The sequence below is a fragment of the Gymnoscopelus microlampas genome (assembly GCF_963454915.1).
Source record: "Gymnoscopelus microlampas genome assembly, chromosome: 18".
Classification (NCBI taxonomy): Eukaryota; Metazoa; Chordata; class Actinopteri; order Myctophiformes; family Myctophidae; genus Gymnoscopelus; species Gymnoscopelus microlampas.
Window position 1 is genome coordinate 29,638,366 of NC_139955.1, and position 72,089 is coordinate 29,710,454.

A 72,089-nucleotide genomic window follows, 5' to 3' on the forward strand; every position below is an offset into this window, starting at 1 on the left:
CCCACCGTCTACTCACAACGCAATTTAAATAGGATTTAGAAGCATTTTTGCCATGAGCTATACACGTAGTTGGGTTGCGTGCATCCCCAGATATGGACTAGCCGTTATAGAGAATAGATAATTGTCCGTTGGATGTCTGCTGTAAACACGGAGAAAGAGCTGTTGAATGTGTGGAACAGTGAGTAAATAAGGAAGCCTTTATTTATTATCATCTTCACTAAGAGGTGCTATACATGAATGAAATACAATTTAAAAAAGCGGACAAACAAGAAACAATACTCAATACATTCATAAAGTGATGTGCGGTAAGAAAATGGAGATCATCCACTGGTCTCTGACCAATGTGATGGGATTGCAGTCAAGGTAATGGGAAAAAAGATTCCCATCGAAATTCATCCACGATTGCATCACATGCACCTTTCTTATGGGCCAGGGTGGAAGAGTGATAGGAGGAAGAAGAGTGAGATGACGTGAAGAGGGGAAAGTGAATAAGAGAGGTACAGAGAAGGGGTGACAGAGGGTGGTAGAGAGACAGGAATGGAAAGAATGAGCAGTGAGAGACTTGACGGGGAGCAGGTTGGAGGGAGTGGTGGAGAAAGTGAGAAGAGATAGAAAAATGACAATATGATTTGATTTGTGGGGCACAATGGAGTCTCTGTACCCAAAGAGAGGGAGGCAAAAGAGGGTGAAGGCAGATGGAGGCAGGTGAAGGAGGTGGGGGCGGTGTAAGGAATAGAGCCATGGAGCTCATTTAGCAGCAGGCTGTTGGATGGCCTGACAGCTTTAGACCAATTAGACTGACACTTCCGACCAATTTCTCTTTTCTCCCCTTCCTGCATATCTCTCTCTCCCCTCTCTCCCCCTCTCCCAAAAGTGGCCTTTCACTATTTCCCTTTATATACAACTGTATTGGCACATCTCTACATACCCTTTTCTCATCTTTCTTTCCTTTCTCTAACCACGTCTCTATCATTCCATAACGACTTCTTCCTCCTCCTCCTCTCTATAATAGCCTTTATAGCGTTGGTGTCTTAACGCTGTATGAGTCGGCTATAGATTTTGGATAAATGAAACGGTACAAGACTTTGATTCTCGAACACTGGCCAAACAATAGGATAACAGTTCATTATAGGATGACTGTCAGTGAAACAGCCACATTTGATTAGAATGAAGAGTCTTACTCCAAAACGTCAGTAAACGTTGGAGGGTGGGTGCACTGCAGACACAGGTCTACTCCTGCAAAATGACTCATATCACAAACTGACATTTATTTATGTGGTGTTAAAGTGTTTTACAGACTAGATGCACAGAATTTTTTTTTTAAATTGTTAAAAATCATTTTGACCATTTTGTTTTCCAAAGAGGATGTATGTGACATTTTGGGAATTAGCTCTACAGCTTTGAACATCCAACCAAATCTCTTTTGGTTATGCGCTACAGCTAACCATGATGTAACCGGAAATTAAAGCAAATAAATTGTTTAGCTCCCTTCACACTGGGAGAGTTTCACAGAGAGGCTAAGGGCTGGTACACACTGCAAGACCTTAAAGTGGTCGGGGGGTCATCTGATCGTTAAGCATAACACACTGCAGGAGTTTATTTCTTGAAATCGGCTGTCATAATATCGTTGTGGTCTTCACAACACGATTGATCCCCGACAAGGGCTGACACACTGTAGGATAGTTCACTAGGATGCTATCTCCAGAGTCAGACCCAATACATACATTTGTGTTTATTCCAATTCATTTTAATCGACGTATCCCGTGATATGCCTCTCTCCCTCTCCCCCTGGGCCCTCTCTCTCTCCCCCCCCCCCCCTCTCTCTCTCGCTCGCTCGTCAAGAGCGCAGAAGCGGTCAGTGCCATGTCTGCTTATTATAAGCGACTTTGGGATTGTTTTTCTGTAAAGTTGCTTGAAAGTGTAGTTGTTTTTTTGGCCTTGTTTCCTAATGTTGTTTGAACCAGTTGTTCTCAAACATTTTCATGGCAAGGACCCCCCAAATTAATAATAATAATTGTCCACAGAGGCTCAGACCTCCCCCTTCTGAAAACATGTTGTGCCATAGACCCCCATTCAAGATCTGTGTGGATTTTGTAAATATCCCCCCCCCCCCAAAAAAAAATGTCTTCTTTAAAAATTGCCTATCTACAACGTGAGCTTGTAGATCGTCTATTTTCAAGTATCCAATGTATTTGTATATAGGCTTAAAGTGCTCATAGTCGCTTTTGTTGGGCTTGTTTTCACAAACCTGGCTGCTTATTTCTCTCGCAAAATCTGGCAACACAGACAACGACACACACACACACACACACACACACACACACACACACAGAGAGAGAGAGAGCGCTCGCTCTCTGTCTCTCTCTCTCTCTCTCTCTCTCCCTCTCTCTCTCTGTACAATTCCTCTAAAATAAACAGCCCACCAGGCTCGCTCACTTTTTCATTTTGTTTTATAATGTTAACTTATTAGAGGACTGGACGGTAATATTGCGGTAGGGACTGTTTGTTGTGGTCAGGTCCAGCGACGCTCCCCACTGTGGCTGTAATGTGCTATCATTGGCTGTAGCGTGCATCTCCTCGCAAGGTGCTCGCAGCCCCGTTCATAGTGTATGATATCGTCTGTTGTCCTGTCCCAGACAGAGATGAATATCTAACAATTTAGATATCTGAAAACGGTCGGAAAGCCGTCGCAGAGCGGAGAATCGCGGCCACATCGGGTCGCAGAGCCTTTCACACACACAGAGCATTATCTCGCCGATCAAAGGCCGATCTGCGTCAGGTCGGGAGGTTTTGTCGGCGAGAGCCAAAAAATGTCGGCGACAGCAATATCGGACCTAATGTCTTGCAGTGTGTACCAGCCCTAACAAGCAACCATAATTACCTCTCTTTCCCTCTACTGATGCCTCTTACAGCATGGCAAACAAGCAACATTACCTGTTAACAGCTCTGTTCTCTTGGCTCACTTTCACACTAAAAGTATGAAAAAGAATGAAATTTGATTTCCGGCATTTCCAGGTCTGGTCTCTATGGGAAGAAAGAATGTATGGATAGATATTTGTGTTAATATATACTAATGCGTCTTAAAAATATGCGTCAGAGACGTATTGTGTTCAACATCTCTGAATAATGGTACCCCTATACTGCTAGAAATCTCCAGCCAAGAGTGCGCTGACTTTTCTTCTTATCCAAAATGGTCATGCCTACACTATACATTTATTCCAGTTGATCATAGTCCCCCACGGCCCTCCCTTTCCGCTGCTGCTCCCTCCAGGCCTATTTCAAAGCATTTTTTTAACTACTGGGGTGAGCAAGGAAACAAAACTGGGAGTTTCATCACCCTTGAAGAATGCTACAGCAGAGGTGAATAGAACCTGAGATTATAGTACAGTTGTACCTCCTTGTGTTGACATTTACAAAAAATACAATGTTAAAGCAACCTTATGAACAGTGATTAAACGGGCGCAACTTTTATTTGCACAACTGCACTAACTAGGCTATCTTTAACTTCAAGTGCATCTATAAATGTACTGTATGTCGATCTCACGATGTAACCCCAAATGTCTCGCCGATTGTAATCTGCGATGAACGTTTCATCTCATCTGTCTGGACTAGTGTTTAACACCGGGATTCCCGGGATGCGGGAATTCGGGTTTTTTTACCATCCCGGGAATTCACTTCGGTTCCCGGGCTTCCCGTTTTTTTTTTTTTTCTTGTTAGAAATGAATACTAATTAGTAGAAAGCCCTATCTACAGCGTGGAGGAATTACTATTATAATTAGGCAAGTTACTTGCCGCGTTGCCGACCAGGGCAGGGTCCCATCGTCCCGTTGTGAACCAATATGGGACGCACTGAATGAATGTAACAGTAATGAACAAAATAAAACACAAGTGGCCGTGATGCCCCATGCCTGCCCTGCACAGTGCGCACGCTGATTTCACTGTTTCCTCTGCTGTCAATATGGTAGACACCAGTTGACTAGTTCAGATTCAACATCATCGAGTGAAACGCTGCATAAACAGTAGGCCTAGGTAGGTTTGATCGAGCCTATATTCCAGCTTAAAATGCGCACAAGCCAAGCAATGCTTTTGATAGAGAGAGAGGACAGACCGGAGAGCTGAAGAGAGAGAGCAAGAGAAAGTGCGTGCGAGAGAGAGAGAGAGAGAGAGAGAGAGAGAGAGAGAGAGAGAGAGTATTAGACCGATGTGGTCCGATTTTTTTATCATCATTAATGTAGCCTACCCTACCTACACTTGCATTTTAGAACGTTCAAACTACCATTTTACTAGAACTACCCAGTAGAACAAGTGAACTGCACAACAGCTGTCTGTCTCATTGATTGTCAGTGCTGGCAGCGCATGCATGTGCAGCACATCAAAATCACACTACAAAACCCCACATTTGATCAACAACAAAATATAGATTAATAGACAACATACAGCCAACATCCCAAAATGGAGTCTTATAATATCCAGCAAGTAGCCTAATATAAATTAATAACTGCAAACAAATGACAAGTTTAGGCTATCAAATCAATATCTTACAAAAGTAGAGAAAAGCTGTGACCTCACCGGCGCTCTGATGGACAATAAATACATATTCCTTTTGCAAATTCTCTTGTCAATAATGATACAAATGGAACGTTTCTTTCAGCAGCTAGAGTTTGACATTGTTTGAGTGCGTTTTGAGCGCAGCTCCTCGTTAAGTTAATTGTCTTCACCCGCTGCGCAACAGGGCAGATCTCCGCCAGGGCAGGGCACTATAGGCTATTATATTTATATATTATATTTATATGATTTTAAAAAATCAAATTAAGTCATTATTAGTGCAAGTTCATAGGTGGACACAATAGGGACATTTGGGCACCTCGGTGTAAACTTGGCTATTTAAGTATATAAATGCATTTTAGTGGGCACTTTTTTTTTTTTTTACCCTTTAACGGGAATTCCCGGGAAGCCCGGGAAAAGGTCTGAAAATTCCCGGGAATTAAAATTAGCTATTTCCCGGAAAATGTTAAACCCTAGTCTGGACTGCCACAGGCCACAGTATTCATTCAGTAAGTATTCGTGTTTACTTCACTTAGGTGCTAGGTGTATGAATGTCACGTGCCGACAGGTTATGTTGTTCTACTTTGGTGTAAAAGGGGGTCGTGTCTGGCAGAGGAGACGCAGCCTATTATGGCTGCTTTATGGATTACGAGGCTGGAGTGTGACCCTTGTCTCAAGGTGACTGCCAGCGGCTGCTCTTGTTGCAGTTCATCATACCACTGCTCCCCTATTACTGTACAGGTGCCTGCGCTGACAGCACTACGACTCAGCGAAAGCCCAAAACACAGACCAAAACACAGACAAATTGAAAAAATGTGCATGCCTGGAAACACACACACGCAGACACACATTTACAGCAAATCCTCAGTGTTAATTACATTTTAATTGAGTGTAAAAATGTACCTGTAAGGAATTTGGGTTATTTTGTTCATTCAATCCAATCTATATACAGACCTTAATGGAGAACGAGATGTCTATTCATTTCTGGGTTAATATAGCAATGGAAGATACAGCTAGTTAGCTTAGCCAGCTGGCTGTTTACAAGTGACCTTTACAGGTATATCATAGTCAAGTAAGTGACACTGCAGGTTGCATAGTTTTACATGTAATAATGTCACGCCTTATTCTCTGTGTCAAGAAACTAATAAACACCACCAGGTAATAGTTGAGCTTTCTGGAAATACCTTTCAAATTAGCTGACCAAGATTAAACTGAGAGCCATCCCATTCACATATATTCTTTTTTTTTTTACACACACGTGCATTCAGTGTACTGTATAGCATACATGCCACCCATACAAACACATAATGAGGTCTTCTGTTCGAGCAGGCCCCGTTATTGTGACGGACTTTTCATATTGTCGTGTTGCTCTGTAGGACAGTGTGGTATGGACCAGACAACCGGGAGAAAATCCCGCCTCGTCAGCACTTGCAAGGCATGGCAAGGTCGCGAGTTTTAAATCGAGTGCACAATTAAAGTGTCCCATGTGGATTGTCCTGCTTGGTTGTCAGCGTGATGGAATGGCAGTACTCGTTAACCCCCACAAGCAATGGTTTTTGACGATGAAAAAAAAATATATTGCGTCTGCAGTTTTTGATTGTGAAGCAGTCAGACCATAATGCTTGATAAGGTTGTGATGGGATTGCTGATGAACTTGTGCAGCGAAGTCTATTAATGTCAATATTGGATGTGGGACCCTGATTACAAGGATACGCCGTTATTCATCCTGTCAGAAATACCAATATAATCGCATGATGATGATGATGGCCTTACAGGTGAGAAAAGCTTGGCTTAATGTGTTAAGACGTGTATGTTGACCTCTCTGCAAAAGGAGATCTGTCACAATGACACTGTATGACCCCATGAATAACCCCGCAGTATTACTGCACTGCAAGTATTGATGTGGTATTACTGCACTACTACTAATATGAAAACTAACATCCATCTGCCTGCTGCAGATCTATGTCAGGCTCTATGCACAGATGACAGAAGGACAGCTAGCATGTATGTATGTATGTATGTATGTATGTATGTATGTATGTATGTATGTATATATATATACACACACATACACATACATATACACACACATATATATACATACACACACTATATAGTAGTCAAGTACAAACATATAAGATGCTCTGACATGAGTCAAGCGAGCATGTGCATTCGTGAATCATTCTCTGTGTGATCTGACTCCATAATGCTGTACGGGGCCGAGATATGGACAGTCACAGCACAGCAGGAAAAGGCTCTGGATAGAATGCTATGATTATGAATGGCACTTGGGTGGACCACGTCAGAAACGTGGACCTCTACGGAGGCATCCCACGGGTCACAGACAAGGTCAGAGAGAGAAGGATGAGGCTGGCAGGGCACTGCGTCAGGCACCCGGAACTGGAAGCGAGCAAACTGACATCGTGGGAGCCAACCTAAGGTACAAACTAACCTGAACTAGCCTGGTAGCACAGGCCCTAGGCCTCTGTCCTTGAAGGTTTGTAAACATACATGTCCAAGAGTCCATCACAGAATGAACTTTTCAAAACAGGCTACCTCAGGCATAATATGGCACACTCTCACATAGAGGAAATTATTTCAAACATTATTATTAACAGAGTATGTTTTACCCCCTGTCTGTCCGTCGGTCCGTCCGTGTGTCCTGTCCGTGTGTTACCAGCTAATCTCCGGCACCGTTGGCCCGGTCGCTGCCAATTCGGATGCCAATTCAGAACCTCTGCCCCAAATGTTTCACATGGGCCTGTCATTGCGTCACCAGGAGGCCGATTTGTGCAAAACCCATTTTTCCCCATTACTCCTACAGATTTTATCCAAACGTCATGCAAATCGGTACACAGTATCTCTACAGTCATGTGATCAACACGGATCTGTCCGATTTCCTATATTCCAGGGGTCCTCAACAGGCGGACCGCGGTCCGTTTCCGGACCGCGGGGCACCTCTCTGTGGACCCTGGGAAAATTATAATAAAAAAAATTAAAATCTTTTTTTTTTTTTTTTTTTTTTTTTTAAATAACTATAACCCTAACCCTAAAACCGAATTAAAGTAAGAAAAAACGGGGGGAAAAGTACCCGAATCCGCCCAAATCCGCGAAAAAATCGCGCGCACGCTTCGCGCGCGCGGGGGGCACATGCGCGCGCGTGCATGTGCGGACCCTAGCCTTATTCAAAAACGGATTTGTGGACCTTCAAGATTTGTTGTTGAGGACCCCTGCTATATTCCATCCTCATTGGCTAAGGTTGGCTTCCAAAGTTTGCAGGAATGCCTCAAATCATGAACGCAGCTTGCGATTTCCGTGAAATTTCACACGCACATTCCCACTAGGCCCAGGAAGAAATGCCACCATTTTCACATTGGCCTGTTATAGCGCCACCAGCAGGTCTAATTTAGCAAAACACTTTTTTGGAACAAAATGCCTCAAATCATGAATGCAGTGTCCGATTGCCGTGAAAGGCCTAAGAAGAAACGGCCACCCGTTTCACATTGGCCTATTATAGCGCCACCAGGACGCCACGATAACGTACCTGACCTGGCGGAGACCTGTGCTCCGAGGAGCACTTTTTCTAGTTCACAATATTTCCTGCAGATATGTCCATGTTCACTAGCTCCACTGTAGGAATGTTACTTACAGTATGTTGTGGTTTATAAGCATCCACTAATCTAGTCAAGTGGATAGCCTAGAAATGACACATTGCCCATTGACGTGCATTAACAAGTGTCAATGTTAGTTGTTGAGGGAAAGAAAGCCTTTTCCTAACCAGATTTGTAACCACACAGGGATTGGTGACTTTCTGCCTCTCCAATGGTGTCTGACATAAATTTACTTTTAATTATTGAGCAAATACTATCAAGTTACATTTGTTTCCACCAAAGTCTAAAAACACCTTTTTGAAACTAAACCCATTTCAGCACTGACAAAAACATAAATAAGCCAAGTCGCTCTATTTTGGACTGAAGCAATTCCTTGTGTTTACTCTTGTCCTTTGTATTGATAGCTTTGGGACAAAAGTTAGAAGTTAAGGAAGAGGGAGCAGCAGTCTTGCCTGCAGATTTAGATTTCCCTGACTAGAGGCTGGGTTGTGTGTACTCAGTGCCTCTGAGACGCCGACTCTTAACCTGAATTGTCTCTGAATGTGTCAAAGCGGGACATTAGTTCTGCCTGGGCAACTGCTAGGATAAAGCCTTAAGTCACTTTGGACAGCACAGACAGCCAAGAGCTTGGAGTGATACAGTGTCCTGGGCCCTCGGAATGTCTCTCTGACTGGCCTTTACTTGTTTATTAGTCTGTCCCATAGGTAGCTCCATATAACTGTCCAAGGCCTTCCCATACAGATGGAGCCATCAAAGAGATCTTACCTTTTCTTTTCTTTTTAACCCCCTGTTGAATTTCATAATCTGCCATGACAGCCACTGTGCTACCATGTGCAGGATGGCTGACAGTTTGCTGAACACGGGCAAACATTTTAGAATGACTCCAAAGACCCTGAGTTGACAGGGGGCCTCAAAGCTGCCATAGTGGGGCATGGGGCATGCTGGTATCCTACAGCCGGAAGGTGATCCGGTCATCTACCGGCTGTAGCATCGCCAGTTCAACCTGGGTTGCATATCCTTCCCCATCTTTCTGCCCTCAGTTCCCTGTCTCTGTATACGCTCAACAACAAAAAAGCAACAATACTGCATAAGAAAATATTAAAACAAATGCCATGGTATTTAATAAATAAAGGTCCAGCGAGAAATGTTGTCATTCACCCAAACCCCTAGAGAACTAATGCAAATAGCATGGTGGGTTGATCATGCCATGTAAAGCATTCAATAATCATGTTTGAAATTGACTATATAGTAGAAGATGCCACAGTTTCTTGGAGTAACCATATGGCAGTGACTACTGACTATGCATTACAAAACGAATAATTTAAGAATAAATCCATCATTCTTAATCTAGTTGTAGATTCCCAGCAGACCTGTATGGCAACGGCTGAATGATTAAGCGATCACTTTAACATAATGTGGCTGCAACTAGGCAAGAAAACTTTCAAGAGAACTTGCCCAGTGCACTTTATAATGCCTTGACGCTGTAAAGACCTCGCTCCAAGCAGGTTGAAACAAACACCAAGGATCGTTTGAAAGTACTTTCTTTCTGACCCAAGTCTAATGACCAGCAAAGTGTCACGGCAAGGCACTGTCATATTCTAAATGAAATGATGGTGTATAATTCATCATGTCCACATAATCCTCATCCCCTACATCATTAGTAACAATAAAACGCTCAGAACAAATCGTATGTCTTCTGGGGGAACCCATTTGTCACAGTCTACGTGCCAGTAATGTTTTTTTAAGCGATAGGGATATCAGTGAAATTCCATTACTTGCAAATACAGACAGAAGCGAGTGACAGAGCTTATTGTATAAAGAGCCGCCTTACACCGGCGCTCGAGAGGGTTGTCTCATTGCACCTGCAAATGAAATAGCCATATTGGTCTTGGGCTTAACCCATTTAGACCGGGAAGGGAATCTCTGTCATTTTTAGATTTGAGCTAAAAAGCATTATTTTACTATTTGGCTTTAAATAAATAGCAGATATACAAGCTCATAGCGCGGCACCGAGTGCCGCGCTACGAGCTTGTAGATCTGCTATTTTTGAAAAATCGTGAAAATGTGTGCAAACCTTTGAATATATATTGTTTTAAAGCAAACATTTTAACTCAAATCTTTGCTTCTGGGGGTCCCTGGAACAAAATATTTTGAGATGGGGGTCCGCGGCCAAATACCTATACATTTTGGGGTCCTTGACATTAAAAAGTTTGAAAACCACTGACATAGCAACATACGTTTTTTTTTTAACTGTTAGGATTTAGAAGACATTTTGTAGAATCGGAACCTCAGGCCTTAATAGGTTAAGCACATGAGGAAGAAGATCACCAGGAAGAATACTGCCCAATGGGGGCTTCTATCATGTACTACCACTGTAGTAATAGCACAGTGCAGATGCAAGTGTGGAGCATCTACCAGAGTTAATGAAAAGTGGCTTCTAAGACACTAAGGGCTATTCATTATTAATGTACTTTTTCCTTTGTTGCCACATTTTTTGGTTCAAATTCAGTGATTTTATTTCTACTGAGCGAGACGATAGTATGTACTCTGGGCTTTAAGGCCCTGGGCTGACAGAGGTCATGAAAAGTGCACTGCAAATATGGCTTCATAAAAACTGCCAGTCCAGTCGTGTTTTCTCAACTTTTCTGTCTGCATGGCAAATTGTATGGAATATCAAAACCCTGCTTGACATTATCACAGATATTTCTGCAACAAAAGTGACATTTGTAGCATTTGCGGTGCACCGAATGGGTGTCAGTGAAATTGATTTGTTTAGAGGCTTCTCAATGTGTGAATCAAATTTGGGTATATCAGATGCTGCATTCATACTTTTTGCCATAAAAAAGGGAAAAAAGACATTTGGAAGACAATCATAGCCAATCGAAATGGATAATTACAAATCTGAATGACGTTTATCTACTACAGAGATAATGTGTACCAATGTGTGTGAGATTTGGACAAAATCTGAGTGTTTTGAAGAAAATGCGAAATGGTGTAAAATCTAGTTGGGTGGAAGTAGGTGGGTTTTATATCGGAGTTGCATTATGAGCCAAGGAATCCAGAGAAATTTTGTTTTGATTGTGAGTGTTTTTTTTGGCCTACTGGGAGTGTTAATGCACAGTTTGAAGGCGATTGTTCCAGGAGAGTCCAGGATCAGCTGTATACAGTCAGTCAGTCACACATACAGTACAGACACACGGACAGGGGCAAAAACAAAGTCTCCGCCTCCCAGCCTGTCGGTCTGTCAAAGACAACAAAATGTGACTTAACATCCTTCTACCAATTGTGCAAGGTGGCCGACGTTTGTACTAACGTTTGATTGAGAACAGCTCTAAAGAGTTATAGTCTCCTCAATAAGGCGGTAGCTACTACAAGCAACCTTTTGGGTACAACCAAGCTTCACCAGGGGTCAATGCACCTTCCAACGACACTGATTTTATGCAAAATTGTATTGCAAGTATAGATTTATTGTCCCCTTCATTTTGTATTCTAAGAATCAATATATTATCAAAGATGAATAAGAAGAAAAAGAAAACCACAGGTGCTGTGGTGAAGTTTCTGATTTTCAGTTGCTCCTGGAAAATGAATGGCCATGATGGGTTATGGGCCACGGTGGGTTGGCTGGATGTATTGCCATTTTATCTATTACCGACTATAAATTCCAATTATTTGCCTCGTCAGATAAGATCAAAGGCGCATAAACACACAGGCGAGTTCATGCATGCAAACCAGCAAAGCAGGAACAAAAAAATCCTTTGAAAGCAATAAAATAAAATATTATCTTGCCCTTGAACCTAATGTGTACTACCTCGTCTGTGGTGTTGACAAACTCAACTCCAGTGTAATTAAAGCTGATTTAGCATGATTTACACGCTACGGGCAAGATAAAATAAACATGATTAGGTTAGACAAATACCGGGGTCAATATTTTTGCAGGCTTAGAAATTAATAATACATTTGGTGTGATAAACAGTTGCACAGTCAGTTCCGAGGACGGAATGCTAAACAGTTTGTGGTTTATGCACCAGCCAAGGATTTGGGGCCCCCTGCTGTTACAGTCTCCTGCCTTTGTTAACCACTGAGAATTATGTCCGGAGGCACTGCCCAGGAATTGCACTGCATATGCTAGTTTTACCATTCAAATTGCACCATTGATTGATTTCTTTTTAAGTTTCAAATAACAAGTTCATTTGTGACAATTACTGAAGATCAATGGGCCATTTTGAACTTCCATTTTCTATTATGCAGTTATCCAATTATGTGATATATTATGACAGTCGTTTTGGAACAAAACTCTTCAGATCAAAATATTGGACATTTAAAGTCATCTTCCGACTAGTCTCGCGTAGCCAGACCCCACAGAAAATGAAAAACAGCGACCTCTGCTTTTCTGATATTCTGTGGAGTCTGGCAGGAGTATAATGTTAGACTAGAGCGCAGGGAAACACCGGTTACATGTCTGCCTATAGCGCATCACTTCCGGTTGGTGCGACCATGTTTTCATTCCCACTAACAATATTTCTACACGGAACACTAACACCAATTCTCCCAGAGAACTTGGATGGTTTTGGTTATAAGCCCACTTGTTTCTATGATGAAAGAGTAATTTAAAATGTGAATATCTTTCCGTGGTTTTGTCCGCTCCGAGGACGCTATTGTTAAATTAGTTTCGGCTAGTTTCGAGGGGGGGAGGGTGGATCATGGTGGATGGACACGTGAATCCCGCCCACTACATTTGATTGGGTAAAGCGCGGCCCACTTCCTGATCTGAAGGCACGCCCACTTTTAGCCAATGCGCACTGGTTAGGACGAACCGCTCCGACAGATTCCACCGCAGGTCGGAATCTGTTCTTGAGAGATTATCTTCCGACCAACACGTTTCTTCAAACACTAAATGGCTGTAGGTGGTTGTGATGACACACATTTAAAAAACAGACTGAACCTGTGAGCCTCAAGAGAATAACAACCACAAAAGGAAACAAAAGTGTGCCATGTGCATGCTTCAATACTATGAAAATTATGTTTAGCTATTTCTGCAAGCTTCTACGTCTACGTGCATGCGTGCATGCGTGCGTGCCTGCGTGTTGGGGGGTTATAGAGATTCCCACCTGAGAACCTAAGAGGGAAGATATATAATAATATTCCACTCATTGTGAGCGTCTTATCACAAGCACTCAGCAGTGTCATCCTTGTGCATTAGCTTGTGCAGGCTGAGCACTATCGGGGAGGCAGGGAGGTCCGCTACACTGCATTATGTTTCTTGAGATGTGGAGAGGAAGAGGGATAGCTTAATTTAATTGAGATCGGTGGAAGGGGTCAGGAGAGAAGGAAAAAAAAGGAAAGATAACTTCCATTTTGAACTCTGCAGCTCTTAGGGGGGAAAAATACAAGATTAAAAACATTTAAACGTTTAGCCAAATGGAGGTAGCCACTCTGACTTGGCACAGTTCTAAATAGAGGGGAAGGACAGGCGAGCCCGACACTGGCTTAGATTGGAAAGGAAAGCTGCTGGGCAGATAATTATCGTCACCAGGCTGGAGGGATATCAGTGCATCCAGGGAAGCGTGGGAAATAGATAGACACACACACACACACACACACAGCAATGGGAGCAACAGAACTGCATGGCTGGTGTACTGTAGAGGGTGCGCCCCAAGAAACATTCTGGGGTGTCCCAATTTAACCTAAATATAATCTCTCTCTCTCCCTCTCCCTCTCTCTCTCTCTCTCTCTCTCTCTCATATACACAGACTCCAACTCCTTGACAGCATTTAATACTCCATCAATCCTGGGTATCAGGATTCAAATGTATTACAATGCCAGTGATGCAGATTACTGCCATGTGTGTTATTATTAATGGCTTTGCTTCTGTGGATAAACTTGCAGTTGGATTTATTTCCCTTTTCTGGCACAGAGTGTATGATAAAGAATACCATTTGATAGTCATTATGTAAATAGCTGCTTATCCAGAGTGACTGCTTTACAGCGCACATTTTCTATAGTTTGGCAAACCTTAGTTAGCTACAGTATAGTTAACAAACACCTTGTGGAGTTATATGTGCTTTATCTGGGCAGTCTGTTGGAAAAGATAAGGGGACAGCCAGTATACCAGTAATTCCACTGTAGAAGGGTTTTCCCCATATGGAACATTTCTGTTTATTTACCATGAAAGCTGCTAATATGATGGCCACAAGCTTAGAAGCAAAAAAACAGAAAAGAAAAAGAAAGAAAAAACACAGAAAAGAAAATGACATTTTCTACGGTCGGCTGCGTATGGAAATGTCATCAGCGAAAACAAGGAGTCCATCAGTGCCATATCCACAATTTATGAATTCATGCATTCGGGCAGGTCAGATAAAAAACGCAGACGAGGCACTTCATCCACCAATGATGAGAAACCCGATGGTGATCGGCCAGGGTGGCTCAGGACAGCCAGTGGTTTTTGAGGGATAACGCTGATATGAAAAATGAATGACTATTTGGAACAAACACGGTGGCTTCTGAATCATTCATGGGCCGTGTAATGGAAAAGTAGAAGGGAAAGAATGACAGAGGGAACCCTTTTTACCCGAGCAAACCTCTGTGGTACAACTGGATTCAAGGGATTGATATCATATACTACTCTACTATCACAATCAGATACGCACACTGTGAGGCGCTCAGGTGGCGCAGTGGTAAAGTGCCTGCCCACCACCTCGGAGATTGTGGGTTCGAATCCACCGTGGTGGATCCAGCTTTGTCGAGCGTCTATATGAACCCATTTGCCCCGTGTTTGGGGGACGGAAGCCGCACGGGGAGGGTGAGATATGTCATTGCACGTAATCGCATTCCTACGGACTGGGTGGTACCTGTCAGCAGTGTTGAGCGGGAGGAGTAGGACAAAGGCTCTACAGTACGTTCTCCTCACTGGCAGGTCAGTCAGTAGAATACAACACAGGGAGGAATCAATTGGCATAACGTCGGAGAAAAAAATGCAAAATAATTGCCAAGGAGGGGGTACAGTGCATATAATTGCTTTGGTTATTTGACAACATTTTAACGGTTGATGTATGATAGCAAAGTACATGGACATACGACTCTTGTAAATGCAACTGCACATATCGCACAAACTACATCACACAGTAGACCATACATTAGAGACTAGAGAGCAGGTAAAGCTCAAAACAGACACTGCTCGAATCAAAGAATCTCTGCCGACTGAGGGGTCTTCCACTAAATTCTATGTCATCCCAAGCAGAAAGATGGAGCAAACTGAGAAAAAAAGTGGATTCAGACATGGATGTCGGAGCTATTATATGAATGGTGCAATACAGTATATCCCACCCTCCATATAATAATTTAAAAGGTAGTTAAGACATCCCCACTTGTTTTTACCATGTTGAAAATCTGTCTATCCACTCGGTGCTCCTTTCAGAGCACAGGCTTGCACCCAGGCAGAGAACACACACAATACATGTGAACGCAATACTAACATAAATACCAGAATGCCATAAGGAGTAAATGGTGGGTCATACCATTATCACACACTAGAGGGTAGCATGGGTCCCAAAAATTGGACCCGAACCGAAACGGATCCGAGGATATTTGAACCGAACCGAACGGACCCTAGAAAGAAATCAAATGTACTGGACCCTGCCCGAAACGGCACCGAGAATGAGTGGATCCGGTCCGAAACGGAGCCGATTAAAATTGGACCCGATCTTAAATGGACCAGGGGAAAATGGAGCCGATCCGGCCGGGTCTTTAGACCCGAACCGTGTCCGATGCTTTATTATGCTTATTTTCTCCATAACATCGAGACTGCTCGTCTCAGCGAGTCAGCGCCACCCTCCCCCGCCTCTCTGAGGCGAGCTACAGCGGAAGGTTGCGCCATGCAGAAGTTGAACAGCTAAGTTTTCACAGACTTTCATATCCCCCCAGCTCAACCTATAAATTAACATAGGAATGAGCCTAGATGCATATCAATTGTCCATTGTGTGACCTGTCCTGTTGTAGGTGTTAAAAATGAAATGAATAAAGTGGGCATGAGTGAACTGCTGCACAACGAATACCAAAACTATGAAAACGCCCACTCGCCCCAAAACACAGTCGCCCCGGGGAAAATCCGGCGGTATTAGCCTGGTATTCCTAAACATATCAGTAAACTATGCCTAATTTTTATTTAACCTTTATTTAACCAGTAAAAACACGTTGAGACACAGTCTCTTTTTCAAGTGGGAACTGGCCAAGATGCAGCGTTAAAATTACACATTCTAAGCTTAACATACGAATACAAAAACAAACAAAATAGTCATCCAAGATACATCACAAATACATAAGATAACTCCAAATGATACACTTTACACAATAGAAAAAAGACAATAATCAAACAAGAAATAGTAATACACACAGTGTACAACCAATACAAATAACCAAAAGCCTACCGCTAGGCTAGTAAACCTCCGGACAGGTGCAGTTGTTTGTGAATAAAACTAAGGTGATTATTTTGAAGCTTTTCAAGGGAATTAGAGCAGCCAATTTGAGTTTAGTCTGGAGATCATGCTACCCTCTACCACACACCAACATAGTGTGTGTGTGTGTGTGTGTGTGTGTGTGTGTGTGTGTGTGTGTGTGTGTGTGTGTGTGTGTGTGTGTGTGTGTGTGTGTGTGTGTGTGTGTGTGTGTGTGTGTGTGTGTGTGTGTGTGTGTGTGTGTGTGTGTGTGTGCGTGCGTGCGGCCATTTGATTGTTACTGTAGAGTAGTAGACTTGAGAGTTAATTGGACTCAAAGTGGTCAATTATGGGCCAACTTCTACAGTTGAGTTAAATGAACACGTACGATTTTAAAGTGTATATCTCCTCCTATATCTCCTCTTTCACCTTAATGTATTCTCTTGTAAGACACACATTACAAATGTGCACAAAGATGTTTACAGACAGCGTACACCAAATCCTCTCTCCTTTTCCCAAGTTAAGACTGTAATCCAGGTGGGTTTGACATCTGGGGCGCGGACCAGAATAAATACACGGTTATATCATGTTCAGTACTTTTGTTTATAGCTTGTTTCAAATACAAGGTGGCTTTATCCTGTTATGCTGTGGAGGAAGAAAATCAATAGACGGGGATAATGATGTTGCTCCTGTCTGCACTGCATCTCCTTTATATTCACCGTCATCAATTTACCACACAACCTTTGGTTTTATTCATATGCTCTCTCATTTGTTACAGCAGTGGGTGAACGAGCAAAAGAGCATGTGTGCATCTGTGCAATTGTACATACAGTAGTACTGTGTGTGTTTACATCATGTGCAGAAAGCAAGGAAGGAAATAAATGAGAGAAAGCGGGGGGGGGGGGGGCTGTTGTGACAAGACATTAAGGGGGAAATAGAGAGAAGGGCTGTGTCAGATGGTGAGGGAGAGGCAGAAGAAGTGAAGGAACCAAAGTCATGAAGAGTGTGTGACATTCTCCAAAAGCCCTCTTGAATGCACTCCAAAAAAAAGAAAAAGAAAGGGGCAAACAACCCAACGAACTAATCACTTTGGTTAATGAGGTTGGCTAGTGGTCCGCGCACTGGTGGCTAGCCTGCGTGACGACACCGGGGGGGGGGGTGTTCCAACACAGAGCCAGAGATAAAAGGATTTGTAAGGGTATGTAAGTACAGAAGAGGAGTCAAGAGAGCAATCAATAATTAATTTACTTTGAACAGTCAGGGGCAATTAACATTCTTTTTTGCCCATTACCCACCTAAAAGGGCAGATGCCGTGGCTCCAGCCCCTAATCTCACTGACCACTGTCACGATCGGGGATTACTGAATCAGCAAATCGATACACAACACATACGCAGACAAAATACGTACACAGCTACCTGAACACAGTGGAGTTGGATTAAAGGGCATGTTTGTATGGTTACAAATGTCAAACATGTAGGATTTCATTGCAATAATCTTCACCCCCCCCCCCCCCAAAATGGAATGAGTCAAAAAAGAAGTAGCTACTCTCTGGCACAAACATTAATATCTGACACAGTCTGCATATGAAGAGGACAGACAAATTGACACAATTTGGTGTCAGAAAATGTGCACTGAAAATCACTGCTGCAAGCACATATTATACGTTCTTCAACATCTTTATTAAGGTGACAGCAGGTCGTCCTGGTGGCAGAAATGCTATTGTACCACCTTATTCGGATGCTATCAATGCATAGAATGGGAGATTATCACGTTCTATCAGACCATTGAATGGGCGAAGTAGGCGACCTACTGTCTACCCCGCGATTTATCAGACCATTCATTGGGCGTAATCAGGAATACTGACCTACCGACGGAGATGACTTAAATACTTCAGTTTCGGTTTTGGTTTTGCTTGTTTTGGTTTCGGACCATGACGGAGGCGCGCAGTCTCAGGCGAGCTGGAGCCCCGCGACGGGCCACCGAAGGAGCTAAGGCGACTGAGTTGCCGTCCGGAGCGGTGCGACGCTCGCCTGTGCCTACTCAGCGCCGTTCGAGTTATGTACCGATACGCACAGAATCGTAAATATTGTTGTCGGGACTGCTCCGCCTCCGTCGGTAGGTCAGTAGCTCCTGATTACGCCCAATGAATGGTCTGACAAATCGCGGGGTAGACAGTAGCTCGCCTACTTCGCCCATTCAATGGTCTGATAAAACGTGATAATCTCCCATTCAATGCATTGATAGCATTCGAAGCCGGTGATTGTACAGCCAGGCAGACTTGGATCTGACAAAAGTTTGATTTTCTTCCATTTCTTCCAAGTGTCCTTGACAAAGGTGCTGAACTTGACTGTACTTGCCAGTTTTTCCTACTTCTCTACTAGCATCTATTTCAGAAGCTACAAGAGCCCAATTTCCCTTTTTTGACCCTATCATTATCAGTAGCGTAATCTTTGTTACAGTACCAACTGTGCCTAATCTCAACCAAAGCCGTTTTGAAACCAGTTCCAAGCTGAATGACCTCCCCATTCTTTCCCTAACCCTACGAAAACCATGCCTATACTTCACTTTACCAACTGTGCCGATCCTCAACTAAAATTAATCAATTAGCTATACATAAACAGATGGGTAAACACTTTTATAAAGAATTATGAAAATGAAAAAGAAAAGTCTGAGAGAATTATCAGTGTGTTTTTTTTAAGCTAAAAACTTTTAACACGTGGTAAGGATATATATATATATATATATATATATATATATATATATATATATATATATATATATATATATATATATATAAATCTTTAAACACCAATTAAAAAACAATTCCACTTTACAAATGTGGGTATTTCCTCTACTGCCTCCCAATTTGCAGAGCAGACAGAAAGAGGGCAAGATCATTATTGACTCTGGGACGCTGTCAGTGTAGGCCCTGTAACGTACCTGGTGAGCCTTGCCAAGAGCTTTTAGGAGACAACCACAACCCAAAATAGTTCAGTTGCACCCGTCATGAAATACCGAGGGTACCGCTGTCTCCCATAGACATGAAGAGCTATTTGGAGCCATTTAAGCTGTGTGACCACCTTCAGAGCAATGACTTGTCACTTAAGAATAACTTCTCCACGTGCACACGTGCACATAGGAGGTGGTAAATAATTATTGAATTCATAAAACTCGAGTAAGAGTGCACATGGCTTGACTCTGTCCCCTTGTGTGTGCCATCCAGGGTCTGGTGAACAAAAGGTTGACAGTTGCCTTAAGGCATCGGGGGAGAGGTTGTTAAAAAACAAAATGTTGAGGGAAGAAAGAAGGAAAACACCACCCAGCTGCTATTTACAGATATCTTCTTTCCCCAGTGCTCGTGCAACAGAAAGGCATCCAATGGAATCCCAATTTCTTCTCCCAAACCACTTGTCAGGGAAGCCATGGCAGAAGACTAAAGCGGTCAAAGGTGCAGCTACACTGCCTAACGTTTTTCAACAAAATATACCCCAGAACACTAGTCTAAAAGTGCTCTGCAGCATATACCTGACAGACAATACCCCATCGTTACGCTAGAGTGGACTCAAGATACATAACTTATCCTTTTTTTAATACAGTACTAATAGCATAGTGTACATGACTTCCACACACACACACACACACACACACACACACACACACACACACACACACACACACACACACACACACACACACACACACACACACACACACACACACACACACACACACACACACACTCTTTATAAAGACAAATATATATATATATATATATACAAAAATGTACTTGTGTTAGTAGTTCAGTGCAAATCTCCCATTGGCCATAATTGTGCTTTACTGTGCTTCGAGTGCCCTCTGTTGGTAATACTAAAGTCGTTCCTCTTCCCTGTTTTGGTTGTTTAATCTCAGCAGTCATTATGGCACTGCAAAATATTCTTCTATAGCTATATCTTATTCATAGCCCATGTGCCCAAACTGTCACAACATGACTGACTGTTTCATGTAAATTGAGATAATTTTTTTAATGCAAAGCGTAGAAGCCGAAATGAATGGCAATTGATTCAAATACAAATTAACAACCAGCAGATGGCGTAGCTCTGCACTACTCTAACATTTCCAACCCAGATGTAACCAAGTGTACTACACCAGGGTGTCAGGGTTTCTTAAAGTGGGTGCTGTCACTGCCATGGCACCCTAGGGTGCCGTGACACAAGTCCAGGGGTGCCGCAGAATACTTTGATAATATTTGGAATTCATCAATATCTCAGAGCTATATCTCTAACCACTTAGAGCCTCTATAGTTAGTAAAACTTACCTCAGTTGCACTGTACTTTTTTTTATCTACATAAAGTCTATTTTTGGCGAATGTTCCACCTAGAATATGGATCCTGGGGTTATTTTCAATCTGTCCTATAATGGAAACAGATATTCTCTCCTGTTTTTCTCTTGACACGCTGTATCAGATTCTCAGGGGCAAAGATTTATATATTTCCATACCATAATATGACATAAATGTAAGGTGTTATAAAGTAACAATGTCATTCAGTGCCGTTGATGAAAACGTTATTTACAGGAGTGCCCTGTGCCAAAAAAAATTGAGAACTGTACCACTGTACTACACACACTCAGACTACAAAGCCTATATTTCTAACTTTGGTGTTAACGCAATTATGTCTCCTGCAATTAACATTGACAAACGTGGTTGGGTTGGGAAATACTGCAACATTCAATTGTGAAAACTGTCAATTTATACTGGAACCCTAGCAGTGGTGGAAAGTAACTAAGTACATGTACTCAAGTATTGTAGCCTACTTAAGTACAATGTTAACTTTACTGGAGTATTTCCAATGTTTAGTACATTTACTTCTACCCCACTATATCTCAGAGGCAAATATTGTACTTTTACTCCACTACAATTATTTGACAACTTTAGTTACCAGTGACTTTACAGATTTGGATTACATTACAAAACATATATTAACCACTTCAGCCCCGTGTACAGCAGTGGTTCTCAACCTGTGGGTCGGGACCCCCAGGGGGATCCCCACATGATTGGGGAGTGGGGGGGGGGGGGGGGGGGGGGTGACAGTGAAGTGACAATTTAAGTAACCATTTTAATACCTAAAAAAATAAAAATAATACAAATAAAATAATTACTGCATCAAAAGTAATCAACAAACTATACTAAAAAACTGGTCAAATGTTGGCCAAATAGCAAAATAATATAAGAAAGAGGCAAAATAGCCCATCAAGGCGTTGTGAGCTTGTTGATCGGCTATTTTCAAAATATTGATCTGTGGAACTGAGTCAATTAAAACTAAATGCCTCAACTCCTACATTACAAGTACATATTAGGGTTGGGGTCCCCAGTTCAAATATGATTATTTTGGGGGGTTGTGGCCTGAAAAGGTTGAGAACCACTGGTGTACAGTAGGCCTACAGTTCAGCCATTTGAAAATAGCCGAGGAGTGCCGTGCTATGAGCTTGTAGATCTTCCATCTTACAATAAATGCACCGAATCTCTGTAGGCCTATGCATGCACACTGTACGTCTGTAAACCACGTCCATCTCTGTAAACCATCTGGAGAACCATTCAACCGCACACGACTCCATATTCGCCACACACGTCACACGGTCACAGACGACCCGAGGGAGTGCAGTGCCTGGCGTCGAGTCGTCCGGATAGGCGGTTGTCCAGAACCGCCATATAAGGCTCTGGTCGTGGCCCAAATGAGCCAATTGATTGGCATGGCAACCCCAGCCTAAGCTTGATTTGACAAATCCCCCACACCTGCCATTTGATTTCCAAGTCCACTTTCCAATCAAGTCAATTCGCACTCTTCAGATCAGACATTCTCCACAGACTTTTAGGCCCACCACTGTACAAGGAGGACTTAATGGACATACATTCAGGGATCTCCATATGCAAACAAAAGGGACAAGGACAGACAGATATAAAGATCTTCATATATGGGCATAAAAGGGTCACAGAGACAGACGGTTACAGCGGGTACTCTAAATCAGTGGTTTTCAACCTTTTTCATGCCAAGGACCCCTACATTGATACACATTTGGTCGCGGATCCCCATTTGAAAATATTTTGTGCCAGTGACACCCAGAAGCAAAGATATCAGTTAATTTTCGCTTTAAAAAAATATAAATATTCAAAAACGTTTTTTCAAGTTTTTTCAAAAATAGCAGATCTACAAGCCAGGGACGCGGGAAGTGGGGTGCTGAGGGTGCTGCAGCACCCCCTGGCGTGGGGAGGGAAAAACATTTTTTTTTGAATTTTTTTTTTGTAAAAAAAAAAAAATCTTCCAAATTTTTTTTTTCCCATTAAAAAAATATTTATATACATATATATTATATATATATACACACATATATATTAAAACAATAATGTATTCAACTTATAAAATAAATGTTGAAAAACGTAAACACATGGTCACCTGGTCACCTGGCCGGGACCGGGGACCCGGGACCGGATCACTCAGTACGGAAGACGCAACGGATGTTGATTGTTGTTGCTGTTGTTGACAGAGAGGAGACTCGATAATATGGCGCAAAAAAGAATCAGTGATTTTTTCGGTTCGAAATCAGCTAAAGCAAAATCATCTAGGATTCAACTTGATGCAGAAATCGAGGATGAAGAAGATGATGATTGTTCTAGTTCTATAATGATCCCCAGCAGCACGGATGAGGATGAGGAGGATGAGCAAGCCTCTTGTAGCACGGTCACAACTGCACACCGTGCCCCAGTGGGAGCGACATCATCAACGCCGCCCGAGCCCTCGGATCTCCGGAGGAGCTCCGAGGCCTTCCCGGACCAGCGCAGGCCCCCCTGTCCCCGGGGGGGGGCCGGGGGTTCACCACCAGCCCGGGCAGCCCCAGCCCCAGCGGGAACCGACGAGCCTTGTCAGCCAGACATGCATTTTCCTGGGAAGAAGTTTGGATCCGAAACTTTTGAAAGGTCTTTTCAGAAGAGTTGGTTCACCAAGTGGAAATGGTTGAGTTATGACACAGAGAGAGATGCCATTCTATGCTTCACATGCTGCAGAGCCATAGAAAAAGGATTAAAGCATCATGATAAGACCAGTTCATTTACGAGTGGAGGCTTTAGCAACTGGCGTAAAGCAACTACAAAGTTTGGCGTTCACGAGCTGTCTGATATACATTCAGACTCTGTCAGAATGCTAGCTTCATTAAATAAGACCCCCATTAATGCGCTGCTGTCAGAGTGTGTTGCTAAGGACCAAGAAACGGCCAGAACAGTCCTGGAACTTATATTTAGGTCAATACGATTCCTTGGCAGTAACGGTCTTCCACTGAGAGGGCAGGACCATAGAGGTGGAGTTCTATGGAAAATGATGATGGAGCGCACCTATTCACTGCCAAAATGTCAGGAGTGGCTACAGAGACGAGACAACTGGATGTCTAGCACTATTCAGAACGAGATCCTGCAAATCTTCGCTCATGCTGTTCAAAGACATATTGTGAAAGACGCGAGAGAGAGCACTTTCTATGGGTTAACTGCAGACGGGACCACCGATATAACGTCATCAGAGCAGTTTTCCTGTAGTCTACAGTATGTCAATTCACAAATGGAGGCAGTTAATGTTTTTCTAGGGTTTTACAATGCACCAGATTCAACTGGGGAAACGCTTTTTTCCTGCATTAAAGATGTTTTCATTCGCCTGAACTTGCCACTGGAGCGTTTAAAGGGATTTTGTTTTGATGGGGCTGCTAATATGTCAGGGCGCATCTCGGGTGTGCAAGCTAAACTCAAAGAGCAGTGCATAGATGCACTGTATGTGCACTGCTGTAATCATTCTTTGGATTTAGTGTTACAAGAAGTGGCGAGGGAAATTCGTCTTGTTGCAGACACGTTAAACTTTGTTCAGGGCGTCTCAGTGGTGATAGGGGAGTCATCAAAGCGAAAGTCGCTGTTCCAGTCATTGTTTGGTGGTGATGATGTCGTCTGCAACTTGTTGTCATTATGCCCCACAAGATGGGCTGTACGCACACGGGCCATTTCACGCGTGATTACCGCATATCCAACCTTGTTGGAGACACTAAAAATATTGGAGAAGGATAAGTCAGTGAGACATGATGCTCGCGCAAAAATAGCAGGTTTATACAGACAAGCTACAAAAGGCAGGACATATTTTGGGCTTTTGTGCTGCCAGGCTCTTTTTGCTCCATGTGAAGCTGTAGCCACGTCTTTACAAAGTGAGAAGGCAAGCGCGAGGGGAACACAGGAGATTGTGACTGCGTTACGAGGGCGCATGCATGCCCAGAGAAAAGAAAGTGTTGTCCATGAGATGTATTCCAAAGTGACCGCTTGTGCAAAAAACAACAATCTGCAAATGCCCCTTCCTCCACGAACCAGCAAAACACCTGCCCGTTATAGGGACACAGAGGCGACAGAGGACATAGTGACAGATGTGGGAGAGAAGCAGTGGAGGCGTGAGTACTATGAGGCCTTAGAACTTGTGACATCCGAGCTAGATCGTCGTTTTGACCAAGAAGGAATGCAAGTTGCTGCCATGAGAGAGCAAACTCTTATGGATGGTGCAAATGGAGTCTATACAGCAATGAATGAGGATGTTGTGGCAAAGCTCCCCGATCAGATTGACAGAGACCGTCTCCATACGGAGCTCACATTGCTGGGTGACCTCTCCAAGAAAGAAAGATTCAAGACAACTCAAGATGTAGCTGGATTCGTCGGAAGATTACATCCTCAAACAAGATCATCACTCAAAGAAGTGGAAAAGTTGATACAACTCTGTCTCTGTCTACCCGTCTCTGCTGCGTCCTCGGAGAGGACGTTCTCCACTCTACGCCGCCTAAAAACTTGGCTGAGGAATACAATGACTCAGCAAAGGCTGACGCACCTGACAACACTAAACATCCACAGTGACATCCTTGATACGATGGATATTAAGCCACTGATGAAGAAGTTCATTGGCAACACACCAGAAAGGAAAGCTACCTTTGGAGTCTTCAAATAAGTAAGACATGCATTATATTAAGACTGTTTATTATTGTTTATTGCTGCTGCTGCTGCCGCCGCGCAGCCAGAGCGGCAGACCTGTTGGATATTATCCATGTGCAATTTATTTTATTTTGTATTCTATTAGTGTTGTGAAAACAGAGTGTTTTTACTTTGTAACTGAGGCTTATTGTTATTGGACCTTTTTGTGGTAAAATGTGTGCGCGTGTCATTGTTGATCGTCTAGCTGCTGCTGCTGTGATTTGCATAATAAACGGGCTCTTTAATTTCCAATAAAAGTAACGGTAAAATCCAACACACTGCTGTTGGTGAAATGGAACACTGTCTTTGTAGTATGTATGTTTGTGTGTATGTATGCTGCATGGTAAATAAATAGTATCTATGCAGTGTGCTGTCTGCAGCCATACGCCGTTGTGAGAGGAAAAAAAAAAGTGAGAGTGTGTGAGAGATTTTCTCCGGTGGGCGCGGCTCCCCCAAAATAATTAAATCACATAACCCTAATCCAACCCTAACCATAACCCTAAAACCGAAATAAAGTAACAAAAAAAGTAACTTTATCCGCGCGAAACCCGAAAAAAATCGCGCGCGCGCGCTTCGCGCGCGCGCGCACGAGGGACCCATGCACGCGCGCTGCGCGCGCGTGCATGTGTCCCGTTGCCAGCACCCCTTGCTCTAAAGTACTTCCAGCGTCCCTGCTACAAGCTCATATGAGTGCTGCACTGTGAGCTTGTCGATCTGCTATTTTTGAATAGCCAAAGCTAAGTGGTTAAAAATGATTGTGACACTATGTTAACTAATTTCGCTGGGGACCCTCTGGTACTCCCTCAAGGACCACTGGTTGAGAACCAATGAGTATCGCATAACAGGGTGAGGCTTACATTCCCTGTTTGCATCGTTCCCACTTTGCAATATTCCCAAGTATAAGGCGAGACATGGGTAACTACAAACAAAGATGGCGCTGGGCCCATGTTACAGGGGTCCCTGGAACAAAATATTTTGAGATGGGGTCCGCGGCCAAATACATATTTTGGGGGTCCTTATCATGAAAAAGTTTGAGAACCACTGATATAGCCAAGTACCCCTCTCGATATAGCAGCATGCGTTTTTTTTTTTTCAAAAAACAGTTAGAATTTAGAAGACATTTGTAGAATCGGCCTCATAGCTCACCAAAAAAAAGATTTATTTTTCTTTCAATTACACACCCCATGAAGCCTTGAGCTCAGTTTTTTTGTTTAAGTCGCATTCCTGAGCCAATAATTTGATGAATGGGTCATCATCATTCAGAACTGGAGACTACGCAGGTCATCAAATTATAGGCGCGGGAATGTGACAAAAATGAAAAAAATCTCCATGACTTCAAGGCTGCTTCATGGGGTGTTGGAAAATAAGTCATTTTTGGGGTGAACTACTCCTCTAATGGGTTGTATTATAGCCGTTAAAATGTGTTGTTGCACTGACTTACCTAGAAAAGCATCTTCTAAACCTTGGGCTTCTGTCAAAGATGTCCGCCAGGAAAAGTTCATGTCCAGCTGTTTTACATTTTGCATAAAGGCTATGGGCTTCATTTCATTGTTAAGCAGCCACTCTAATAACCAATCTTTGAATTAACCAGCTGTCTTGAATAGGCCTACTAACTAGTTTTTGCTGCAAGAACAGTAGGCCGCGGGTCTTCTCCCTCGTCGTCCTCCAGATTCCCAAGCTGTGTGGAATCAATGTCCTCTCCTCGCCGCTGTCTGAAAGCCCGCGCAGCGCAGCGCGCGCACCCATCTGCACCAGTGATGGAAGTACTCACGTCACATGTTTTACTTAAGTAAAAGTATCAATAGTGCAATGTCGATATACTCTGTTAAAAAGAGAAGTCCCGTATTCAAAATGTACTTGAAGTAAAAATACAAAAGTATCGGCATCAAAATGTACTTAGTACAGTAGTAGTAGTAACAACTAACAAAAGTAGAAGTACTCATTGTGCAGAATGTTCAATGTATAACAAATATTTTAAAAATAGCTGATCTAAAAGCAAGGCATTGTGAGCTTGTATATCTATTTTCAAAAGGAGAAAATATTTGTAAAATATAAGCGGTTAGTGTGTTTTGTAATAATCAAAATCTGTAACGTAAGTACTGAGTAAAAGTACAATATTTTCATCTGAGAGGTTTACACCACTGCTCTGCACTGATTGCAACCGTTTGTAAACCTGGCATGTTTGTTATCAAAGCACTTTCATTCCTTGACCACGTTTGTGTTAAGCATAACATTCATTGTCAATGGACTATTTATGCTCAACTTGAATAGAAATCTTGACATGCCTTATAAAGCATTTATTCCCTCACATTTGTTGATGACAGATATTTAGTTTAGTCAGAAATTAATTTGCATTTAAATCAGTGGAAACAAAAGCCACCACATACAGTACCAGATATACTACACCAGTCACCATAATGTCTAACCCACACAATTGAGATTATAGTTCAAAAGACATAATAGGGTGAAAATATTTATTTACAACACTGTTTTGTACGTTCAGGTACAGAAAACTGTTTTTCAATTCAGGCATATTCATTCACCCCAATCAATACTCTGTTGCCATTAAATATCCTACTGATTTACATAACAAAATCCTTTGCCCCCTTCCAAGAATAAAGACGTCACAATATTCAACATAAATAAAATAAAAACCTGTTTTACATGACAGTAGCAATATACATGCAACATGTCAACCAACTATTGGATGTGTGACCAGTCAAGGGAATGCAAAGATAACAATGAAAATATCCAGCTGGTTTGGAGAACAAATTCACACCAAAATAAATGTTGACATCGAGATGGAATACAAATAAATGCTGATTTGAAGACAGAAGGGGAGGGGTTCATATTGGAAATAAACTGCTGCACTTGTCTTCATCAATATCAAGTATCCTTCATACCTACCATTAAAGTGCTAGCATTTGCATCAACCCGTGTCATTCTGTAAGTTATTTTGTTTTTTAACACTTTCTATGCCAACTTTTTACATTTTGCAACTCAGAAGCAGACGTATTAAGTTACTCAGACTTTGAGTACATAAACAGTACAATTAGGTAAAGGTACAAGTAAAAATATGCCACAGGCTATACCAATGCAAAAAAAACGAAAGTAAAATCTTTTTCCTCTTTTTAATTTAAACTTTTGTCAAAAGAGCAGAACATTTAAAGATATTTAAGGACAATAAGTACAATGTGCTCCATGCAGTTAAAGAAAATACATAAGCCTCAGAACATTCTCAGTGAAACTTAAACCTTAAAGGAGAAGACCACTCATTTTCAACATTGAACTATGTCTTTAATACACCTCAGAGCTGTTGTGTGGAAATAAGAATAAAGTCCCCCCCCCCTCTATGTTGCCCATGTATGCTATGACCTCAATCAATTATCCTTTTCTAGGCAACATAGAGGGGGGGGGTTTCTTATTTCCACGCAACAGCTCTAAGGTGTATTAAAGACATAGTTCAATGTTGAAAATGAGTGATCTTCCCCTTTAAACAGTAAACTAAGACAAAAACAAATGCTCCAACGCCATTGACAAAGAATTAGCATCAATGTACCCCCTTAAATAAATAAATAAGGCCATGCAAAATCTCAGCTTTTAAAGGCTTTTTTGGGTGTCGCTTTCATTTATATAAATTTGAAAAGCTACTGGGAATAGTGTAAACAGAAGTAGGTAGAAAATGACACCCTCTTCAATCATCAAACTTAATCTTGGTGAACTGCATCTCCTCAGGCGACAAACTTATTCTTGCTGCTTGAACTGCTCTTGGTAGCTGTATCTGCATGTGACTGGTATCCGATGATCACCCTAGGTGGAACACCCAGTCTCTCTTTATAGACACGCCTGAGAAGAGTACACGCATAAGGAAAAATGAATGGGAAACGCAAGGTATTGCATGTGAAAAGGGTAGGCCCGTTTTCCAATCTGAGACCCATTTTCAAAGTAGTTTCCATCACGTCGAAATTTTAAGATAAAAAATGTCTTGATCTTTTTCAATATTGAACTTTCACACACTGAAATCACCACACTGTACAGCAGTGGTTCTCAAAGTGGGGTCCGGGGTCCGCAAAATGTTAATACAGCATCACAATAATCTCAACCACTTTATCCATATTTTATACGTTGGCTATTCAAAAATGGCAGATATACAAGGTCACAGCGCGTCACTTTGTTGTGAGCTTGTACATCTGCTATTTTTGAAAAACCTTGAACGTGTTTAACTTTCATTTAACACAAATCTTCCATTCTGGGGTCCCTGGCACTAAACATTTTCAGATGGGGGTCCGTGGCCAAATACTGTACATATCAGTTTGGGGGTCCATGGCATGAAAAAGTTTGAGAAACACAGCTGTACAGGTATCAATTAAAATAATAATTTCAATACAACCGAAAGCTCATTTTAATAAACGTGCCTAAACCAACCAACACATCTCACTATATTTTCTTTATGCATTAATCATTCAGAGTTAAATCTATCACTGAACTTAAGCAATGAGAAAGATTAGAGTTAGTAGCGCAAGTATTCTATTCTATCCGTTTGGTCACCTTTTTATTTCCCCGGCAGATGATTTTCAGTGCAATAAAAATGTATTGTGATAAGGTGGTTCGGGCATCTAGTACGGATACCTCCCGAGCGTCTCCCTAGGGGGAGGTCCTCGCTGCAGGTCTCAATGTGCATCTCAATACGTAACAGGCCTGTTACAGATGCCTTTGAGGTACAAATCCAAAATGAAATTATTACTGAAACGAGTGAAATAAAATATTTGGGAATTATTTTGGATAAACATTTAAAATTTGACAGACAGGTAAAGCATATATGCAAGAAGGTTAAACCGAACTTAAACTGTTTTCGTCATATTAGAAGGGATTTATCATGTAAAACTGCACAGCTGTACATGCATGCTATGATTTTTTCACACCTGTCATACTGCATTACATCATGGTCACAATCTTCTCAAACTGTCTTGAAACCAATAACATCAATATACAAACAGGCTATAAAAGTCATGGATCAGAAACCGATGAGATGGCACCATTGTGGTATTTTAAGAAAACACAACCTTTTTACCTTTGAAAATTTTGTGGCTTTTTGTAATATCAAATTGGTTTTTAAATGTTTACATAATCATGTTTCACCTCCGTTTTCTGGACTGGTTGATAGGCGTCAGAGCTCTGGTAGAGCAACCACACGTGCATCTACTCATGGTGATTGTATTGTACCTAAAAGCAAAAACACCTTCGGGCAGTCTGCCTTCTCAGTAAAGGGGGTAAACCTCTGGAACTCTTTGCCTACGGTTCTAAAACTAGAGTCGGATGGTAATGTGTTTAACAGAGAACTCAAATTATGGCTGAAATCAAATCAAATGTGCTCACACGTATAGTTGCTGACTGGTTATCTGAATGATTATGTCTTCTTTTGTTTGGTTGATGTATTGGGTCTAAATATTGATTTTGATGATGTTAATTATTAGTGTATGTGTGCATGTGTATGTATGTATATATGTATATACATGTACAGATAGATATATATATATTATTCCTTTTTGTACTTGATTGGGTTTTAGATTGGTATTACTGTATTTTAGAAAAGCTTCCTGTGGACAGGTGTTGAAAATTAGCACTCGTGCTATATACACTGTAAACAATGCATCTGGTTTTGTCCAATGTAACTGTGATGTCCATATCAAATAAATAAAACATAACATAACATACTGGGAGACGACCTCGTGGCAGACCAAGGACCAGATGGGGGGGATTATATCTCCACACACACTGGCCTTGGAACGCCTTGGGATCCCCCAGGAGGAAGTTGCTAATGTTGCCCTGGAAAGGGCAGTCTGGAAATCCCTGTTGGAACAGTTACCCCCGCGACCCGATTCCGGATAAGTGGTTGAATATGTATGGATGGATGGATGGATGTGATTAACTAAACGGACTCTCTTAAACTCACCCTATGTGTGTGATGGCCTCTTTGTTCTCATAGTCTGTTGTCCATATTGCTATTTTATCTCCTTTGGATCGGATGTTAATGACACCACCACACACGTCATCACTGTGGTCGTCAAAGGCTTCACCAACAAGACATAGGAGCTGCAGGAACAACAGTTGACATTTCCACCAAGTTAACAACTGTTCTGGCATTTACGGATTAATACGCTAGTGAATGTACAACTACTGTATATAAAAGGCGTTTGTTTTGAGGCAATAGGTTTTTACAATTGGACATTTCATCTTAAGTTATAATTCTTCATTCCTTCTCTATTAATTCACTGTCGAGTTGGTTCATCACTTGTCAGTGTTTATTATGAAAATGCATGGAAATATAATTATGGCCAAATAAGATTTGCTGGCAGTCATTAATAATGGCCGGGCAATGGGCAAAAAAGTGGTGGTCAGTGGCTAATTTTGGGTGGGAAAGATGGAAAGCTGAAAGAAGTGAAAATAAATTACAGACCGTCTCCAACCAGAAGCGGTCCAGGTCAGCCTTGCGCTGCTGCTTGGAAAGTGTGATCAACCAGCGTCCTCCTCGTCTGTTCCTCTCATCCTCCCACATTGGCTCGATCCCATCCTGCACCAAAAAGATGAATGGTCAAACCTCAGGTTTCCCCAAGGGACAGATGTATTGAATATGTACCTACAGTATCCATCTATCTCAGTTAGCCAAAGGTCAGGGGACGTATAGAAAACTGCAGCCCCATCTCTAGCAGCAAAACTTTCCCCTCAAGACAGGGACTGTGCCATTCAGAATCAATAAGTGTTAAATAGATGTCAGAGCTAGCAGCCAGTTTGGGCTCCGTTATGAAATGTGGCTGGCTAAGCTATGCTCCTTCCAGGTTTGGCAAGGTGCTTAAGACAGTGGAGACACAGGCATTCAGCCAGACTTGCAAAAGTACAGCTAAACTCTGGCCAGTGGAGACGTGATAACGCAGAAAAAAGCATAACCTCCACAAGGAAAAAAACAGGGGGAAAAAATAAAAATCACATGGCTCTTAACCACCTTCCAACATAAAACCAAACAAAATCTTGTTTTAAGCTGACCCGTCATCGCACAGCGAACGCTTACTTACTGCTTATGTAATAAATAATTGACCATGTAGGGTTGTGCAGCAAAGTGCTCTGGCTATTTGGGCAGGTTGACCAGCTGAGAGCATTCTTTACTTAAGATCTTAACAGACTCCTGCCATCACATGGAGTTGATAGATACGCTTTTTTAAAGCACCGTAGAGTACCATAATTGGATACATGCACCCTGGCAGTAGTGCCAAGCTGTATTCATAGCAATTTCTGGAAAGATAAGGATTTAACATACCCCAGCATGAAAAATGTGACTCATTACATAGTCAAGACAAAGATTGCAAGCCAAGTTCTCTTACCTTAAACAGTGAGTAGTCACAGCCAGACATCAAATTACTTGACAGCTGAATGTGATTATACAATCTAGGAGTGAACAGAAGTTAATTAATTTAACAAAGCATTTTTATGACAGCTACAGCCTGTGTAGGAGAGTGACTGAACACACTTTTTAAAGCAAACTAAATTACAGCACTTACTCCACTCTCCTTTGTGTCTTCTATTCAACAATGACACAAACATCTGCAAGCTCAACTTAGTTTCTGGCTGCACATACATAAAATAATCTCCAATAAACAAGCCTGAACATTTCACTGTAGCGTACTGATTTGATTTGGACTTTATGCAGCTATGGGCGAGTGCTTCAACAACAAAATCAAGACTGATTAAGGTTATTCCAGGCTTTTTCGCAACAGGTTAAGAACAAATCCAGAGGCAATGACCAGTTAATGTGACATTTAATATCTACTGTAGTTTGTTTTAGGGATATTTTGTCAAAACATTATAATTTACTAATATGTTACTAATAATTACAACATTTTCATTCAGTTTTGCTAGTCACTTTCTAAGCATTTATGTCACCTTCTTATAATGTCATTTAATTTATATAACATGACAGATATGATCTAAAGCCCCAATAAACGTTCCATGGGGGCAGAGTTGCTGCTTGGAGCCACACACAAACTCAACAAAGTTGCAGGACCCATGCTCAGGTGCCAGTCACACACCTACTGTATGACTGGCATACCTCCTGCCAGCAGGTGTGTGCTGGCAGGTCGCTCAAAACGGGAGTGATCTGGGCACCTATTATTGGGCTGCTCGATGAGATGACTTGAGTGAATATAGTGTCGTGTTGCCCCCGGGGTAGTATCTGTTGTATGCCTTTATATTATACTAGATCGTGATGCTGTTCGTTTTGCCCTCTGGATGTGTACTATCATCAGCCTCATGTTGTTTGTATGTCATTTAGTTTAGTTAAGTTGTGTATGTTGTTGTTATGTTTTGTATGCCTCTGTTTTGTTTCATGTTGTTTTTGTATTCCTAATTTCATTTATATTTTGTCTTATATTTCTTTTATCTGTGCAAATCCTGTTGTCGATATTTGAAAATACCTATGTGAGTGGAAAAAACTGCAATAAACAGATGTTTAAAAAAAAAAAAACGGGAGTGATTACCAACAGAAGAATATTGGGGGATTTGGGCATTTTAGGCTGTGTTGCTCATTCCACGATCCTTAAAAGTTATATCTCGTTGGAAAGGGGACTAATCAACGATAATGATATAAAATACAATATACAGGGGAGAGATAATTGACCGAAGTGAAGTTTCCCAACAGTTTTTTTTTTAGATATACACACACATACACACTTACGCCCAAAAGTCTTCCACTGAGTCAAACTTGGAGATCAGACGCAGATTGGCTTGCCAGGTTTTGCTTTTGTCATTCTTGAAAAACCAAAGAGCCCACCTGAAATTCAGTTAGACAGCAACCATTGATGTCAAACAACTTGATCTGTTGCCCCACGATATTCAAGGGATTTTAGACACAGCATGTACACCTGTGGCCATACCTGTTCTGCAATGGATGTTTGATGTACTCCGGGCTCACAATCATGTGAGCTGCTCTATCACGTTTTTCTTTCTCAACCGGAATTAAAGCTGACACCTGAGGAAATGGAAAGACAAAAAAGAATAAGGAAATATGAATTATTAGTTAGTATTCCCATCCTGTGAACAAGATGTAGAATTTACACTAAGATCAATGTTTTGACCACCATAATTCATGTGTCATCTAACAAGTCTCAGATGGGCAGACAGTGCCAAGTCACTCCCAAAACCCCTGCAATACCAGTTGGCACCGTGGCGTCAACGTTTAACATTAGTCTTCCAATCCCAGCACCTCGGGATCAAATCCCTCTCATAGCAATGTTTATTTATCATCCAATACGCGTCACAAATTATTAGGTTTAGGCATAACTTTTGTCAACCCCTGGTAGACCACTCAGCCCACTTGGTGAGAACGGACTACAGCAGTAGTTAGGCAAAAAAGACGTTACACAACGGAAGCACGCCGTCTCTAGTGGATTTGAGCAACAAGAGCGAGTCGCCATGCCGACCACTAGACCACTAGAGCTGACTCACCGTTCAAGTTATGTACCGATGGGACGGAATCATAAATTATCGCCCCCACCCCAGGCAGTGCCACGGAGGAAAGCCGGCCAGTGCCATCCTCCTGGAATGTGACACAGTGACTACTGGCGAAGCAGTTCCGCATGCATCACAGAAGGGGGCGTAACACATACGTTACTAAGATCAGGTGGGAAAAGCGCGGTTGCGTCCAAAACAGACTTCTACAGTAGGTATTACAGTATTTTAGGTAGGATAATATTTGGTGCATGGAGCCAATGCAGTACACCCTGCATTTCACCCATAAATGTACTACTACTGTAAAAGGGCCATGTTTTCTCATGTTTAGCTCACCGTCTAGAAGCCTATACTGTATGCTACATCAGTCAGTGATTCTCAAAAATTCATACTTCCCTTTATTAAATTTGGCCGCGGAACCCCATCTGAAAAGATTAAGTCATTTTGCTGGGGTCCCTCTGGAACCCCCTCAAGGTCCCCTGCCAGTCCTTTGAGACCCCACATTGAGAACCACTGCTTTGCATTACTGCTGACTATTTCATTTTTCTTGACATTCCAAGAAGACATTGGACAAATTGTATTCCATAGACCAGGGGTCTTCAACAGGGGGTCCTCAGAGTTACTACAGGGGGTCCGCCAAATCTTTGTGTGATGTGATTCTTCTTTTTACCTTACCCACTTGAACCCTAGCATCCCTTTTCTGAGGAGAACTTTAGCCAAAAATAGCAGATCTACAAGCTCACAACGCCTCGCAGTGAGCTTGTAGATCGGCTATTTTTGGCAAAGAGGTATATAAGTGTAGAGGGAAAAAAAGAGAAGACCAAGTAAACAAAAAAAGTATAATCTGAAACACAATTTTATACAATATAGAGGGGGTCCCTGCTTCATCCCTCTCTCAGCTAGGGGGTCCTTGGCCTGAAAACGTTGAAGACCCCTGCCATAGACTAACATTAAACATGCAATAACACCAGTACTGTACTGACTGAATATCAATTGATGCAGACAGTATATCTTTTTTTTAAAAAGTGTAGTAGTATACTCTTAACAGTTAACAGAAATAAGCTACCCACTTAAACCCCAGATCGACAAGCTCACAATGCGGCATTGTGAGCTTGTCGATCAGCTATTTTCAGCTAAAGCTTTACCCACAATAACAGAAAAGACACTAATATTGAGCCCTGAGGAACTGCAGTTACCCATATGGGGTTAAAGTGGTTAACTATACAAACAAAAAAACTAGGATTAAACGCAATTGCAGCTGTTCCCCAATCATTAATCCTTACTACACATTTCACCAGCAGTAAAGTACAGTATAAACCAAGCTCATTTCGATGGGACAATGACACATCTAACACATTGAATAGACCACTGTTTCTCAAACACTGGGTCGGGACCCATTTGTTTTAATTTCAAAAATATTTACAAAACAAATCCACAAAAATGCAAAGAAATCCCATAAATTAGAAAACAAATGTTTAAGAAGTAGTGGAAATAGACGATCTACAAGCTCACAACGTTGTAGATCTGCTATTTTCACAGATATGTGACAGATGAGCGTCATGTGAACCATGGTTGTCTTGAGCTAAAACGTTTGGGAACCAGTGGAATAGACAGTGAGTCTTCTAAAGTGAAAACATTCTGTGAAAACTTGATATTACATGCTACCATGGCTGGACAATTAAACCACCACACCGTCAATGCAAACATGTGATTAGGTCAACAACGTGGAGAAAATATCTTGATATAGGAGGCCTAATAAAGCAACACGTACCACAGCGGTCGCCATCTTGAAGAAAAGGAAGTCACACGTTTGGACGTCCATGTGGTTGTTAAAATACCTGATTGCCAGTGTTGCCAGATTCTGCGAGAGAAATAAGCAACCAGGTCTATAAAAACAAGCTCAAAAGAAAACGACTAGGCTAACGGCTATTAGAAAATAGCCGATCTACAAGCTTGTAGATCTGCTATTGTCAAAAAAAAGAAAAAAATATCTCGAGAGAAAAAAAAGAGAGGTAATTTTGGAATATTTTAAAAACATTTTAACAACACAATTCTTGTATGAGCGGTCCCTGGCACAAAATATTTTCAGATATGGGGGTCTGTGGACAAATACATTAATTTGGGGGTCCTTGACATGAACATGTTTGAGAACCACTGGAGAAGCACCACACAACATTAGGAAACAAGTCCAAATAATATTTACAAGCGACTTTACAGAAAAACAAGCCCAAAGGCGCTTATAATAAGCGGACATGGCAACGCTGCTGATGCACTGGGGACAGAACCACCTGCTTCTAGTGTTTACATGATGAGGGTTTGAAAAGATCAGTGATTTGGGATTTTTTTTAAATGCTTTTCAAAAAAAATAAAAGCATTAAATAATTTTGGAAAATATATTTGGTATAGAATTTGACTCTGTATTGGGGAAAATCAACACTGAAATAGTCAGGTTTCTATTTTTTAAAACCCTTTGCATACATTTCATTCTTGACATGCACAAAATAGGGATGCCAGTTTGAAAGTCAATATTTTCAATAAGTTCAATAAGTTTAAGCTATTTTCGAATATCCTAATAAACATACAGTACAGTTTGGATTAATATGTAATTTATGCTTCACATACTACTGTGTCCACACATGTACTCACACACCACTGACTAGACAGGGTTCTTCAACAGGGGGGTCCGGGACCCCTAGGGGGTCCTCAGAGTTACTACAGGGGGTCCGCCAAATCTTTGTGTGATGTGATTTTTTTTTTACCTTTACCACTTGAACCCTAGCATCCCTTTTCTGAGGAGAACTTTAGCCAAAAAAATTGCAGATCTACAAGCTCACAACACCTCGCGCTGCGAGGCGTTGTGAGCTTGTAGATCGGCTATTTTTGGCAAAGAGGTATAGGTGTAGAGGGGAAAAAAGAACAGTGAACGTCAAAAAAACAAAGTTGAATCTGAAACACAATTTTATACAATATAGAGGGGGTCCCTGCTTCATCTCTCTCTCAGCTAGGGGGTCCTTGGGCTGAAAACGTTGAAGACCCGTGGACTAGACTACATTTCACACTCAAACTTGTATTTTTTCTTTGTGAAGTTTTTGAAACACCTTTTCTATTGCTGGCTGTTTTGTGTGCATCTCTCTCTTGTCAGAGCTCTTGAGCAGTCATGACAATAAGTTTCAGCAAAATGATACATTGTAATACAGCAATATGTCTGAGTAGTTGAGTGTATATCTCCCACCTAATATTTAGCTATAGGAGCAAAAATAAAAGATACAAGGAGCTCAACTGTTTAGTAGAGAACTGAATGCAAGGTGCTCAGAAGTCATGTGTATACTACAGTATAGAAAAAGGAGAAGCCCTTAGGCTTACTTCAGGCACACTCGTACCAAATCACCATGCATATGGTTTAACCATATCCTTGTTTCCGCACAAATGCGCCTGAAGTAAGCCTAAGGGCTTCTCATTTTTCTGTAATATTTATCTATACTGAAATGTACCATCAGCAATTTCCTGTGTTACATACAATACATGTTTTTGATCTGTAGTCTTAAGTTGATCGTTATGTATGCCATGGCTGAACTTGAATGAACACCTTCTGATTCCAGTGGTGGACAGTAATGAAGTTTTTACTTCAATACTGTACTTAAGTACATTTGAGTGTCTGTACTTTACTTGAGTATTTGTATTTTTGGATACTTCTGACTTTGACTTTCACTCCACTACATTTCAAAGACAAATATTGTACTTTTGACATCACTACATTTCTAGGAAGGGAAAAAGTACAATAATTAACCACTTAAAGGACGACTTCACCCATTTTCAACCCGTCTTCATATAATTGGTCCTCACTAATGCTCCTGCTATTTTCACCATTATTAACTTTTGAAAGTCTTTGAATTGTTTTGGAAAATGTCAAGCTGAACAACAACAATGCCATTTGAAAGACATTTAATAACCACATGGAGAACATTATATGCCAAACATTCTGCTGTGAAGACTTCATTTATAATAAGGACACATGTGGTAAAAGTGCGCAATATTAAGTTCTACAACTTGGCTATGCAAATGCCATGGCTGAACTTTTCATATAACGATCTATTAGATGATCAAGTGATCAATGTAATTTGAAAAACTTTGACTGACCACACAGAACATTTCACACCACAGAGATTCTGCTGTGAATACCTGCATTCTAATAAGGAGATACAGTATGTCAAGTAAAAATACAAGTATAAGTGCACAAGATGAAGTGTTCTGTAAAGGAAGATTGCTTTAAGGCCGGATGTGATAGATAGCAGGGAATCAAGAACTTCAGAACTCCGGCACTGCTTTCAGTTCTTTCTTCATGTAAGCTTCCACCAGTTTGGGGACACTCTCCACACTCTTCCAGCCTGGGAAACAGGGTATCACAAGATGGTTGGAGAATTGAGTCATTAGCCAAATCTTGGGTGTGTGACAGAGACACTCCTGTTACCTGGAGAAGTACTGGCTGAACATAATCCAGAGAAATTGCCAAATTACATCAAGATAACATAAGTGTATGTAACATGACAAATGGAATGGAATCACATTGCAGTAACAAGGAATATGGTACATATAGTATCACCCTCCTTGCCCGGCTTCCCACCAGCAAATGGGGCCAATGGTGTTCCTTGGAGCGTACGCCAAAACCCTAGTCCCACCTAGATGCCCCTTTGTAAATTTAACTTATGGTATGGTATTAGAGCAATCTGCATACCAATACAGTAACGTTGGCCGGTTATACCAATACAATGAAACATTGTTTTTGGAGCTCATGAGCTACAAAGCCACACGCGACCGCGACTGTCCATGTTTTACCCATTTTAGTAACTCAAACACGGAGGTAAGTAACAAAGCAATCCTACTTCCCACCTCTAACCATTAATGAAAGCAGCATCAGTCTATATTGGGCTTAGTATATTGGAACAATGTTCTCCAAATCCTCTGCTCACTCCTACCAATGCACCTGAGGCTCAGTGAGGTTTGTCTGGGTCAAGTTAAAAAGCAAAGCAAGCAGAACTATACACACATCACAAAGCCTCCTGCCAAAACATGTCGGTTAGCCATGACCAAATAAGGTGTATCGTGGACTTCTCTTGGATAATCAAAATAATTAATAATTAAATTGACCGAGGCATGAGGAGAAAAATATTGAAAAAAATGAAATAAAATTTGTCCAAGCCCTGTTATTTTTTAAACATGTTGCTTACATCCACATACTGTGCCCTTTCACACTCTGCCTGTGGAAAGCTGGAAAGGTCTTGTGGAGATCTGCCCTACTTCAGCCCCCCGATGATCACGCTCTCACCCCAGCCTTTGTGGCATGCTTCCGGAGCAGCTCTCTGAAATGACAAATTAAAAAGCATTAAAATTATTGTTCGCTAAAAGTGCAACATAGTTTTGTACTCAATGTAGACTGCCATCTTGGAGTGCTGGCATTACATGAGCATGAATTAGTCAAACAGACTGGCAAATTAATGTTATTAAATTGTGAGTGTTGTGTTTTACAATGAACACTGCTGTGAGTGCCATTTAGCAGGTTTTCTATGCGCTGGACTCGCAAACAGAATTTACTCAAAACTAAATTGCTGTCTAATATGTGTACGGTCACTGGATCACACATGCAAAAGAAAATTCATTGTATAAACCTCATACATAAGAGAAAACAAGCTTTTGCTTGAAAGCAGTGCCCTCTGTTGGAGATGTTGCTGCACTACATCTATGCGATTCATTATTAGATTAATAATTATCCACATGCCAGGTTACCAATTCACTTCAAAATTGAAGTTTCATGGAGAAATAAGCCAGTGGCAAGAATTCTGGAGTCAATATGACACTGCTATTCATTCAAATGATGCGCTGTGTAAGGAGGAAAAGTTCACTTATCTGAAATCCTACCTGATTGGAGCGGTCCTGTAGGAACTAGGACTGTTTTTATTGCACAGATTAGAAAGATAGTCATCTTTTTCGTTAAACATACTGATGTGAGAAGTATGCAGGGTCAGTCATAAAATAAATACATCTTAACCACCTTCTCTTGGACAGCACAATATGGCGCAGTCAAGTAAAGTTCTATCCTCAGTTGAGCTATGAAGTCATTCATTGGATATGACCAGTGATGGAAGAAGAAATACGCACATGTTTTACTCAAGTAAAAGTATCAATACTGTACAAGTATCAATACTGCAATGTAGATATATTCTGTTACAAGTAGAAGTCCCGTATTAAAAGTGTCCCGTACCTCAAAAGTACAAAAATATCGGCATCAAAATATACTTGAAGTACCAAAAGTAAAATGACTCATTGTTCAAAATGTGTTAAAAAAAATATTTTGAAAATAGACGATCTACAAGCTCACAATGATGCATTGTGAGCTTGTAGATCTGCCATTTTCAAATGGCCGAAATATATAGGGCTGAAGTGGTTAGTGTGTTTTGTAATAATAATCAAAATCTACAAAGTAACTAGTAACTTAAGTTTTGGAGTAAAAGTAGCCTACGGCATTTGCCTCTGGGATGTAATGGAGTAGAAGTAGAAGTACAAAATATAGCTGCAAGCAGCGATAATACGGGGCCAGCGATTGCAGAGAGAAGAAAGAAAGAAGCAATGATAAGTAATATGCACAATAAGCCATAAAAACATAGACGACTTAACTTGAGAGAAAGAAGACCATGCAATTAACAAATGAGCATTTTAAACCCTCACTAACCCTAACCTCAGTAAAACTATGCCTACCCTTAACCTCAAGAAATACTACGCGTAAGCCTACGAATGCCAAATCATGATCACCTCAACACATCATCTGGGACGGGGATCGAACCGGTGACCTCCAGACTCAAAGGCTGCCTTTCTTCTCATTGAGCTAGACATATGGTAACCCTGTCAGCGTCTGTTGATATATATAACTCTTTCCGACCCTGATGAACCAAGCCTATGTTTTGCTAACTACTCTAGATCACTGGTTCCCTAACCATCTACCGATGGAGAAATTGTAAGTCTCCTCGGAACAGATACTAGTGAAAGTATTCGTCTACAAGCTCACAAAACGTTGCGAGATTGTAGATCGGCTATTTTCACAATGAAGTATGTCATACATTGAAAAAACATAATCTCAAATAAGCATTTCATCTCATCTTTAACAATTGTACATGTATTCATTGATAACGTCATGCTGTTTGCAATTCACTTTAAATGAAGTCTGCCTGAAGTGATGTTTGAACTGGCGACCTTGCGGTTGTAAGGCAGTAGCTTTGGCGAGAAGCCATTGGACCAACGGACCTTAACCGGTGAAAAAGGAGCTCAAACAGATAATACAGTTTCATGCAAATAGCTGAAAAATCCTGAGTTTAAGTTTTTCAAACTGCTCAGAATTGAGGACAATCTAAGGGCGGAGCTTACTGGTCAAAGTGATAGATGTGTTCCTCATGAGTCAAGGCACAAGTGGAAGCCAGTTTCACGACTTTCGGCCAAACGAGGCATGACTTATGCCTGTTTAAAGTTAGCATTTTCAAAAACAATCTATAGCGCCCCCCTTTGGCCAATTGGAGTAAGATTGGTTTCAGTGATATTTGGAATGACCCTCTACATTACTGCAAAGTTTCAAAGAAATGTGAGTCTTGCATGTATGTGTTAGGGGCAGATGAATAATTTTCATAAAACTGCAATAGTTAAAACCTATCTCTAATCTGCACGAAACATTTTACACATGAACTTATGACCTTTGCCGACAAAACGATAGCGGCGGATTTTCCATAAGTGATAAAATGCAGAAGTTATGAGCCAATGAATATTTTTCATATAATTCAAAATCGTGGGAGATCTAAAGGTCAGAGGTCAAAAGTCAGACCACAAAAGTTATCGGCATGAAGAGACGCATGTGTGTATCGAAGTTTCATGGCTGTATGTCGAACAGGGCATGAGTTGTACCTGTTCAAAGTTGGCATTTTCAATTGAGTGCTATAGCGCCACCTTTTGACGAAAGATTGTGAGAATTATTTCTTGATAGTTTTTCATGACCCTCTACCATATGGCCGAGTTTCGTAAAAAGCATATGCACGGTTAAGCCAGAACTGGCAAAAACGGCAGAAGAAACAGAATAATGCCAATAATAAAACGGAGCCTTGCTCTGTAGAGCCTGGCCCCATAATATGAAAAAGGTTATGTACACTACGGCACTCGGCTTTTGCCCGCATGCCACAGCAGACCAACTCCATCTTGTACTGTATATTGGTGCAAGACCTGAGGCCCAAAATGAATCCCAAATTAATATATATTTGGCCACTGACCCCCCCTCCCATCTGAAAATGTTGTGCCAGGGACCCCCCCCTCAGATGTTAAAAAGCTCAAAATTATAAAAAATCATTCAAACACTTTCCCCCCCCCAAATCTTTAAAAAATGTGTGCAAGCTTGTATATCTGCTATTTTTGAGAACCAATGTTCTGAAAACTAAAACTTTTCTGAAACACTTTATACATACCACACAGACAGAGACAGACAGACAGAAACTTTCCCGGTTTTAATGGGTTAAATGGCCTGTCTTGGTTTAAAGCCCACTCACCACGACAAGGTGCAGGCCGAGAGTGGGGACCCCCCCCCCATCAATCAGGGTGGGGGGAGGGGGGGGGGACAAAACAAACTGACGGGACAACAAGAAACTTACTGTATGTTACAAACATAAGCAAGCAGATATTACATAAATTACAAACAGAAGAGAGTTTGTAATAGCAGCAAGTACCCGACCGATCGCAGCGTGACGGCACATACTGTACTGATATGTGCGACAATACCGCAGCAATCACCCGACCGATCGCAGCGTGAAGGCACATACTGTACTGATATGCGAGGCAATACCGCAGCAAGGACCCGAACGATCGCAGTGTGACGGCACATACTGTACTGATATGCGCGACAATACAAGCGCAAGAACCCGACCGACAACGATCGCAGCGTAGCGTGACGGCGCATACTGTACTGACAGGCGCCACAATACCGGTGCAAGGACCCGACCGACGACGATCGCAGCGTGACGGCGCATACTGTACTGACATGCAGCGTAGCGTGACAGCGCATACTGTACTGACATGCGCCACAATACCGGCGCAAGGATCCAACCGACCGACGACGATCGCAGCGTGACGGCGCATACTGTATTGACATGCGCCACAATGCCGGCGCAAGGACCCGACCGACGACGATCGCAGCGTAGCGTGACGGCGCATACTGTACTAACATGCGGCACAATACCGGCGCAAGGACCCGACCGACAACGATCGCAGCGTAGCGTGACGGCGCATACTGTACTGACATGCAGCGTAGCGTGACAGCGCATACTGTACTGACATGCGCCACAATACCGGCGCAAGGACCCGACCGACGACGATCGCAGCGTAGCGTGACGGCGCATACTGTACTAACATGCGGCACAATACCGGCGCAAGGACCCGACCGACAACGATCGCAGCGTAGCGTGACGGCGCATACTGTACTGACATGCAGCGTAGCGTGACAGCGCATACTGTACTGACATGCGCCACAATACCGGCGCAACGACCCGACCGACGACGATCGCAGCGTAGCGTGACGGCGCATACTGTACTGACATGCGCCACAATACCGTCGCAAGGATCCAACCGACCGACGACGATCGCAGCGTAGCGTGACGGCGCATACTGTACTGACATGCGCCACAATACCGGCGCAAGGATCCAACCGACCGACGACGATCGCAGCGTAGCGTGACGGCGCATACTGTACTGACATGCGCCACAATACCGGCGCAAGGATCCAACCGAACGACGTCGATCGCAGCGTAGCGTGACGGCGCATACTGTACTGACATTCGCCACAATACCGGCGCAAGGATCCAACCGACCGACGACGATCGCAGCGTAGCGTGACAGCGCGTACTGACATGCGCCACAATACCGGCGCAAGGACCCGACCGACGACGATCGCAGCGTATCGTGACGGCGCTTACTGTACTGACATGCGCCACAATACCAGCGCAATGATCCAACCGACCGACGACGATCGCAGCGTAGCGTGACGGCGCATACTGTACTGACATGCGCCACAATACCGGCGCAAGGATCCAACCGACCGACGTCGATCGCAGCGTAGCGTGACGGCGCATACTGTACTGACATTCGCCACAATACCGGTGCAAGGATCCAACCGACCGACGACGATCGCAACGTAGCGTGACAGCGCGTACTGACATGCGCCACAATACCGAAGCAAGGATCCAACCGACCGACGACGATCGCAGCGTAGTGTGACGGCGCATACTGTACTGTACTGACATGCGCCACAATACCGGCGCAAGGACCCGACCGATGACGATCGCAGCGTTACGTGACGGCGCATACTGTACTGACATGCACCACAATACCAACGCAAGGATCCAACCGACCGACGACGATCGCAGCGTAGCGTGACGGCGCATACTGTACAGACATGCGCCACAATACCGGCGCAAGGACCCGACCGATGACGATCGCAGCGTAGCGTGACGGCACATACTGTACTGACATGCGCCACAATGCCGGCGCAAGGATCCAACCGACCGACGACGATCACAGCGTGACGGCGCATACTGTACTGACATGCGCCACAATACCGGCGCAAGGATCCAACCGACCGACGTCGATCGCAGCGTAGCGTGACGGCGCATACTGTACTGACATTCGCCACAATACCGGTGCAAGGATCCAACCGACCGACGACGATCGCAGCGTAGCGTGACAGCGCGTACTGACATGCGCCACAATACCGGCGCAAGGACCCGACCGACGACGATCGCAGCGTATCGTGACGGCGCATACTGTACTGACATGCGCCACAATACCGGCGCAAGGATCCAACCGACCGACGACGATCGCAGCGTAGTGTGACGGCGCATACTGTACTGACATGCGCCACAATACCGGCGCAAGGACCCGACCGATGCCGATCGCAGCGTAGCGTGACGGCGCATACTGTACTGCCATGCGCCACAATACCGGCGCAAGGACCCGACCGACGACGATCGCAGCGTATCGTGACGGCACATACTGTACTTACATGCGCCACAATACCGGCGCAAGGACCCGACCGACGACGATCGCAGCGTATCGTGACGGCGCATACTGTACTGACATGCGCCACAATACCAGCGCAATGATCCAACCGACCGACGACGATCGCAGCGTAGCGTGACGGCGCATACTGTACTGACATTCGCCACAATACCGGTGCAAGGATCCAACCGACCGACGACGATCGCAACGTAGCGTGACAGCGCGTACTGACATGCGCCACAATACCGGCGCAAGGATCCAACCGACCGACGACGATCGCAGCGTAGTGTGACGGCGCATACTGTACTGACATTCGCCACAATACCGGTGCAAGGATCCAACCGACCGACGACGATCGCAACGTAGCGTGACAGCGCGTACTGACATGCGCCACAATACCGAAGCAAGGATCCAACCGACCGACGACGATCGCAGCGTAGTGTGACGGCGCATACTGTACTGTACTGACATGCGCCACAATACCGGCGCAAGGACCCGACCGATGACGATCGCAGCGTTACGTGACGGCGCATACTGTACTGACATGCACCACAATACCAACGCAAGGATCCAACCGACCGACGACGATCGCAGCGTAGCGTGACGGCGCATACTGTACAGACATGCGCCACAATACCGGCGCAAGGACCCGACCGACGACGATCGCAGCGTAGCGTGACGGCACATACTGTACTGACATGCGCCACAATACCGGCGCAAGGATCCAACCGACCGACGACGATCACAGCGTGACAGCGCATACTGTACTGACATGCGCCACAATACCGGCGCAAGGATCCAACCGACCGACGTCGATCGCAGCGTAGCGTGACGGCGCATACTGTACTGACATTCGCCACAATACCGGTGCAAGGATCCAACCGACCGACGACGATCGCAGCGTAGCGTGACAGCGCGTACTGACATGCGCCACAATACCGGCGCAAGGACCCGACCGACGACGATCGCAGCGTATCGTGACGGCGCATACTCTACTGACATGCGCCACAATACCGGCGCAAGGATCCAACCGACCGACGACGATCGCAGCGTAGTGTGACGGCGCATACTGTACTGACATGCGCCACAATACCGGCGCAAGGACCCGACCGATGACGATCGCAGCGTAGCGTGACGGCGCATACTGTACTGCCATGCGCCACAATACCGGCGCAAGGACCCGACCGACGACGATCGCAGCGTATCGTGACGGCACATACTGTACTGACATGCGCCACAATACCGGCGCAAGGACCCGACCGACGACGATCGCAGCGTAGCGTGACGGCGCATACTGTACTGACATGTGCCACAATACCGGCGCAAGGATCCAACCGACCGACGACGATCGCAGCGTAGCGTGACGGCGCATACTATACTGACATGCGCCACAATACCGGCGCAAGGACCCGACCGATGACGATCGCAGCGTAGCGTGACGGCAAATACTGTACCGACATGCGCCACAATACCGGCGCAAGGACCCGACCGACGGCGCATACTGTACTAATATGCGGCAAAATACCGGCGCAAAGACTCGACCGACGACATTCGCAGCGTAGCGTGACGGCGCATACTGTACTGACATTCGCCACAATACCGGTGCAAGGATCCAACCGACCGACGACGATCGCAACGTAGCGTGACAGCGCGTACTGACATGCGCCACAATACCGGCGCAAGGATCCAACCGACCGACGACGATCGCAGCGTAGCGTGACGGCGCATACTGTACTGACATTCGCCACAATACCGGTGCAAGGATCCAACCGACCGACGACGATCGCAACGTAGCGTGACAGCGCGTACTGACATGCGCCACAATACCGGCGCAAGGATCCAACCGACCGACGACGATCGCAGCGTAGTGTGACGGCGCATACTGTACTGACATTCGCCACAATACCGGTGCAAGGATCCAACCGACCGACGACGATCGCAACGTAGCGTGACAGCGCGTACTGACATGCGCCACAATACCGAAGCAAGGATCCAACCGACCGACGACGATCGCAGCGTAGTGTGACGGCGCATACTGTACTGTACTGACATGCGCCACAATACCGGCGCAAGGACCCGACCGATGACGATCGCAGCGTTACGTGACGGCGCATACTGTACTGACATGCACCACAATACCAACGCAAGGATCCAACCGACCGACGACGATCGCAGCGTAGCGTGACGGCGCATACTGTACAGACATGCGCCACAATACCGGCGCAAGGACCCGACCGACGACGATCGCAGCGTAGCGTGACGGCACATACTGTACTGACATGCGCCACAATACCGGCGCAAGGATCCAACCGACCGACGACGATCACAGCGTGACAGCGCATACTGTACTGACATGCGCCACAATACCGGCGCAAGGATCCAACCGACCGACGTCGATCGCAGCGTAGCGTGACGGCGCATACTGTACTGACATTCGCCACAATACCGGTGCAAGGATCCAACCGACCGACGACGATCGCAGCGTAGCGTGACAGCGCGTACTGACATGCGCCACAATACCGGCGCAAGGACCCGACCGACGACGATCGCAGCGTATCGTGACGGCGCATACTCTACTGACATGCGCCACAATACCGGCGCAAGGATCCAACCGACCGACGACGATCGCAGCGTAGTGTGACGGCGCATACTGTACTGACATGCGCCACAATACCGGCGCAAGGACCCGACCGATGACGATCGCAGCGTAGCGTGACGGCGCATACTGTACTGCCATGCGCCACAATACCGGCGCAAGGACCCGACCGACGACGATCGCAGCGTATCGTGACGGCACATACTGTACTGACATGCGCCACAATACCGGCGCAAGGACCCGACCGACGACGATCGCAGCGTAGCGTGACGGCGCATACTGTACTGACATGTGCCACAATACCGGCGCAAGGATCCAACCGACCGACGACGATCGCAGCGTAGCGTGACGGCGCATACTATACTGACATGCGCCACAATACCGGCGCAAGGACCCGACCGATGACGATCGCAGCGTAGCGTGACGGCAAATACTGTACCGACATGCGCCACAATACCGGCGCAAGGACCCGACCGACGGCGCATACTGTACTAATATGCGGCAAAATACCGGCGCAAAGACTCGACCGACGACATTCGCAGCGTAGCGTGACGGCGCATACTGTACTGACATGCAGCGTAGCGTGACAGCGCATAGTGTACTGACATGCGCCACAATACCGGCGCAAGGACCCGACCGACGACGATCGCAGCTTAAAGTGATGGCGCATACTGTACTGAAATGCGCCACAATACCGGCGCAAGGATCCAACCGACCGACGACGATCGCAGCGTAGCGTGACGGCGCATACTGTACTGACATGCGCCACAATACCGGCGCAAGGACCCGACAGACGACGATCGCAGCGTATCGTGACGGCACATACTGTACTGACATGCGCCACAATACCGGCGCAAGGACCCGACCGACGACGATCGCAGCGTAGCGTGACGGCGCATACTGTACTGACATGTGCCACAATACCGGCGCAAGGATCCAACCGACCGACGATCGCAGCGTAGCGTGACGGCGCATACTGTACTGACATGCGCCACAATACCGGCGCAAGGATCCAACCGACCGACGACGATCACAGCGTGACGGCGCATACTGTACTGACATGCGCCACAATACCGGCGCAAGGATCCAACCGACCGACGACGATCGCAGCGTATCGTGACGGCGCATACTGTACTGACATGCGCCACAATACCAGCGCAATGATCCAACCGACCGACGTCGATCGCAGCGTAGCGTGACGGCGCATACTATACTGACATTCGCCACAATACCGGTGCAAGGATCCAACCGACCGACGACGATCGCAACGTAGCGTGACAGCGCGTACTGACATGCGCCACAATACCGAAGCAAGGATCCAACCGACCGACGACGATCGCAGCGTAGTGTGACGGCGCATACTGTACTGTACTGACATGCGCCACAATACCGGCGCAAGGACCCGACCGATGACGATCGCAGCGTTACGTGACGGCGCATACTGTACTGACATGCACCACAATAACAACGCAAGGATCCAACCGACCGACGACGATCGCAGCGTAGCGTGACGGCGCATACTGTACTGACATGCACCACAATACCAACGCAAGGATCCAACCGACCGACGACGATCGCAGCGTAGCGTGACGGCGCATACTGTACAGACATGCGCCACAATACCGGCGCAAGGACCCGACCGACGACGATCGCAGCGTAGCGTGACGGCACATACTGTACTGACATGCGCCACAATACCGGCGCAAGGATCCAACCGACCGACGACGATCACAGCGTGACAGCGCATACTGTACTGACATGCGCCACAATACCGGCGCAAGGATCCAACCGACCGACGTCGATCGCAGCGTAGCGTGACGGCGCATACTGTACTGACATTCGCCACAATACCGGTGCAAGGATCCAACCGACCGACGACGATCGCAGCGTAGCGTGACAGCGCGTACTGACATGCGCCACAATACCGGCGCAAGGACCCGACCGACGACGATCGCAGCGTATCGTGACGGCGCATACTCTACTGACATGCGCCACAATACCGGCGCAAGGATCCAACCGACCGACGACGATCGCAGCGTAGTGTGACGGCGCATACTGTACTGACATGCGCCACAATACCGGCGCAAGGACCCGACCGATGACGATCGCAGCGTAGCGTGACGGCGCATACTGTACTGCCATGCGCCACAATACCGGCGCAAGGACCCGACCGACGACGATCGCAGCGTATCGTGACGGCACATACTGTACTGACATGCGCCACAATACCGGCGCAAGGACCCGACCGACGACGATCGCAGCGTAGCGTGACGGCGCATACTGTACTGACATGTGCCACAATACCGGCGCAAGGATCCAACCGACCGACGACGATCGCAGCGTAGCGTGACGGCGCATACTATACTGACATGCGCCACAATACCGGCGCAAGGACCCGACCGATGACGATCGCAGCGTAGCGTGACGGCAAATACTGTACCGACATGCGCCACAATACCGGCGCAAGGACCCGACCGACGGCGCATACTGTACTAATATGCGGCAAAATACCGGCGCAAAGACTCGACCGACGACATTCGCAGCGTAGCGTGACGGCGCATACTGTACTGACATGCAGCGTAGCGTGACAGCGCATAGTGTACTGACATGCGCCACAATACCGGCGCAAGGACCCGACCGACGACGATCGCAGCGTAAAGTGATGGCGCATACTGTACTGAAATGCGCCACAATACCGGCGCAAGGATCCAACCGACCGACGACGATCGCAGCGTAGCGTGACGGCGCATACTGTACTGACATGCGCCACAATACCGGCGCAAGGACCCGACAGACGACGATCGCAGCGTATCGTGACGGCACATACTGTACTGACATGCGCCACAATACCGGCGCAAGGACCCGACCGACGACGATCGCAGCGTAGCGTGACGGCGCATACTGTACTGACATGTGCCACAATACCGGCGCAAGGATCCAACCGACCGACGATCGCAGCGTAGCGTGACGGCGCATACTGTACTGACATGCGCCACAATACCGGCGCAAGGATCCAACCGACCGACGACGATCACAGCGTGACGGCGCATACTGTACTGACATGCGCCACAATACCGGCGCAAGGATCCAACCGACCGACGACGATCGCAGCGTATCGTGACGGCGCATACTGTACTGACATGCGCCACAATACCAGCGCAATGATCCAACCGACCGACGACGATCGCAGCGTAGCGTGACGGCGCATACTGTACTGACATGCGCCACAATACCGGCGCAAGGATCCAACCGACCGACGTCGATCGCAGCGTAGCGTGACGGCGCATACTGTACTGACATTCGCCACAATACCGGTGCAAGGATCCAACCGACCGACGACGATCGCAACGTAGCGTGACAGCGCGTACTGACATGCGCCACAATACCGAAGCAAGGATCCAACCGACCGACGACGATCGCAGCGTAGTGTGACGGCGCATACTGTACTGTACTGACATGCGCCACAATACCGGCGCAAGGACCCGACCGATGACGATCGCAGCGTTACGTGACGGCGCATACTGTACTGACATGCACCACAATACCAACGCAAGGATCCAACCGACCGACGACGATCGCAGCGTAGCGTGACGGCGCATACTGTACAGACATGCGCCACAATACCGGCGCAAGGACCCGACCGACGACGATCGCAGCGTAGCGTGACGGCACATACTGTACTGACATGTGCCACAATACCGGCGCAAGGATCCAACCGACCGACGACGATCACAGCGTGACGGCGCATACTGTACTGACATGCGCCACAATACCGGCGCAAGGATCCAACCGACCGACGTCGATCGCAGCGTAGCGTGACGGCGCATACTGTACTGACATTCGCCACAATACCGGTGCAAGGATCCAACCGACCGACGACGATCGCAGCGTAGCGTGACAGCGCGTACTGACATGCGCCACAATACCGGCGCAAGGACCCGACCGACGACGATCGCAGCGTATCGTGACGGCGCATACTGTACTGACATGCGCCACAATACCGGCGCAAGGATCCAACCGACCGACGACGATCGCAGCGTAGTGTGACGGCGCATACTGTACTGACATGCGCCACAATACCGGCGCAAGGACCCGACCGATGCCGATCGCAGCGTAGCGTGACGGCGCATACTGTACTGCCATGCGCCACAATACCGGCGCAAGGACCCGACCGACGACGATCGCAGCGTATCGTGACGGCACATACTGTACTGACATGCGCCACAATACCGGCGCAAGGACCCGACCGACGACGATCGCAGCGTATCGTGACGGCGCATACTGTACTGACATGCGCCACAATACCAGCGCAATGATCCAACCGACCGACGACGATCGCAGCGTAGCGTGACGGCGCATACTGTACTGACATTCGCCACAATACCGGTGCAAGGATCCAACCGACCGACGACGATCGCAACGTAGCGTGACAGCGCGTACTGACATGCGCCACAATACCGGCGCAAGGATCCAACCGACCGACGACGATCGCAGCGTAGTGTGACGGCGCATACTGTACTGACATTCGCCACAATACCGGTGCAAGGATCCAACCGACCGACGACGATCGCAACGTAGCGTGACAGCGCGTACTGACATGCGCCACAATACCGAAGCAAGGATCCAACCGACCGACGACGATCGCAGCGTAGTGTGACGGCGCATACTGTACTGTACTGACATGCGCCACAATACCGGCGCAAGGACCCGACCGATGACGATCGCAGCGTTACGTGACGGCGCATACTGTACTGACATGCACCACAATACCAACGCAAGGATCCAACCGACCGACGACGATCGCAGCGTAGCGTGACGGCGCATACTGTACAGACATGCGCCACAATACCGGCGCAAGGACCCGACCGACGACGATCGCAGCGTAGCGTGACGGCATATACTGTACTGACATGCGCCACAATACCGGCGCAAGGATCCAACCGACCGACGACGATCACAGCGTGACGGCGCATACTGTACTGACATGCGCCACAATACCGGCGCAAGGATCCAACCGACCGACGTCGATCGCAGCGTAGCGTGACGGCGCATACTGTACTGACATTCGCCACAATACCGGTGCAAGGATCCAACCGACCGACGACGATCGCAGCGTAGCGTGACAGCGCGTACTGACATGCGCCACAATACCGGCGCAAGGACCCGACCGACGACGATCGCAGCGTATCGTGACGGCGCATACTGTACTGACATGCGCCACAATACCGGCGCAAGGATCCAACCGACCGACGACGATCGCAGCGTAGTGTGACGGCGCATACTGTACTGACATGCGCCACAATACCGGCGCAAGGACCCGACCGATGACGATCGCAGCGTAGCGTGACGGCGCATACTGTACTGCCATGCGCCACAATACCGGCGCAAGGACCCGACCGACGACGATCGCAGCGTATCGTGACGGCACATACTGTACTGACATGCGCCACAATACCGGCGCAAGGACCCGACCGACGACGATCGCAGCGTAGCGTGACGGCGCATACTGTACTGACATGTGCCACAATACCGGCGCAAGGATCCAACCGACCGACGACGATCGCAGCGTAGCGTGACGGTGCATACTATACTGACATGCGCCACAATACCGGTGCAAGGACCCGACCGATGACGATCGCAGCGTAGCGTGACGGCAAATACTGTACCGACATGCGCCACAATACCGGCGCAAGGACCCGACCGACGGCGCATACTGTACTAACATGCGGCAAAATACCGGCGCAAAGACTCGACCGACGACATTCGCAGCGTAGCGTGACGGCGCATACTGTACTGACATGCAGCGTAGCGTGACAGCGCATAGTGTACTGACATGCGCCACAATACCGGCGCAAGGACCCGACCGACGACGATCGCAGCGTAAAGTGATGGCGCATACTGTACTGAAATGCGCCACAATACCGGCGCAAGGATCCAACCGACCGACGACGATCGCAGCGTAGCGTGACGGCGCATACTGTACTGACATGCGCCACAATACCGGCGCAAGGACCCGACAGACGACGATCGCAGCGTATCGTGACGGCACATACTGTACTGACATGCGCCACAATACCGGCACAAGGACCCGACCGACGACGATCGCAGCGTAGCGTGACGGCGCATACTGTACTGACATGTGCCACAATACCGGCGCAAGGATCCAACCGACCGACGACGACGATCGCAGCGTAGCGTGACGGCGCATACTGTACTGACATGCGCCACAATACCGGCGCAAGGATCCAACCGACCGACGACGATCACAGCGTGACGGCGCATACTGTACTGACATGCGCCACAATACCGGCGCAAGGATCCAACCGACCGACGTCGATCGCAGCGTATCGTGACGGCGCATACTGTACTGACATGCGCCACAATACCGGCGCAAGGATCCAACCGACCGACGACGATCGCAGCGTAGTGTGACGGCGCATACTGTACTGACATGCGCCACAATACCGGCGCAAGGACCCGACCGATGACGATCGCAGCGTAGCGTGACGGCGCATACTGTACTGCCATGCGCCACAATACCGGCGCAAGGACCCGACCGACGACGATCGCAGCGTATCGTGACGGCACATACTGTACTGACATGCGCCACAATACCGGCGCAAGGACCCGACCGACGACGATCGCAGCGTAGCGTGACGGCGCATACTGTACTGACATGTGCCACAATACCGGCGCAAGGATCCAACCGACCGACGACGATCGCAGCGTAGCGTGACGGCGCATACTGTACTGACATGCGCCACAATACCGGTGCAAGGACCCGACCGATGACGATCGCAGCGTAGCGTGACGGCAAATACTGTACCGACATGCGCCACAATACCGGCGCAAGGACCCGACCGACGGCGCATACTGTACTAACATGCGGCAAAATACCGGCGCAAAGACTCGACCGACGACATTCGCAGCGTAGCGTGACGGCGCATACTGTACTGACATGCAGCGTAGCGTGACAGCGCATAGTGTACTGACATGCGCCACAATACCGGCGCAAGGACCCGACCGACGACGATCGCAGCGTAAAGTGATGGCGCATACTGTACTGAAATGCGCCACAATACCGGCGCAAGGATCCAACCGACCGACGACGATCGCAGCGTAGCGTGACGGCGCATACTGTACTGACATGCGCCACAATACCGGCGCAAGGACCCGACAGACGACGATCGCAGCGTATCGTGACGGCACATACTGTACTGACATGCGCCACAATACCGGCGCAAGGACCCGACCGACGACGATCGCAGCGTAGCGTGACGGCGCATACTGTACTGACATGTGCCACAATACCGGCGCAAGGATCCAACCGACCGACGACGACGATCGCAGCGTAGCGTGACGGCGCATACTGTACTGACATGCGCCACAATACCGGCGCAAGGATCCAACCGACCGACGACGATCACAGCGTGACGGCGCATACTGTACTGACATGCGCCACAATACCGGCGCAAGGATCCAACCGACCGACGTCGATCGCAGCGTAGCGTGACGGCGCATACTGTACTGACATGCGCCACAATACCGTCGCAAGAATCCAACCGACCGACGACGATCGCAGCGTAGCGTGACGGCGCATACTGTACTGACATGCGCCACAATACCGGCGCAAGGATTCAACCGACCAACGACGATCGCAGCGTAGCGTGACGGCGCATACTGTACTGACATGCGCCACAATACCGGCGCAAGGATCCAACCGACCGACGACGATCACAGAGTAGCGTGACGGCGCATACTGTACTGACATGCGCCACAATACCGGCGCAAGGATCCAACCGACCGACGACGATCGCAGCGTAGCGTGACGGCGCATACTGTACTGACATGCGCCACAATACCGGCGCAAGGATCCAATCGAACGACGTCGATCGCAGCGTAGCGTGACGGCGCATATTGTACTGACATTCGCCACAATACCGGCGCAAGGATCCAACCGACCGACGACGATCGCAGCGTAGCGTGACAGCGCGTACTGACATGCGCCACAATACCGGCGCAAGGACCCGACCGACGACGATCGCAGCGTATCGTGACGGCGCATACTGTACTGACATGCGCCACAATACCAGCGCAATGATCCAACCGACCGACGACGATCGCAGCGTAGCGTGACGGCGCATACTGTACTGACATGCGCCACAATACCGGCGCAAGGATCCAACCGACCGACGTCGATCGCAGCGTAGCGTGACGGCGCATACTGTACTGACATTCGCCACAATACCGGTGCAAGGATCCAACCGACCGACGACGATCGCAACGTAGCGTGACAGCGCGTACTGACATGCGCCACAATACCGGCGCAAGGATCCAACCGACCGACGACGATCGCAGCGTAGCGTGACGGCGCATACTGTACTGACATTCGCCACAATACCGGTGCAAGGATCCAACCGACCGACGACGATCGCAACGTAGCGTGACAGCGCGTACTGACATGCGCCACAATACCGGCGCAAGGATCCAACCGACCGACGACGATCGCAGCGTAGTGTGACGGCGCATACTGTACTGACATTCGCCACAATACCGGTGCAAGGATCCAACCGACCGACGACGATCGCAACGTAGCGTGACAGCGCGTACTGACATGCGCCACAATACCGAAGCAAGGATCCAACCGACCGACGACGATCGCAGCGTAGTGTGACGGCGCATACTGTACTGTACTGACATGCGCCACAATACCGGCGCAAGGACCCGACCGATGACGATCGCAGCGTTACGTGACGGCGCATACTGTACTGACATGCACCACAATACCAACGCAAGGATCCAACCGACCGACGACGATCGCAGCGTAGCGTGACGGCGCATACTGTACAGACATGCGCCACAATACCGGCGCAAGGACCCGACCGACGACGATCGCAGCGTAGCGTGACGGCACATACTGTACTGACATGCGCCACAATACCGGCGCAAGGATCCAACCGACCGACGACGATCACAGCGTGACAGCGCATACTGTACTGACATGCGCCACAATACCGGCGCAAGGATCCAACCGACCGACGTCGATCGCAGCGTAGCGTGACGGCGCATACTGTACTGACATTCGCCACAATACCGGTGCAAGGATCCAACCGACCGACGACGATCGCAGCGTAGCGTGACAGCGCGTACTGACATGCGCCACAATACCGGCGCAAGGACCCGACCGACGACGATCGCAGCGTATCGTGACGGCGCATACTCTACTGACATGCGCCACAATACCGGCGCAAGGATCCAACCGACCGACGACGATCGCAGCGTAGTGTGACGGCGCATACTGTACTGACATGCGCCACAATACCGGCGCAAGGACCCGACCGATGACGATCGCAGCGTAGCGTGACGGCGCATACTGTACTGCCATGCGCCACAATACCGGCGCAAGGACCCGACCGACGACGATCGCAGCGTATCGTGACGGCACATACTGTACTGACATGCGCCACAATACCGGCGCAAGGACCCGACCGACGACGATCGCAGCGTAGCGTGACGGCGCATACTGTACTGACATGTGCCACAATACCGGCGCAAGGATCCAACCGACCGACGACGATCGCAGCGTAGCGTGACGGCGCATACTATACTGACATGCGCCACAATACCGGCGCAAGGACCCGACCGATGACGATCGCAGCGTAGCGTGACGGCAAATACTGTACCGACATGCGCCACAATACCGGCGCAAGGACCCGACCGACGGCGCATACTGTACTAATATGCGGCAAAATACCGGCGCAAAGACTCGACCGACGACATTCGCAGCGTAGCGTGACGGCGCATACTGTACTGACATGCAGCGTAGCGTGACAGCGCATAGTGTACTGACATGCGCCACAATACCGGCGCAAGGACCCGACCGACGACGATCGCAGCTTAAAGTGATGGCGCATACTGTACTGAAATGCGCCACAATACCGGCGCAAGGATCCAACCGACCGACGACGATCGCAGCGTAGCGTGACGGCGCATACTGTACTGACATGCGCCACAATACCGGCGCAAGGACCCGACAGACGACGATCGCAGCGTATCGTGACGGCACATACTGTACTGACATGCGCCACAATACCGGCGCAAGGACCCGACCGACGACGATCGCAGCGTAGCGTGACGGCGCATACTGTACTGACATGTGCCACAATACCGGCGCAAGGATCCAACCGACCGACGATCGCAGCGTAGCGTGACGGCGCATACTGTACTGACATGCGCCACAATACCGGCGCAAGGATCCAACCGACCGACGACGATCACAGCGTGACGGCGCATACTGTACTGACATGCGCCACAATACCGGCGCAAGGATCCAACCGACCGACGACGATCGCAGCGTATCGTGACGGCGCATACTGTACTGACATGCGCCACAATACCAGCGCAATGATCCAACCGACCGACGTCGATCGCAGCGTAGCGTGACGGCGCATACTATACTGACATTCGCCACAATACCGGTGCAAGGATCCAACCGACCGACGACGATCGCAACGTAGCGTGACAGCGCGTACTGACATGCGCCACAATACCGAAGCAAGGATCCAACCGACCGACGACGATCGCAGCGTAGTGTGACGGCGCATACTGTACTGTACTGACATGCGCCACAATACCGGCGCAAGGACCCGACCGATGACGATCGCAGCGTTACGTGACGGCGCATACTGTACTGACATGCACCACAATACCAACGCAAGGATCCAACCGACCGACGACGATCGCAGCGTAGCGTGACGGCGCATACTGTACAGACATGCGCCACAATACCGGCGCAAGGACCCGACCGACGACGATCGCAGCGTAGCGTGACGGCATATACTGTACTGACATGCGCCACAATACCGGCGCAAGGATCCAACCGACCGACGACGATCACAGCGTGACGGCGCATACTGTACTGACATGCGCCACAATACCGGCGCAAGGATCCAACCGACCGACGTCGATCGCAGCGTAGCGTGACGGCGCATACTGTACTGACATTCGCCACAATACCGGTGCAAGGATCCAACCGACCGACGACGATCGCAGCGTAGCGTGACAGCGCGTACTGACATGCGCCACAATACCGGCGCAAGGACCCGACCGACGACGATCGCAGCGTATCGTGACGGCGCATACTGTACTGACATGCGCCACAATACCGGCGCAAGGATCCAACCGACCGACGACGATCGCAGCGTAGTGTGACGGCGCATACTGTACTGACATGCGCCACAATACCGGCGCAAGGACCCGACCGATGACGATCGCAGCGTAGCGTGACGGCGCATACTGTACTGCCATGCGCCACAATACCGGCGCAAGGACCCGACCGACGACGATCGCAGCGTATCGTGACGGCACATACTGTACTGACATGCGCCACAATACCGGCGCAAGGACCCGACCGACGACGATCGCAGCGTAGCGTGACGGCGCATACTGTACTGACATGTGCCACAATACCGGCGCAAGGATCCAACCGACCGACGACGATCGCAGCGTAGCGTGACGGTGCATACTATACTGACATGCGCCACAATACCGGTGCAAGGACCCGACCGATGACGATCGCAGCGTAGCGTGACGGCAAATACTGTACCGACATGCGCCACAATACCGGCGCAAGGACCCGACCGACGGCGCATACTGTACTAACATGCGGCAAAATACCGGCGCAAAGACTCGACCGACGACATTCGCAGCGTAGCGTGACGGCGCATACTGTACTGACATGCAGCGTAGCGTGACAGCGCATAGTGTACTGACATGCGCCACAATACCGGCGCAAGGACCCGACCGACGACGATCGCAGCGTAAAGTGATGGCGCATACTGTACTGAAATGCGCCACAATACCGGCGCAAGGATCCAACCGACCGACGACGATCGCAGCGTAGCGTGACGGCGCATACTGTACTGACATGCGCCACAATACCGGCGCAAGGACCCGACAGACGACGATCGCAGCGTATCGTGACGGCACATACTGTACTGACATGCGCCACAATACCGGCACAAGGACCCGACCGACGACGATCGCAGCGTAGCGTGACGGCGCATACTGTACTGACATGTGCCACAATACCGGCGCAAGGATCCAACCGACCGACGACGACGATCGCAGCGTAGCGTGACGGCGCATACTGTACTGACATGCGCCACAATACCGGCGCAAGGATCCAACCGACCGACGACGATCACAGCGTGACGGCGCATACTGTACTGACATGCGCCACAATACCGGCGCAAGGATCCAACCGACCGACGTCGATCGCAGCGTATCGTGACGGCGCATACTGTACTGACATGCGCCACAATACCGGCGCAAGGATCCAACCGACCGACGACGATCGCAGCGTAGTGTGACGGCGCATACTGTACTGACATGCGCCACAATACCGGCGCAAGGACCCGACCGATGACGATCGCAGCGTAGCGTGACGGCGCATACTGTACTGCCATGCGCCACAATACCGGCGCAAGGACCCGACCGACGACGATCGCAGCGTATCGTGACGGCACATACTGTACTGACATGCGCCACAATACCGGCGCAAGGACCCGACCGACGACGATCGCAGCGTAGCGTGACGGCGCATACTGTACTGACATGTGCCACAATACCGGCGCAAGGATCCAACCGACCGACGACGATCGCAGCGTAGCGTGACGGCGCATACTGTACTGACATGCGCCACAATACCGGTGCAAGGACCCGACCGATGACGATCGCAGCGTAGCGTGACGGCAAATACTGTACCGACATGCGCCACAATACCGGCGCAAGGACCCGACCGACGGCGCATACTGTACTAACATGCGGCAAAATACCGGCGCAAAGACTCGACCGACGACATTCGCAGCGTAGCGTGACGGCGCATACTGTACTGACATGCAGCGTAGCGTGACAGCGCATAGTGTACTGACATGCGCCACAATACCGGCGCAAGGACCCGACCGACGACGATCGCAGCGTAAAGTGATGGCGCATACTGTACTGAAATGCGCCACAATACCGGCGCAAGGATCCAACCGACCGACGACGATCGCAGCGTAGCGTGACGGCGCATACTGTACTGACATGCGCCACAATACCGGCGCAAGGACCCGACAGACGACGATCGCAGCGTATCGTGACGGCACATACTGTACTGACATGCGCCACAATACCGGCGCAAGGACCCGACCGACGACGATCGCAGCGTAGCGTGACGGCGCATACTGTACTGACATGTGCCACAATACCGGCGCAAGGATCCAACCGACCGACGACGACGATCGCAGCGTAGCGTGACGGCGCATACTGTACTGACATGCGCCACAATACCGGCGCAAGGATCCAACCGACCGACGACGATCACAGCGTGACGGCGCATACTGTACTGACATGCGCCACAATACCGGCGCAAGGATCCAACCGACCGACGTCGATCGCAGCGTAGCGTGACGGCGCATACTGTACTGACATGCGCCACAATACCGTCGCAAGAATCCAACCGACCGACGACGATCGCAGCGTAGCGTGACGGCGCATACTGTACTGACATGCGCCACAATACCGGCGCAAGGATTCAACCGACCAACGACGATCGCAGCGTAGCGTGACGGCGCATACTGTACTGACATGCGCCACAATACCGGCGCAAGGATCCAACCGACCGACGACGATCACAGAGTAGCGTGACGGCGCATACTGTACTGACATGCGCCACAATACCGGCGCAAGGATCCAACCGACCGACGACGATCGCAGCGTAGCGTGACGGCGCATACTGTACTGACATGCGCCACAATACCGGCGCAAGGATCCAATCGAACGACGTCGATCGCAGCGTAGCGTGACGGCGCATATTGTACTGACATTCGCCACAATACCGGCGCAAGGATCCAACCGACCGACGACGATCGCAGCGTAGCGTGACAGCGCGTACTGACATGCGCCACAATACCGGCGCAAGGACCCGACCGACGACGATCGCAGCGTATCGTGACGGCGCATACTGTACTGACATGCGCCACAATACCAGCGCAATGATCCAACCGACCGACGACGATCGCAGCGTAGCGTGACGGCGCATACTGTACTGACATGCGCCACAATACCGGCGCAAGGATCCAACCGACCGACGTCGATCGCAGCGTAGCGTGACGGCGCATACTGTACTGACATTCGCCACAATACCGGTGCAAGGATCCAACCGACCGACGACGATCGCAACGTAGCGTGACAGCGCGTACTGACATGCGCCACAATACCGGCGCAAGGATCCAACCGACCGACGACGATCGCAGCGTAGCGTGACGGCGCATACTGTACTGACATTCGCCACAATACCGGTGCAAGGATCCAACCGACCGACGACGATCGCAACGTAGCGTGACAGCGCGTACTGACATGCGCCACAATACCGGCGCAAGGATCCAACCGACCGACGACGATCGCAGCGTAGTGTGACGGCGCATACTGTACTGACATTCGCCACAATACCGGTGCAAGGATCCAACCGACCGACGACGATCGCAACGTAGCGTGACAGCGCGTACTGACATGCGCCACAATACCGAAGCAAGGATCCAACCGACCGACGACGATCGCAGCGTAGTGTGACGGCGCATACTGTACTGTACTGACATGCGCCACAATACCGGCGCAAGGACCCGACCGATGACGATCGCAGCGTTACGTGACGGCGCATACTGTACTGACATGCACCACAATACCAACGCAAGGATCCAACCGACCGACGACGATCGCAGCGTAGCGTGACGGCGCATACTGTACAGACATGCGCCACAATACCGGCGCAAGGACCCGACCGACGACGATCGCAGCGTAGCGTGACGGCACATACTGTACTGACATGCGCCACAATACCGGCGCAAGGATCCAACCGACCGACGACGATCACAGCGTGACAGCGCATACTGTACTGACATGCGCCACAATACCGGCGCAAGGATCCAACCGACCGACGTCGATCGCAGCGTAGCGTGACGGCGCATACTGTACTGACATTCGCCACAATACCGGTGCAAGGATCCAACCGACCGACGACGATCGCAGCGTAGCGTGACAGCGCGTACTGACATGCGCCACAATACCGGCGCAAGGACCCGACCGACGACGATCGCAGCGTATCGTGACGGCGCATACTCTACTGACATGCGCCACAATACCGGCGCAAGGATCCAACCGACCGACGACGATCGCAGCGTAGTGTGACGGCGCATACTGTACTGACATGCGCCACAATACCGGCGCAAGGACCCGACCGATGACGATCGCAGCGTAGCGTGACGGCGCATACTGTACTGCCATGCGCCACAATACCGGCGCAAGGACCCGACCGACGACGATCGCAGCGTATCGTGACGGCACATACTGTACTGACATGCGCCACAATACCGGCGCAAGGACCCGACCGACGACGATCGCAGCGTAGCGTGACGGCGCATACTGTACTGACATGTGCCACAATACCGGCGCAAGGATCCAACCGACCGACGACGATCGCAGCGTAGCGTGACGGCGCATACTATACTGACATGCGCCACAATACCGGCGCAAGGACCCGACCGATGACGATCGCAGCGTAGCGTGACGGCAAATACTGTACCGACATGCGCCACAATACCGGCGCAAGGACCCGACCGACGGCGCATACTGTACTAATATGCGGCAAAATACCGGCGCAAAGACTCGACCGACGACATTCGCAGCGTAGCGTGACGGCGCATACTGTACTGACATGCAGCGTAGCGTGACAGCGCATAGTGTACTGACATGCGCCACAATACCGGCGCAAGGACCCGACCGACGACGATCGCAGCTTAAAGTGATGGCGCATACTGTACTGAAATGCGCCACAATACCGGCGCAAGGATCCAACCGACCGACGACGATCGCAGCGTAGCGTGACGGCGCATACTGTACTGACATGCGCCACAATACCGGCGCAAGGACCCGACAGACGACGATCGCAGCGTATCGTGACGGCACATACTGTACTGACATGCGCCACAATACCGGCGCAAGGACCCGACCGACGACGATCGCAGCGTAGCGTGACGGCGCATACTGTACTGACATGTGCCACAATACCGGCGCAAGGATCCAACCGACCGACGATCGCAGCGTAGCGTGACGGCGCATACTGTACTGACATGCGCCACAATACCGGCGCAAGGATCCAACCGACCGACGACGATCACAGCGTGACGGCGCATACTGTACTGACATGCGCCACAATACCGGCGCAAGGATCCAACCGACCGACGACGATCGCAGCGTATCGTGACGGCGCATACTGTACTGACATGCGCCACAATACCAGCGCAATGATCCAACCGACCGACGTCGATCGCAGCGTAGCGTGACGGCGCATACTATACTGACATTCGCCACAATACCGGTGCAAGGATCCAACCGACCGACGACGATCGCAACGTAGCGTGACAGCGCGTACTGACATGCGCCACAATACCGAAGCAAGGATCCAACCGACCGACGACGATCGCAGCGTAGTGTGACGGCGCATACTGTACTGTACTGACATGCGCCACAATACCGGCGCAAGGACCCGACCGATGACGATCGCAGCGTTACGTGACGGCGCATACTGTACTGACATGCACCACAATAACAACGCAAGGATCCAACCGACCGACGACGATCGCAGCGTAGCGTGACGGCGCATACTGTACTGACATGCACCACAATACCAACGCAAGGATCCAACCGACCGACGACGATCGCAGCGTAGCGTGACGGCGCATACTGTACAGACATGCGCCACAATACCGGCGCAAGGACCCGACCGACGACGATCGCAGCGTAGCGTGACGGCACATACTGTACTGACATGCGCCACAATACCGGCGCAAGGATCCAACCGACCGACGACGATCACAGCGTGACAGCGCATACTGTACTGACATGCGCCACAATACCGGCGCAAGGATCCAACCGACCGACGTCGATCGCAGCGTAGCGTGACGGCGCATACTGTACTGACATTCGCCACAATACCGGTGCAAGGATCCAACCGACCGACGACGATCGCAGCGTAGCGTGACAGCGCGTACTGACATGCGCCACAATACCGGCGCAAGGACCCGACCGACGACGATCGCAGCGTATCGTGACGGCGCATACTCTACTGACATGCGCCACAATACCGGCGCAAGGATCCAACCGACCGACGACGATCGCAGCGTAGTGTGACGGCGCATACTGTACTGACATGCGCCACAATACCGGCGCAAGGACCCGACCGATGACGATCGCAGCGTAGCGTGACGGCGCATACTGTACTGCCATGCGCCACAATACCGGCGCAAGGACCCGACCGACGACGATCGCAGCGTATCGTGACGGCACATACTGTACTGACATGCGCCACAATACCGGCGCAAGGACCCGACCGACGACGATCGCAGCGTAGCGTGACGGCGCATACTGTACTGACATGTGCCACAATACCGGCGCAAGGATCCAACCGACCGACGACGATCGCAGCGTAGCGTGACGGCGCATACTATACTGACATGCGCCACAATACCGGCGCAAGGACCCGACCGATGACGATCGCAGCGTAGCGTGACGGCAAATACTGTACCGACATGCGCCACAATACCGGCGCAAGGACCCGACCGACGGCGCATACTGTACTAATATGCGGCAAAATACCGGCGCAAAGACTCGACCGACGACATTCGCAGCGTAGCGTGACGGCGCATACTGTACTGACATGCAGCGTAGCGTGACAGCGCATAGTGTACTGACATGCGCCACAATACCGGCGCAAGGACCCGACCGACGACGATCGCAGCGTAAAGTGATGGCGCATACTGTACTGAAATGCGCCACAATACCGGCGCAAGGATCCAACCGACCGACGACGATCGCAGCGTAGCGTGACGGCGCATACTGTACTGACATGCGCCACAATACCGGCGCAAGGACCCGACAGACGACGATCGCAGCGTATCGTGACGGCACATACTGTACTGACATGCGCCACAATACCGGCGCAAGGACCCGACCGACGACGATCGCAGCGTAGCGTGACGGCGCATACTGTACTGACATGTGCCACAATACCGGCGCAAGGATCCAACCGACCGACGATCGCAGCGTAGCGTGACGGCGCATACTGTACTGACATGCGCCACAATACCGGCGCAAGGATCCAACCGACCGACGACGATCACAGCGTGACGGCGCATACTGTACTGACATGCGCCACAATACCGGCGCAAGGATCCAACCGACCGACGACGATCGCAGCGTATCGTGACGGCGCATACTGTACTGACATGCGCCACAATACCAGCGCAATGATCCAACCGACCGACGACGATCGCAGCGTAGCGTGACGGCGCATACTGTACTGACATGCGCCACAATACCGGCGCAAGGATCCAACCGACCGACGTCGATCGCAGCGTAGCGTGACGGCGCATACTGTACTGACATTCGCCACAATACCGGTGCAAGGATCCAACCGACCGACGACGATCGCAACGTAGCGTGACAGCGCGTACTGACATGCGCCACAATACCGAAGCAAGGATCCAACCGACCGACGACGATCGCAGCGTAGTGTGACGGCGCATACTGTACTGTACTGACATGCGCCACAATACCGGCGCAAGGACCCGACCGATGACGATCGCAGCGTTACGTGACGGCGCATACTGTACTGACATGCACCACAATACCAACGCAAGGATCCAACCGACCGACGACGATCGCAGCGTAGCGTGACGGCGCATACTGTACAGACATGCGCCACAATACCGGCGCAAGGACCCGACCGACGACGATCGCAGCGTAGCGTGACGGCACATACTGTACTGACATGTGCCACAATACCGGCGCAAGGATCCAACCGACCGACGACGATCACAGCGTGACGGCGCATACTGTACTGACATGCGCCACAATACCGGCGCAAGGATCCAACCGACCGACGTCGATCGCAGCGTAGCGTGACGGCGCATACTGTACTGACATTCGCCACAATACCGGTGCAAGGATCCAACCGACCGACGACGATCGCAGCGTAGCGTGACAGCGCGTACTGACATGCGCCACAATACCGGCGCAAGGACCCGACCGACGACGATCGCAGCGTATCGTGACGGCGCATACTGTACTGACATGCGCCACAATACCGGCGCAAGGATCCAACCGACCGACGACGATCGCAGCGTAGTGTGACGGCGCATACTGTACTGACATGCGCCACAATACCGGCGCAAGGACCCGACCGATGCCGATCGCAGCGTAGCGTGACGGCGCATACTGTACTGCCATGCGCCACAATACCGGCGCAAGGACCCGACCGACGACGATCGCAGCGTATCGTGACGGCACATACTGTACTGACATGCGCCACAATACCGGCGCAAGGACCCGACCGACGACGATCGCAGCGTATCGTGACGGCGCATACTGTACTGACATGCGCCACAATACCAGCGCAATGATCCAACCGACCGACGACGATCGCAGCGTAGCGTGACGGCGCATACTGTACTGACATTCGCCACAATACCGGTGCAAGGATCCAACCGACCGACGACGATCGCAACGTAGCGTGACAGCGCGTACTGACATGCGCCACAATACCGGCGCAAGGATCCAACCGACCGACGACGATCGCAGCGTAGTGTGACGGCGCATACTGTACTGACATTCGCCACAATACCGGTGCAAGGATCCAACCGACCGACGACGATCGCAACGTAGCGTGACAGCGCGTACTGACATGCGCCACAATACCGAAGCAAGGATCCAACCGACCGACGACGATCGCAGCGTAGTGTGACGGCGCATACTGTACTGTACTGACATGCGCCACAATACCGGCGCAAGGACCCGACCGATGACGATCGCAGCGTTACGTGACGGCGCATACTGTACTGACATGCACCACAATACCAACGCAAGGATCCAACCGACCGACGACGATCGCAGCGTAGCGTGACGGCGCATACTGTACAGACATGCGCCACAATACCGGCGCAAGGACCCGACCGACGACGATCGCAGCGTAGCGTGACGGCATATACTGTACTGACATGCGCCACAATACCGGCGCAAGGATCCAACCGACCGACGACGATCACAGCGTGACGGCGCATACTGTACTGACATGCGCCACAATACCGGCGCAAGGATCCAACCGACCGACGTCGATCGCAGCGTAGCGTGACGGCGCATACTGTACTGACATTCGCCACAATACCGGTGCAAGGATCCAACCGACCGACGACGATCGCAGCGTAGCGTGACAGCGCGTACTGACATGCGCCACAATACCGGCGCAAGGACCCGACCGACGACGATCGCAGCGTATCGTGACGGCGCATACTGTACTGACATGCGCCACAATACCGGCGCAAGGATCCAACCGACCGACGACGATCGCAGCGTAGTGTGACGGCGCATACTGTACTGACATGCGCCACAATACCGGCGCAAGGACCCGACCGATGACGATCGCAGCGTAGCGTGACGGCGCATACTGTACTGCCATGCGCCACAATACCGGCGCAAGGACCCGACCGACGACGATCGCAGCGTATCGTGACGGCACATACTGTACTGACATGCGCCACAATACCGGCGCAAGGACCCGACCGACGACGATCGCAGCGTAGCGTGACGGCGCATACTGTACTGACATGTGCCACAATACCGGCGCAAGGATCCAACCGACCGACGACGATCGCAGCGTAGCGTGACGGTGCATACTATACTGACATGCGCCACAATACCGGTGCAAGGACCCGACCGATGACGATCGCAGCGTAGCGTGACGGCAAATACTGTACCGACATGCGCCACAATACCGGCGCAAGGACCCGACCGACGGCGCATACTGTACTAACATGCGGCAAAATACCGGCGCAAAGACTCGACCGACGACATTCGCAGCGTAGCGTGACGGCGCATACTGTACTGACATGCAGCGTAGCGTGACAGCGCATAGTGTACTGACATGCGCCACAATACCGGCGCAAGGACCCGACCGACGACGATCGCAGCGTAAAGTGATGGCGCATACTGTACTGAAATGCGCCACAATACCGGCGCAAGGATCCAACCGACCGACGACGATCGCAGCGTAGCGTGACGGCGCATACTGTACTGACATGCGCCACAATACCGGCGCAAGGACCCGACAGACGACGATCGCAGCGTATCGTGACGGCACATACTGTACTGACATGCGCCACAATACCGGCACAAGGACCCGACCGACGACGATCGCAGCGTAGCGTGACGGCGCATACTGTACTGACATGTGCCACAATACCGGCGCAAGGATCCAACCGACCGACGACGACGATCGCAGCGTAGCGTGACGGCGCATACTGTACTGACATGCGCCACAATACCGGCGCAAGGATCCAACCGACCGACGACGATCACAGCGTGACGGCGCATACTGTACTGACATGCGCCACAATACCGGCGCAAGGATCCAACCGACCGACGTCGATCGCAGCGTATCGTGACGGCGCATACTGTACTGACATGCGCCACAATACCGGCGCAAGGATCCAACCGACCGACGACGATCGCAGCGTAGTGTGACGGCGCATACTGTACTGACATGCGCCACAATACCGGCGCAAGGACCCGACCGATGACGATCGCAGCGTAGCGTGACGGCGCATACTGTACTGCCATGCGCCACAATACCGGCGCAAGGACCCGACCGACGACGATCGCAGCGTATCGTGACGGCACATACTGTACTGACATGCGCCACAATACCGGCGCAAGGACCCGACCGACGACGATCGCAGCGTAGCGTGACGGCGCATACTGTACTGACATGTGCCACAATACCGGCGCAAGGATCCAACCGACCGACGACGATCGCAGCGTAGCGTGACGGCGCATACTGTACTGACATGCGCCACAATACCGGTGCAAGGACCCGACCGATGACGATCGCAGCGTAGCGTGACGGCAAATACTGTACCGACATGCGCCACAATACCGGCGCAAGGACCCGACCGACGGCGCATACTGTACTAACATGCGGCAAAATACCGGCGCAAAGACTCGACCGACGACATTCGCAGCGTAGCGTGACGGCGCATACTGTACTGACATGCAGCGTAGCGTGACAGCGCATAGTGTACTGACATGCGCCACAATACCGGCGCAAGGACCCGACCGACGACGATCGCAGCGTAAAGTGATGGCGCATACTGTACTGAAATGCGCCACAATACCGGCGCAAGGATCCAACCGACCGACGACGATCGCAGCGTAGCGTGACGGCGCATACTGTACTGACATGCGCCACAATACCGGCGCAAGGACCCGACAGACGACGATCGCAGCGTATCGTGACGGCACATACTGTACTGACATGCGCCACAATACCGGCGCAAGGACCCGACCGACGACGATCGCAGCGTAGCGTGACGGCGCATACTGTACTGACATGTGCCACAATACCGGCGCAAGGATCCAACCGACCGACGACGACGATCGCAGCGTAGCGTGACGGCGCATACTGTACTGACATGCGCCACAATACCGGCGCAAGGATCCAACCGACCGACGACGATCACAGCGTGACGGCGCATACTGTACTGACATGCGCCACAATACCGGCGCAAGGATCCAACCGACCGACGTCGATCGCAGCGTAGCGTGACGGCGCATACTGTACTGACATGCGCCACAATACCGTCGCAAGAATCCAACCGACCGACGACGATCGCAGCGTAGCGTGACGGCGCATACTGTACTGACATGCGCCACAATACCGGCGCAAGGATTCAACCGACCAACGACGATCGCAGCGTAGCGTGACGGCGCATACTGTACTGACATGCGCCACAATACCGGCGCAAGGATCCAACCGACCGACGACGATCACAGAGTAGCGTGACGGCGCATACTGTACTGACATGCGCCACAATACCGGCGCAAGGATCCAACCGACCGACGACGATCGCAGCGTAGCGTGACGGCGCATACTGTACTGACATGCGCCACAATACCGGCGCAAGGATCCAATCGAACGACGTCGATCGCAGCGTAGCGTGACGGCGCATATTGTACTGACATTCGCCACAATACCGGCGCAAGGATCCAACCGACCGACGACGATCGCAGCGTAGCGTGACAGCGCGTACTGACATGCGCCACAATACCGGCGCAAGGACCCGACCGACGACGATCGCAGCGTATCGTGACGGCGCATACTGTACTGACATGCGCCACAATACCAGCGCAATGATCCAACCGACCGACGACG

At 48.5% G+C, this 72,089-nt stretch overlaps 1 protein-coding gene across 1 annotated transcript; it reads right to left on the reverse strand.

Annotated features, from left to right (window-relative positions):
- Positions 1 to 29,333: 29,333 nt before the first annotated feature.
- LOC311034010 (eukaryotic translation initiation factor 4E-1A-like) lies at positions 29,334 to 36,940 on the reverse strand (the record flags this gene model as incomplete). Its single annotated transcript, XM_084041749.1, has 7 exons — positions 29,334 to 29,466; positions 31,574 to 31,713; positions 32,078 to 32,191; positions 32,997 to 33,060; positions 34,346 to 34,441; positions 34,545 to 34,639; positions 36,890 to 36,940. 7 exons carry the CDS (start codon positions 36,938 to 36,940, stop codon positions 29,352 to 29,354), a joined length of 675 nt encoding a protein of 224 aa, XP_083897875.1. The 3' UTR covers positions 29,334 to 29,351.
- Between the last annotated feature and the right edge of the window lie 35,149 nt (positions 36,941 to 72,089).